The 72089-nt window shown below is 35.0% G+C and overlaps 4 protein-coding genes and 2 non-coding genes across 6 annotated transcripts; 3 read left to right on the top strand and 3 right to left on the bottom strand.

Moving 5' to 3' along the window:
• Positions 1-20608: 20608 nt before the first annotated feature.
• Positions 20609-21472, top strand: LOC135151532 (uncharacterized). Its single transcript, XM_064090030.1, has one exon. It carries the CDS (start codon positions 20609-20611, stop codon positions 21470-21472), a length of 864 nt encoding a protein of 287 aa, XP_063946100.1.
• On the bottom strand, positions 20867-20973 carry LOC135151884 (small nucleolar RNA R71). Its single transcript, XR_010290791.1, has one exon. It is a non-coding gene; the product is annotated as a small nucleolar RNA R71 (small nucleolar RNA).
• A 136-nt stretch (positions 21473-21608) lies between the features above and the next one.
• Positions 21609-22561, top strand: LOC135151531 (uncharacterized). The gene is made up of 2 exons (XM_064090029.1): positions 21609-22048; positions 22144-22561. Exons 1-2 carry the CDS (start codon positions 21609-21611, stop codon positions 22559-22561), a joined length of 858 nt encoding a protein of 285 aa, XP_063946099.1.
• Positions 22562-46984: 24423 nt separating this feature from the next.
• LOC135151530 (uncharacterized) lies at positions 46985-49125 on the top strand. Its single transcript, XM_064090028.1, has 3 exons — positions 46985-47387; positions 47480-47912; positions 48282-49125. Exons 1-3 carry the CDS (start codon positions 46985-46987, stop codon positions 49123-49125), a joined length of 1680 nt encoding a protein of 559 aa, XP_063946098.1.
• Positions 47422-47528, bottom strand: LOC135151887 (small nucleolar RNA R71). Its single transcript, XR_010290794.1, has one exon. It is a non-coding gene; the product is annotated as a small nucleolar RNA R71 (small nucleolar RNA).
• A 9865-nt stretch (positions 49126-58990) lies between the features above and the next one.
• Positions 58991-60057, bottom strand: LOC135151316 (uncharacterized). Its single transcript, XM_064089363.1, has 5 exons — positions 59815-60057; positions 59606-59707; positions 59407-59476; positions 59210-59308; positions 58991-59115 (listed from the first exon to the last, which is right to left on the bottom strand). Exons 2-5 carry the CDS (start codon positions 59704-59706, stop codon positions 59026-59028), a joined length of 360 nt encoding a protein of 119 aa, XP_063945433.1. The 5' UTR covers position 59707; positions 59815-60057; the 3' UTR covers positions 58991-59025.
• Between the last annotated feature and the right edge of the window lie 12032 nt (positions 60058-72089).

Here is a 72089-nt window from a genome sequence, read left to right as displayed (position 1 = left end):
ATAATCTATATGTATATTCAAAAATAATAACATATTATTAGTAACCACAACGAACTTAACCTATAAGGTTATTTTTAATTTTTTAAAATTAAATTATTAATAATGAACCAATATTTTTATTTTATTTTAATCAAAATTAATCTATGAGTGTCTGGGTACTTTGACACTTGTACAAAATACCTTGTTTATAAAGCAAAATTTTTTTTAGTTGTTTGCATCAACACTTAATTAATCAAATTGGACATTATTAAGGGTTTTATTCTAAAAAAATTATAACTAAGTATAAACTTCTTTGGGACTAGGCCCAGCCCATCTTTTGAGTTAGTTATAATTATCCTAGTAACCTATTTGTGCAAAAGAAAACCCTATTTCAAATAACAGCCGCCTCTCCACATCTCTTCTCACCAGGGGTTGGATCTCATCCTAATCTAGACATCAGGGAGCCATCTCCACATCTCTCCACTCAGCCCTCTCCAGGTCTCTTCTCATTTCATGGGTTCCATCTCACGATGCTCCTTCTTATATTGTCTAATTAAGGTATATGTTTGTACTCTTTACAATTTTAAATGTACCACATGAACACATATGATATATATGGTCCTGTCATGCTTGGTAAAAATGTGTTAGTGGTTTTTTTTTTGAAGTAGCTAGATATGACCTGTATCTCTTACTTGAATGATTGTATATTTAGGCTATACATATATGATGAATTTGTTATGATCTCTATTCCTGATATATTTCATATAAGATCTTGATATAAGTGAATTTTAATTTTAACATATTATATTTATAAATTGATGAATTTATTATGAACTATGTGTTTGATTCTTATGTATATGAAAAAAATCGGTAAAAAAGTATGAATAATGTTTCTTTGTATCATTATATAATATCCAAAAGAGCAATAGTGGTGAAAATCTTATTTATATGTCCACTATGCAAGAAAAACAGATCTCAAAAGTGATTAAAGAGTCTATGAATGTGTTATATAGTGTATTTAATAATTTTAGTTTCACTTATTTTTATTGTGTTGAAACTTTGTGCTATTACATTTGAATATTACACCTTGAAACTTTTAATATACACGTGACTAATTACTTGTTTGCAGCAACTCTCCTCATATTGGTGATGATAAACAATGAAGAAAATGCTCCTGTATTCTCTAAATTAATATTATCCAGGTATTATAACATAAACTTGTAGCAGTAATATATTTTTCATACCTTAATAGTAAATATACATACTTTGTTGTGTAGATTTATTAAGACATTATAGTTACATACATTGTATAGCATTTGTTTAGATATGTTAATGTGGTTATTTGTTAATGTGGTTAATATTTCATATTTTGTTTAGGTCAGCTATGTAGAAGTTGGTTATTGTTATGATGAATTATGTTAATAGATATTTTTTGACGGATACTTAAAACCTGTTCAAAATAAAGTGATTATGACATATTGCATAAAATATTTTTCTCTAGGAGTTTGATTTGTTGTAAACAATATCATTATATATCCCCTCTTTTTAATCACTTCTCATCGACTCTATAAAAATACTAGGCGGAAGACAAATGGGCATCTGTTCCTAAAAGTGTTAGTAATATATACATAGGTAAAGTTTGTATTTTTTTTTACGTGTTTGACCTATATAGATCATTTTATCAAGTTGTATTCGTGTATGCATATATGTGTGTGTTATTCAACTATTTGATGAATACTATAGACTTGAACAGAGGCGACAAGAGTTGTGGGCTTAGGTGGGTTAACCATCTTAGGCCTCATGTCAACCATGATAGTTTCACTGCTTCAACTCTACTAGGCTATCCTCGGCAACATATATGAATATTTTAAGTCATGTTGAGTTTATCTTAAGATTCATAACTCGGTTAGGAAATTAATATATTAAATCTATCAGCCGTATAATTTATTATCTAGGGAGAGGCTTTGAATACGACTTGTCGAATAGAGTCTTTCGAAAACATATGGAGAAGACTCCTTACAAATTATTGAAAAGCAAACAGACAATTTTAAAATATTTTCATGTGTGGGGGGCCTTGCAAAGGTACTTGAAAGAAACTAGGTGCACAAACCGTTGCATCTTTTCGTGCTTAGTGAAACTACTATGGCTATTAGAACTTTAGTAATGAACTTTGACATAGACGTTATAGTGGAAACACTATTGTTGATTTTAATGATGCTACATTTTTTGAGGATGTGTTCCCTATAAATTCTAGTATACCTCAGGGTACTTCTAATTATGATCATACTCGCACATCAAGTACATTCCCGATCATGTGAAAAGGATGACAAATATGGGAGCGGATCCTAGTAGTAGGTCAACTCCTCATGAAGTAGAGGAAGCTAGAAGGGGTAAGCATGCAAATGCGATCAAGGATTTTGAAAGAGACTTTATCACTTACAAACTTGCGGATGAACTTTTAACTCTTCGACATGTGATGGATTCTTCGAAGTCTAGGCACTAGAAAGGCACTGTTAAGAGTGAGATGGACTACATTGTTCGTGATGGAACTTGGGAGTTGGTCTACTACCAAATGTAATCAGATCTTCAAAAGGAAGATGGAACCGACTAGCTTAATAGATAAGTATAATGCTAGAATAGTAGCTAGAGATGGCAATCGAAAGGGTTTCACAAACACCAAACCCAAACCCAAATTTTTTGACCAAACCCGAACCTGAACCCGGAAAAACTTGAACCTAATTGATTATCTGCACAATTTTGAAATTTAGGGTTTTATGATTGAAAGAGGATTAAAAGAGAGAGACTTACAAAACACTTGACTCGGAGTTTCAAAGAGAGGACGAAGAAATCGTGGTCATGGAATCATGGTAGCGCTTGAGTTTAAAAACCAAAATACCAAATGACAGTGAAATTAGTAGCACTAGCAGGCTACTAAACTAGCAATACTAGACTAGCAAGCAAACAACAGTACTACATGCCATTTCTCAATTAAGTGTACAAATTCATCCATAAACTAACAGCTCAAAATCTCAAAATAAACATTACACAATAGATTTAAAGAAACAAATCAGATTTTCATCTCTTGAATGTTCCAAGACTCGAGTCTCCAGCTCTTCAAGCTATCTACATAGTGTCAAAAAAAGTCATTACATTATCATACAAAAGTTACAAAGTAGAACATACATAAAACATGTTTATTCAAAACCAAGTTTATACACACACACACACACACGTAGAGAGAGAGTTAAGTTGGAGTATTGGAGTAGAAAATTGGAAAAAATATAATCTATTTATCTGAATTTAATTTTTTTTGTCATACAATATTTTTTGTAAACATTCGACAACCTGCGGGTTATGTTCTGGAATATAACTAATAAGTAGAACTTGAATCTTAATACTTGTTAAAGTCGAAAAATATTATTCACTCATTGATAATTTTGTTTAAGACAAATATAAATGATGAATTACATCAAAATTTGGATAATGCAAGATATTATTTTTGATTAAATTAAAAAATTGTAACTTGTACTCCAATACTCCAATGTTTTTGTCTACTCCATAGAACATAACTATATATATATATACACACACACACATTTATTTCTCGTTCTCGATGAGATTCAGCCGCCGATTGGGTTCGGATAGGATTTTGGCTTTTTTGGCCGGGTTCGAGGCTGTATGACCAAAAACCCAACCCAACCCGAGAATAGTTCGGGTTCTAAAAATAAACCCAAAACCAAAACCGAAAACCAAAAATTTGGGTTCGGTAAAACCTAATCGGGTGGGTACGGGTTGGATATCCATCGCATAGGGTTGAATTTCCATCCCTGATAGTAACTTAGGGTGTTAGGCAAATGAAAGGCATCAACTAGTTTGATAGCTACTCTTCTATTGTTAGAATGACAACAATTTGAACGCTTGCAAAATTGGCTTCCGTACATGGTCTTATCATCCACTAGATAGATTTAAAGATAACTTTTCTTTATCGTGATCTTGCAGAAAGAATTTATTTGGATCCGCATGATAACTTTTCTCAGAAATATGTTTGTAATCTTTAATGATTTTGTACAGTAAGAGTCCTTTAATTATGAAACATATTATAGTATTATTTGGCACTTGGCAAAGAAAGTACATGAAATATTAGTGTTTTCATTGGCTGAGATTCATATTATTGTCAATGCAAGGAGTCAACTGTTGGTCATCATACTATGTGGAGCAAGTGCAAGGCACTTGAAGGGCACTTTTGTGGGGGATTGCTTGTATATGAGGTAGGCTCCCCGTAAAGTTACTCAATTAGTGCAATTGTTAACATGGAGCATAATATATAGTTTCTTTAATATCTTTTAACTATGAAACATGTGTTAAAAAGTAGATTGTTAGTTCAAAATCCATGGTTTACATCATCAGTGCATATATACCATCCTACCAAGACGGTGGTTAATTTTCTTTGTTATTTTATGCAGATATGGTGAGAATGTTGTAGAAGCAACTAAAAATTCAAGCTCGGCGTGCCGTGTTTGTTGGGGAATATGCAATTGTAGTCGATGTCGCCGAGCAAAAGCATGGTTGCCTACTGGTGAGCAAAAGGACCTCATATTACTTCATTAATCTCTATGTAGCAGTTGTTATCTTGATATATTGAAGTTGATGTGCAGCAGTTTACTCTTGTTTTTATTCCTAAATTATATGATATCTACCGGAAAAGCAAAATTAAGTAACTTACCATTTTCTTGAAGACTTCTTTTGTCTGACTATTTGGGATGAAGTAACAACCATCCCGGTTATAACTACGTCTGCTGTGATCATTTGATAAAATTGACGGGTGAAGAGATTCTAATTTTTCAAACAAGATAAGGGGTCATCAACGCACCACTTAGTCCGTTTTCAATGATATCCACTATGCCCAAGAAAATGCACACGATCATTTTGTTTGCTACTTCCTTTTGCCTTGTCACTTATTGCCTATTTACAAAAGCGGCAAAAAAGACGAGAGATGTAAAATAATCTCAGGAGTAATAAAGTCATTATGTTCTTGACTTTCTTCACCTTAAATTCCTCATATTCGCGTCTTCTTTTGGATATTTCCCATTGCTCTCGGCTGATGAAATGATTGACTTCACATGGATCCTTTGTAGTTTGAAAGAAATTCTTTGTTAACTTAATTATCATGAAAGTCCTGCCATTGCTTTACTACTTTCTCCAACACGATCTTTTACTGTGAATCTTCGAGCTTTTAAAGATTCTGTAAATAATGAGATTATAGAAATAATTAAAAGAATTGAATTCTTTATTCACGTTTTATCATAAAATACATTAACAAATTCTGAGCATAATATTATAGGGGCACAATGATGTCAACTGAACAGAAGAAAAACAGAACAAGTATGTCTAGGCATCTTACCAAGAGTTATGGATCTATATGTGTGTAAGCTTCATAAAACAAGAAAAAGTTACCTCTTTGCCTTTCTGTCTTTGAGTACTGACATACGCTCGCACAAGCCTTGCTAGTTCTGTAAATTTAGCTTCGTATTCTTCCACAGTCCCATTACCTTGCTTACGTTCTAAAAAAATTATCTCCATTTGATCTTTCATATAATGAGGAAAATATTTCTCCAGCAATTCCTTAAATCTATCCCATAAAACTTCTCTCTTACCTTCCATTGCGTACACCGACTCCCACCAATAATATGTTTCATGTTTTAGAAAATAACTCGCAGATTCTGTCGTTTGATTATCCCTTGCCTTCACTAGGGCAAAGAACATCTCCATTTCATTTGACCATATCTTGGCATCTATCGGATCTGCTGACCCCTTAAACTCACGAGGATTCACGGCTGGGAAAGCCTTAAAGTTACCATATGTATATAAGTCTTCTGTCGTTGCTTCTTTACTGGTACTTGCTCTTATTGGTTCTATTGCTGTTGAAACTTCTACTACTAAGCTAACATAGTAGCTTGTTGAACTAAGAATTGTAGCATCTGAGTAATGGCTGGATCATCGGGTCGAGGGGGATTAGATGGAGTCTCATTAGACTCTGAAGTTTGAGCATTGACATGGTGGTCTTTTTGGAAGACATATTTTGATAAGAAACAAACAATTATTTTGACTACAACAATGGCATCGGATTCTGTTTAACCGACGCTTATGGTTCTCAAATGCGTCGCCCTATTTCTTTCTTGACACATTAAAGTGTATATTACTCTGCTGATTTCTCTTCTCCACTGAGCATTTTCGATTCTACACCCGAGTTTGGGCATTTAGGGTAGTTTAATAGTATGTAATTAGTTGTAAATGAAGTATGTAATTGCTAGTATTTATTGACAAGTGGTTCTCTCAAGGTAGTACGAACAAATGCATCAAGCACTACATCATATGACCTACGGCAAGATATGAACGCAAGTGTTGCAAAATTATGTTGTATTAGAGGCACTAATCCATACCTACTCAAAGTTCATTTAAAGTTAGCAGTAGGTCAATATATGTGTTGCATTGAGTATTAAAAAAATAATTATTTTTGATATGACAATAAAATTTACATAAAATAAATCTAAAATATTTTTAAATTACTAATTGATAGAATATAATCTATTAAACATGAAAACACTAAATTTTGGAAAAAATATTAATTTTTATAACATCTCCCTGGAATAATTACTTCTAATAAAAGTAGTAAATTTGAACTAATTAATTAGTAATAAAATAATAATACTGAAATTGAATAATTTTTTTAATATAAAATTTATTAAATAATTATATTTTTAAATAGGTTAAAAACTAGAATGCAAAACTAGTAAAAGTACACTGTGAATTCTTCATAGGATTTGATCCTAGTTAGTTTAGTAAACTACACTCTGTGTCCAATAAAATCATTTGTCTTTATATATGTAAATAATCTGTATAGTTCTTGTTGGTTAAGCCATCTGTGGATTCTGAGATGGTTGGGAATGGACCTAAATCAACAGATAGGCCTATTGTTGCTTGGGCTGCTGAAGACCCCGCAGTTGCTCAGACCAATGATGGACCTCTTGTGGTTGTTTCATCGGTCCCAGACTCAGTACCGCAGAACAATTTTGGACCATCAACTGTGTTAAAAGAGGTCGGGGAAGGACACCGAAGCTAAATAGAGGCCCGAAGAAAGTATAGGGAAGGCTGGCGATGTATGCTTATAAGAAGGGTTCAAGAGGTCGGCCCAAGACGGTTCCTACCTATACTATGAGCCTACGGCCAGGGGAAGGCCTAGAAAAGATGTTGTTGGTGCAATAGCTGCTGTTGATCAGGCTAATGGTGGTAATGGTAGTGGTGGAGTTTGTTGGGTTTCGGGGCAACAAACACAGCGGATAATCGACGTAAAATCAAAAATTTCCGAAACCCTAACCCGAGGATCCATCTATAAAGTATGGCTGATCATGGAGATACGAAGTAATACCTTGTTGAAGCTTTACGTTAGCGAAAGATGGAGGTCCGAAACAAGCAATCACCACGCAGCCCTCGGTCTAAGGATCGCGTCTCTAAGCAGTCCACACGAACGTCTGATCGCCAAAGATCACCGGAGCCGGTACTAGCCGAATGCAGCCTCTCTCTCTCTAGCCTCTCTCTGATGTAGAGCTGCTAGGGTTTTAGTAAAAACGAATTTTATATAACTTAACCCTAAAACAATACATCATTATGTATTTATAGGGAAGAGAGATAGATGGGCCAAACCCTAATCGGATTTGGGCTTCTCCAAACCTAATCCGATTTTGATTTTAATATTAAATTCGAAATTCTAATTACTTAATTAAGACCGGCTCAATTAAATAATTTATTTCAAACTTAATCATTTAATTTAAATTCAGAATTTAAATTAAAACTCCTTTAAACGTTCAAAGTGTGTGACCCTTTAGGTTATTATTACGTTGGAAATAATTTTAATATCCAATAATAAAATTATAAACAATGACCGGCATCTAGTAATACATCATTGCTACCCAAGTAATAATAATAATTGGTGATTCAATTAAACCTTTTGTGAATAATGTACAATGTAATATAATCCCTTTAACCTTATATTATAGATCAGACTAAAGGCATGTATTGTGTCATCCTCTTCATCGTCTAATCCGAATTTCCTTGATCAATGAGTAGACTATTAAACAAATCAATATTTGAGCACGACCATGCATTTTATAGTCTCACTCAATCAAGAGGCCAATAATATCACTCCTAAAATAGGAGGGTTAAATCCTTTCTAGATCATTCATATTTCTCATACGATTCATAATATACCCAATGTACATTTCATCATCACCCGGTCAAAGGTAACTTTTAGTGCAACCAAAGTATATTAATTCTCATATAGAAATATAATGATATCAAGTCAGAGGATCATTACATCATTATCACAGTGAGAATTTCCAATGACACTTATTAACATGTAAAATCTCACGGTGGGTCATTCCAGTGCCATGTGTCGATACATGCACTTATGTTCTTGACTTTAGCATCACTATACCTATGATCAATGAGATGTGATCATCAGTCAACAAACATACTAGTATCAATGCATCATTATTGTCCCTTAACAATAATACTCGACTAGGGACATTTAGGAATATTGATATTATTCTCATAATCTCATTTCTAAGTCACGTACTTAGAGATATAGAATTACATATAATATTCCAAGGACATTTATTATGCTTTCAATTTATTACGCAGTAAATAAAGACATAATAAATATTTATTCAATAATCAATATAACATAATCCATAAATGTCTACAATAGAACACAATAGTATTGTCTCTAGGACACCAATACTAACAATCTCCCACTTGTACTAGAGCCAATCTCTGATGTATCTAATACCCATGGAACTAGTATGACCATCGTGCTTCTGCTGCGACAAAGCCTTGGTCAGTGGATCTGCAATGTTATCATCTGTATGCACTTTACATATATGTATATCCCCTCGAGTATTAATCTCTCGGAGCAGGTGGTATCGTCTGAGTATATGCTTAGTGCGGGAATGAGATCGGGGTTCCTTAGCCTGTGAAATGGCTCCATTATTGTCACAGTACAAATCTATCGGATCTGATACTGAAGGAACCACATCAAGTCCTGTAAGAAATTTCCTAATCCAAACAGCTTCCTTGGCTGCTTCACAAGCAGCTATATACTCAGCCTCCATTGTAGAATCGGCAACCGTCTCTTGCTTTGAACTTTTCCAACTAACAGCACCTCCATTTAGACAAAATACAAAGCCAGACTGAGAGATCGAATCATCTTTGTCTGTTTGGAAACTAGCATCTGTGTAACCTTTTACAACTAGTTTCTCTTCTCCTCCATATACCAAGAATTGATCTTTAGTCCTCTTTAGGTACTTAAGAATATTCTTGACTGCCGTCCAGTGACCTTCACCTGGATTAGACTGGTATCTACTCGTCATGCTCAAGGCATACGAGACATCAGGACGAGTACATATCATTGCATACATTATGGAACCAATTGCCGAAGCATATGGAACTTTGCTCATACGGTCCTTATCATCCAATGATTTCAGACTGTTTTCTTTCGAGATCAATATCCCGTGAGACATTGGGACATATCCCCTATTTGCCTCTTGCATCCCAAATCGATGCAATACCTTATCAATGTATGTACTCTGACTTAGGCCGATTAGTCTTCTTGGTCTATCTCTATAGATCCTGATCCTTAATATATAGGTCGCATCGCCCAAGTCTTTCATCGAGAAATTTTTGCTCAACCAAGTCTTAACAGCCTGTAAAGAAGGTATGTCATTCCCCATTAGTAATATGTCATCCACATATAGCACTAGGAATGCCACATGGCTCCCACTCACTTTCTTGTAAACACAAGGCTCATCTTCATTTTGAATGAAGCCAAACTCTTTGACTGTTTCATCAAAACGAATATTCCATCTCCTTGAGGCTTGCTTCAATCCGTATATAGATCGTCGCAACTTACAAACCATTTTGGGAAATCTCGGATCGACAAAACCTTCAGGTTGTGTCATATACACATCCTCTTCTAGGCTTCCATTCAAGAAGGCGGTTTTGACATCCATCTGCCAGATTTCGTAGTCATAGTAAGCAGCTATTGCAAGCAAAATCCTGATGTATTTGACCATAGCAACTGGTGAGAAGGTTTCATCATAGTCAATACCATGAATCTGTCTGAAACCTTTTGCAACTAGTCGTGCCTTATAGGTCTGAACATTTCCATCCATGTCGGTTTTCTTTTTGAAAACCCATTTACACTCAATAGGTTTAACTCCCTCGGGTAAATCAACCAAAGTCCATACTTGGTTTTCATACATGGAATCCATCTCAGATTTCATGGCATCAAGCCATCTCTTGGAATCTGGAGTGTTCTTAGCATCTTTGTAGGTTATAGGCTCATCATTATCCATAAGCATCACATCACCAGTTTGAGTCAAGAGAAAACCATAATATCTCTCTGGCTCATGGCGAACCCTACTAGATCTACGAACAACCTGTGTTTCCGGAACATGATTACTCTCAGTATTTTGATGTACATCCTGCTCAGGTTCCTGCTCTGGTTCAATGTTATCATGTGGTTCTCGAACTTCATCGAGATCTATTATCCTCCCACTATTTTTCTTAGAAAGCATCTCTCTTTCAAGGAACACAGCGGTTCGAGCAACAAACACTTTGTTCTCAGAAGGATTATAGAATGAATAACCTCTTGTTTCAATTGGGTATCCCACAAAATTACATTTATCAGACTTAGGTCCTAGCTTGTCAGAATTTTGACGTTTCACAAACGCCTCACATCCCCAAATTTTCATAAATGACATGCTATGACGTTTCTCAGTCCATATCTCATATGGAGTGTTCTGGACCGTTTTAGTAGGAACTCGGTTAAGTGTATAGGCAGCCGTCTCTAGGGCATAGCCCCAAAAACTAATTGGAAGATCTGCATGACTCATCATTGATCGCACCATGTCCAACAAGGTACGATTCCTCCTCTAGGAAACTCCATTCCATTGTGGTGTTCCAGGAGGAGTAAGTTGTGATACAATACCACACTCTTTTAAGAAATTCTTAAATTCTTGGCTTAAGTATTCACCTCCACGATCTGATCGTAGAGTCTTAATACTTTTGGTAGTTTGCTTTTCTACTTCATCTTTGTACTCTTTGAACTTTTCAAAAGAATCGGATTTATTCTTCATAAGATACACATATCCATATCTACTGAAATCATCAGTAAATGTTATGAAGTAGTAAAAGCCACCTCTTGCCATAGTTCGCATTGGACCACATACATCACTATGTATTAGTTCCAATCTCTCAGTGGCCCTCTCACCTTGTCCTGTGAAAGGTGCTTTAGTCATTTTTCCAATGAGACATGGTTCGCATGCTTCGTATGATTCAAAATCAAACTTATCCAAGTATCCATCCTTATGTAACTTGGAAATGCGCTTCTCATTTATATGGCCTAAACGACAGTGCCAGAGGTATGTTTTATTTGAGTCATCAGTTTTAAGTCGTTTATTATTCACATTATAGATGGGAGTATCCAAGTCAAGAACATATAAACCGTTAAATAAACGTGCAACCCCATAGGTAACATTATTCAAAGAAAAGGAACAACTATTGTTCTGAATTGAAAAAGCAAAACCTTTCTTGTCCAAGCAAGAAACTGAAATAATGTTTCTGCAAATTGCAGGCACGTAAAAACAATTCTCAAGTTCTAAAATAAGCCCAGTGGGCAACGATAAATGATAAGTCCCTACAGCTATAGCAGCAACCTTTGCTCCATTGCCAACTCGCAGGTCGACTTCTCCCTTTGCCAACGTCCTACTTCCCTGTAGCTCCTGCACATTCATACAAATGTGAGAACCACATCCAGTATCTAATACCCAAGATGTTGAAGTAGACAAATTGACTTCTATAACATAAATACCTGAATCAGAAGCGGCAGCAGCCTTCTTCTTCTTCAGATCCTCCAAATAAGCATGACAGTTCCTCTTCCAATGACCTGGTTTCTTGCAATAGTTACAATCACCATCCTTCTGAACACCACCTTTCGGCTTCAAGGCCTTAGTTGCACCAGGTTTCGGATTGGCATTAGAATTAGATCCCATCTTCTTCTTGCCTTTCCATTTACCCTTTCCTTTGGCCTTCCCCTTATTCACCATCAATATGGGAGTAGGGGACGCCTTCTGAATGTTGGTTTCAGCAGTTTTCAACATTGCCAACAATTCGGCGGGGTTCTTGTTTATCTCATTCATATTGTAATTCATTACAAACTGAGAATAGTTATTGTTTAGAGATTGCAAGATCAGATCAATTTGGTGCTCAGGACCAATCGGGGCACCCAATTTTTCAAGATAATCAATATACTCTATCATCTTAAGAACATGCGGTCCTACCGGATCACGTTCACCCTGCTTACAAGCATTCAAAGATTTGAAAGTATCAAACCTCTCCTGACGAGCCTGTCCCTCAAACATACGCTTAAGGTGCTCAATCATATCATAAGAATCCATATTCTCATGTTGTTTCTGAAGTTCAGCACTCATGGTCGCTAACATGAGACATTGAACATCCGTGTCATCATCGATATGCTTCTGATAAGCAGTATGCTGAGCACGGGTTGATCCTTCAGCGAGAGGTGTAGGGCGAGGAATATCTATGACATAGAGCTTGCGCTCTTGTTTGAGGACAATCCTCAAATTCCTTTGCCAGTCAAGGAAGTTGGTTCCTGTCAGCTTGTCCTTCTCAGGGACTGATCGTACAGAGAAGTTGTTTAAATTATTTGCCATTGGATATCTACAATATTTCAAATACATAAGATAAATTAGTCTACAGATGTTTATTAAATTATGTTCAAGTGATTATAAATATATATTCAAAATATATATCTCCCACTATTTTGTTCAAATCAATAGCCCTAACTATTAATTCGGAAAGCATTTCTGTAAATCTTTCTAGTGAGCCAAGATCCATATTTCATCCATGCTTTAAGTTAGCGTGGGCTAATACTCTCAAAAAATGACTATTTAGGTAGACAACATTTGTCAATTATATCAAATATAACTCTTGGATAGTTTGGTGGAGCAACTCTTTGCACATATTTATGTAATAAATCTCGCCAAACTCCATGCCTCTAAACCCACAATCCTATTGTGATGGTTTAGTTAAGTTAAACCCAATAATTCAATAACTAAGTACATTTACTTATCACGTCTTCCCATGATTGATTAAAGCACTTTGCTTTGGCAAACCTACTTCTTTCAATCTAGATCTTGACGAGTATTAATCATTGGAAGGCATCTGATTAACTTAATATTTTAATTAAGGATTTTATTAAAACGACCATGATCCTGTCATAAAGAGATCCTCAATTTTTTCTTGAATTAAATATTTCAAATCAATACTCTTTGATTGGTTGAAAACCCGACCTGAGGTGTTGGCACAACGGCTATACTTAAAAACCCCAAATCCGACGGAATCTTCCTCTCATTGAATATCGAAAATCCATAATTAATTCCGTGTTTCATAAACACGAGAATCTCATGATCGTTGTATTCCTTTTTAAAATCTTGAGTCGTTACAGATTTTATCTTGTTTAAACAAGCATGGCATGGGTGTCGTATCGAATACATACATCTTAATCTAATTAAGCATGCATCTTTATAACTACGCATACATATCATTATCTCATGCATCATATATGTAAAGTGCAGTATGTAAGCGTGCATGGTTATGGCCTTTATCCTATATGATTCTTTCAAGCTAATGAAAGAATCTAGGTCAATCTATGGTGAAGATGTATAACTATTACAAGTCTTCATGCTCCTTGATTGCCCCTCCTTGTGGATCATCCTTCAATCTTCAAGTACATTACAATGAATAATTGAATACAACCTATTCTAATGTACTTACATGAGAAAACTCGAGTTACATTCGAGATTAAAATTACAAGAATAAATATCACGACATGCAAGTCGTATTTATACAACCAAAACCAAAAAACATTAAACTAGGGGTCCTTAAGGCCATAACGAGCACCATGCTCAAGTAAACAAACAAGAGCACATAACCATACAAAGCGGGGGTCCGGGGGCGGCAGCCCCTGGGCGGGGGTCCGGGGGCGGCAGCCACCCGGCGGGGGTCCGGGGGCGGCAGCCACCGGCCGGGGTCCGGGGGCGGCAGCCCCAGGCTGGGGTCGAGCATATCTGTTACCTTCTGCCACTACTGCATCATATGCAGTTTCAGAAGCATGTATCATATACATGCTGATCATTCCCCAGTGACCAGATCATGTCCATACACCATCTTGTTGAACAGTTTATATCATTATATAAACAACACATCATATGCAGAACATACAAACCGCATACTAATCAGTCATGGCAAATCATAATCATGCTAGTATCATCATATCACTATATTTAACATAACAGAATCATATATGATCAATATAGCATGTTACAATCAACATATCTCAAAACCATATCAAGGCACCGAAGCTAAATAGAGGCCCGAAGAAAGTATAGGGAAGGCTGGCGATGTATGCTTATAAGAAGGGTTCAAGAGGTCGGCCCAAGACAGTTCCTACCTATACTATGAGCCTACGGCCAGGGGAAGGCCTAGAAAAGATGTTGTTGGTGCAATAGTTGCTGTTGATCAGGCTAATGGTGGTAATGGTAGTGGTGGAGTTTGTTGGGTTTCGGGGCAACAAACACAGCGGATAATCGACGTAAAATCAAAAATTTCCGAAACCCTAACCCGAGGATCCATCTATAAAGTATGGCTGATCATGGAGATACGAAGTAATACCTTGTTGAAGATTTACGTTAGCGAAAGATGGAGGTCCGAAACAAGCAATCACCACGCAGCCCTCGGTCTAAGGATCGCGTCTCTAAGCAGTCCACACGAACGTCTGATCGCCAAAGATCACCGGAGCCGGTACTAGCCGAATGCAGCCTCTCTCTCTCTCTCTCTAGCCTCTCTCTGATGTAGAGCTGCTAGGGTTTTAGTAAAAACGAATTTTATATAACTTAACCCTAAAACAATACATCATTATGTATTTATAGGGAAGAGAGAGATAGATGGGCCAAACCCTAATCGGATTTGGGCTTCTCCAAACCTAATCCGATTTTGATTTTAATATTAAATTCGAAATTCTAATTACTTAATTAAGACCGGCTCAATTAAATAATTTATTTCGAACTTAATCATTTAATTTAAATTCAGAATTTAAATTAAAACTCCTTTAAACGTTCAAAGTGTGTGATCCTTTAGGTTATTATTACGTTGACAATAATTTTAATATCCAATAATAAAATTATAAACAATGACAGGCATCTAGTAATACATCATTGCTACCCAAGTAATAATAATAATTGGTGATTCAATTAAACCTTTTGTGAATAATGTACAATGTAATATAATCCCTTTAACCTTATATTATAGATCAGACTAAAGGTATGTATTGTGTCATCCTCTTCATCGTCTAATCCGAATTTCCTTGATCAATGAGTAGACTATTAAACAAATCAATATTTGAGCACGGCCATGCATTTTATAGTCTCACTCAATCAAGAGGCCAATAATATCACTCCTAAAATAGGAGGGTTAAATCTTTTCTAGATCATTCATATTTCTCATACGATTCATAATATACCCAATGTACATTTCATCATCACCCGGTCAAAGGTAACTTTTAGTGCAACCAAAGTATATTAATTCTCATATAGAAATATAATGATATCAAGTCAGAGGATCATTACATCATTATCACAGTGAGAATTTCCAATGACACTTATTAACATGTAAAATCTCACGGTGGGTCATTCCAGTGCCATGTGTCGATACATGCACTTATGTTCTTGACTTTAGCATCACTATACCTATGATCAATGAGATGTGATCATCAGTCAACAAACATACTAGTCTCAATGCATCATTATTGTCCCTTAACAATAATACTCGACTAGGGACATTTAGGAATATTGATATTATTCTCATAATCTCATTTCTAAGTCACGTACTTAGAGATATAGAATAACATATAATATTCCAAGGACATCTATTATGCTTTCAATTTATTACGCAGTAAATAAAGACATAATAAATATTTATTCAATAATCAATATAACATAATCCATAAATGTCTACAATAGAACACAATAGTATTGTCTCTAGGACACCAATACTAACAGAGTTTTGCCTGAAGAAAAGATTCACTGGGAGTCTCGTGGCCATTCTTTGGGCCGCCCAACCAAGGTAAATAAATTTTAAAAGTTAAATGCAAAGTTGCAATATATGTTGTCATTAGTTAATGTGTGCTATAATGCAAGGATATTTCTTGCTACTGCTTTTTCCGTGCAAGTAAAAAAGCCATTTTACATTTTTGAATCATATGATAGAGGGGACCTCTTGGTTTGTATGGCTTTTGTAGTTCTTTATATGCTTATTTGTTAATTGGAAATCATTGTAAATACTAATTGCTGAATCTTCAGAAGATAATATCAGTTATATAGTTGGTTATCATGTATTTGCCAGTTAGATATTGCCATATTAGTGTCACTACTTGAGTGCGTGAGTTATACCCTCTCTGAAAAACCCTGGCACGTGACTAACACAGTAATAAATTAAAATCTCACGAGAAATAAATCCAAAGCCACACCCAATCCTCTTCATTTGCACATAGAGGAGATCACCTGGTAAAACAACACAGAAGTGGCTTTATGACTTCTATCTAGTTACATCACTTGTTACCTGGGTTCTCTCCTTCCTTCTTTTTGTAGTTTTTCTCTTCCTTTTAAAAAAAATAATATCCCACAATTATGTAAAAGTATTTAAACAAGATCTATGATAAATGTGCTCAACTTGATTTTTCATTCGGTGAGGACATTGTGGATCCATTAACTTTTACTTTTGCTTTATCATCTGATTTTCTACCTTTTGGATTTTTCAATCTATTGATGATATGTATTATTAATGTACTAATAAGAACAATGTGTATGAGGATGGTTTATTCAGTTAATGGGATTTGCTGGGGGAAGAATTGTTATGACATTAGAAAGAGGATACAACTTTGATTCCATAGCAAATTCTGTACTTGCTTGTGTGGAGGGTTGCTAGAGGACAAAAATATCACTACAGCTCCGAAGGATTATCCATTCGACTCGACATGGCGAGTATACAATTGGTACACTACTATCTCTGTTATTTTCAGATCTCTTTTTGATTACATATTGATCATCACGACTGCTCGTAACTATTTTGATAATTGTCTTCAGGTTTGTAAAGAATTGTCTCCATACTAGCCAATACTTGCTGAGAAATTGTCTGAAAAATTGACAGAAGGAAAGCACCTCAAGTTCAGGTATATTGTTCTCCATTCTTTTGTACATATTAGGATATTTACTGGATTACAATGTCCTTACAAACTAGATGTGCATATGTTATTTTTAATGTTGTGTTTGTAGACTTTTATTTTGTAAACATTTCCGGATGAAAAAGCCTCATTTCTTTTTAGCATATTCTGCCTTCTATCAAACTGCTGCGTACGCTGTCTTTCTCTAAAGTTTACCATTATGTTTGATAATTTAATTTTTCTGCTAGGTTCAGAGCTCTGACTCAAAAGGTGAGTATGATGAGTATTTTAAGCAATTTTAGTTGTTGCATTCTTGAATCCAGTTCAAATCTGTTGAGTATATTATGAAGTTCTACTTCCTATAGCCATTTTCCAAGTTGCCCGACACAAAAATATATGTGTGGCTGATTAATCTGAGTAGACATGACCTTTCCTTTTCTTTTAGATACAATTACTGATATGCCTGTGTCGTAGAATGTTTCCGTATATGATCATAAAACTTAAATCATGATCATATATGTTTATCTGTGTAACTTAATAGGAAATGTGTGCAAGAAGGGAAAAAATAGAAGTCCAACCAAGTATTGGCAGGGATGTGAAACCATGGCATGTGTTACGTAGGAAGAATCATTAATGCATCAGGAGATCATCACTATGAAGCGACAAGGAACAATAAAGTCGACAGTTCCTGATAAGCACATCAGTGACGGATACAAGAGCATCAATATGCAGATACTTGATCATCATCATCAAGTATTATCTCTAGCTGGAGATTGAGTTTGAAAGACAATAGAAGAAGATTGATACTAGACAGCTTATTTATAGGGAATTACTCTATCATACATGATATACATAGAAATTGATAAATATTGATAGAGAATATATTGTGATTGATGGATGTAGTTGTGTAGTATATAAACACATATATTAGGTTATACGAATGTATGTACAACACGAGAGAAATTGTTATAACCAAGCATCTCTTAAGAACGATTAGTTTCTTGAGAGAGTTTGGTAACAATTCTTATTAATCAATAAGAGCCGAGTTGATTTGATTAATGGCTAATATGGTAATATGAGTTTGACATTAATACTTAACAAAAGAGTTATTCCACACCTAGTCTATTGTTTAAATCTTGGGTAACAAGTGGTAACTGAAATATCTCAACCTACAGCAATTCCTAAAAGAAACAGGAATGACAAGCAAGGAAAAAATTGAGCAAATAATTATGAGTATATTCCTTTTCCACCAAGGAAGCAATATTATAATTGTGGTGATTGTAATCATATTGCTAATGATAGTAGGAAAAACAAAAAGAATCCAAAAGTTATACATAAATCTGATGTAGCTGGTAGAACAATGAATGTCAAACGGGAAAATCCAAAAGTGCTCTTCGATTCTTTTTCATTGCTTTAGTCCCTTGACATTGAACCTCTAACATATTCCAAATTTCTTTTAAGGTTTTTGCATGCGATTACTCGACTAGACATGACACATTCCAAACTGTTGTGAAGAATGAAATTTTCCTTTGCATCTTTAAGGACTTCAAGTTTTTCTTCTCGTGTCATCTTTGCATTTCAGCTTATTGATAAGTGGATTTTATATCCACTTGGAAGCCTTTGTTTGGACTTAATTAAATTGATGATTTGACCTCAAGCGTGTGGTGTTTTTGATGTGTTTTTGTGTTGGTTTGTGTAGGTTTCCTAGATGGAGAATGAAGGGTGGTTTCGAGTGCAAAAAGGTAAAAAAAAAGGCGAAGGAATCGAGCAAAAGTCGATGAAGGAAGGGCACGGACGCACCAGAATGGCTCGGGGCTGCCAAGGTGGTCCGCCCGCGCCACTATATGGTGCGCCCGTGCCATACCAACAGCAGGGTGGTGCGCCCACCCCACTCTGACGGGAGAAAAAGCCCGTTTGGCCTGTTTTAGAGTGTTTTGATGGCTCGGTTGCTAGGGCACATAAAGAAAAGAAGAAGGGAGGAGTAAGGACATCGAGAGTCAGTGGAGAGAGCACGTGACTGCTACGGAGAAGATCTGGTTTTCATATTTTCACTTTTGTAATTCTTCGAAGTAGGCGTAACTTTGGATGCTCGTTCGGATTTGTTTCAAAACTTTTATTCTCGTACTTTGATATTGTTTAGACATATTAGTATAATGTTTACATTGAACCCATGATGATGAGAAGTTCGATTATGAACTAATCGTTGTCATGGGATTGTAGCGGATATATCTATGGATTTTAGTAGTTAATTTGCCTTGAATATTTATGTGATGAATGTTTGATTCCCTAGTATTGGTTGTGCTTATTCTTCTTGGATGCGTAGCTAACATCTAAGTTTGTTAATCTTTATTGAAGCGAAAGTGGATATATAGATTCAGAACTTTCCATGCGAGCATAGGTTTATGTATTCAATATACATGATTTGTGGTGTGATTTTAACCATCTTGGATGGCCCTATATAATCTTGATAGATAACTTGTTTGTAAACCATTATGTTTTCAAATCTTATAGACATATTGGTCTAAGCATAAGTGGTCCTTGTTCGACTTCTATCTGAATTGTGGATGTGGAATAGTATGGTATACGTTTATCAAAAGAGAGCGTGTACTAGTTTCGTGTTATCTGATTAGTTGTCAACCATCACATAGCGAAAAAAGGCATAACTCTGGATGAAGTAGTTAATGAGGTTAGAATCCCATGTTTTAATTCACATAAATAATTCTAGTTTAATCACTTAGTTTATAATTCTTAGTCTAGTAATTTGGTTTAAATTAGTTAAGTTGGATAACAACCATAAAATTGATACTTGTCTTAGCAATGCATAATAGCCATAAATTGTTTCATAAGTGCATATTCTGAATACACCAGTCTCTGTCGGAACGAACTGAATTTAAATTCTATATTACTTGTGACCACGTACGCTTGCGTAATTTTGTGTGAACAAGTTTTTGGCGCCACTGCCGGGGACTCGGTGTTAAATATTTAGTTTATGTGCTTGTCATCAGTGGTCGCTAAAGTTCACTAACTTGGATTCTCTTGTCACTTTTATTTCGTTTGTGTGTGTTTCAGGTACTTGAGTGACGTATATGCGAACACGTTATCGGTCTCATAAGGAAGCATTGGAGTATTACAATTGGTGATCATTCACCAGTAGCAAATGATACTAAGCCACTGAAGGCTTTCTCTGATCCGAAAATCAATGACAATCAATCTAGCATTAATATCAGGCTAGCCATCTCGGCCAACACTTTTGAAATCAAGTCGGGCACTATTCAGATGGTTCAGAATTCAGTTCAGTTTGGGGGTTCTCCGACAGAGGATCATAATATGCATATTCGGGATTTCATCGAGATCTGCGACACTTTCAAGTTCAATGGAGTTACTGAAGATGCCATCAAATTGAGGCTATTCTCATTTTCTCTGAGGGATAAAGCTAAGGGATGGTTGCATTCTCTACCTGCAGGATCTATTACGACATGGGAGGATCCGGGTCAAAAATTTCTTACTAAATTCTTCCCTATGGCCAAAATAGCTGCAATCAGGAATGCTATCACTCAATTTTCTCAGCAGTCTGGTGAAACTCTATGTGAAGCTTTGGAATGCTACAAGGAGATGCTTCGAAAGTGTCCTCATCATGGGATGCCGGATTGGATGGTGATAGATTGCATCCATTATGGCTTGGGACCTCAATCGAGGCCAATGCTCGATGCAGGATCAGGTGGAGTTCTATGGGCTAAGAGCTATGATGAAGCTTACGAGTTGATCGAGATGATGGCTGCGAATGAATATCAGAATCCTACTCAACGTCTTCATCAGGGCAAAGCAGCAGGAATTCTGGATATCGATGCTACTACAACCATAGCTGCTCAGCTTAAGGCTCTTATTATGAAGGTGAATTCTTTAGCAAACTTGGGAGTGCATCAGCCACCTACTGTTTGCGAGCTTTGTGCGGGTACACATTCTACTGATCAGTGGGCCATATCTAGTGAATCAGCTCAGTTTGTGAGCAATTTTCAGAGTTCTCAGCACCCAGCCCCTGCCACTTATCACCCCAATAATCGGAATCATCCGAATTTCAGCTGGAGCAACAATCAGAATTTCATGCAACAACCACAGCAACAGTTTGAAGCATGGAGCTAGACCATTCAACTCTTCTAGTTTTCAATAGTAGTTTGCACTGAAGCATCAATTCCATCCATCGGGATTCCAGCAACAAAATCACGGAGTGGTTGGACAGTCTACCAACGAAAGATCGGAATTGGAAGAATTGAGACTAATGTGTAAAAGCCAAGCGGTGTCAATCAAAACTTTGGAGAAGCAAATTGGGCAGATTGCTAATGCATTGCTTAACAGGCCACAAGGAACTCTTCCGAGTGATACCGACGCCAATCCAGGCAAGAAGGAAGTGAAAGAACAAGTTCAAGCAGTCACTTTGAGGTACAGAAAGGTTACGAAGGAAAAAGAATCAGCAGCAGAGCATAACAAAGAAGAGAACAATCAGCAGGTTGAAACACCCGTGCTCTCATCTGAGTCAGATAGTGGAAAAACTGTTGTTGGGGCTGATTTGAAAGAAAGCAACGAGGATGCAAGCAAGGATTCCGCTGAAAAATCTACTCCTAAACATGATGATGGGGTCAAGCAAGTATGTCCACCTCCCCATATCCCAAAAGACTTCAGAAGCGGAAGCTCGACAAGCAATTCGCCAAATTTCTGGAGGTAATTTTCAAGAAATTGGAGATCAATATACCTTTTGCGGAAGATCTAGAACATATTTTGATCTATGCTAAATTCATGAAAGGTATTCTTTCTAGGAAACTCAAGCTTGGGGAGTTGGAGACTGTAGCTTTGACGGAGGAGTGCAGTGCGGTGTTGCAACAGAAATTACCGCCGAAAGTCAAAGATCCAGGAAGTTTCACAATACCGTGCACTATTGGGCAACTATCTTTTGACAAGTGTCTATGTGATTTGGGAGCTAGCATTAATCTGATGCCTTTGTCTATTTTCATGCAACTTGGTCTTCCAGAGCTGAAACCTACTAATATGTCTTTGCAACTAGCTGATCGATCCGTTACATATCCGAGGGGTATAGTCGAAGATGTGTTGGTAAAGGTGGATAAGCTCATCTTCCCTGCTGATTTTGTCATTCTCGACTTTGAGGAAGATAAAAAGATTCCCATCATCTTGAAAAGACCATTTCTAGCTATAGGGTGGACATTGATTGATGTATAAAAGGGTGAATCACAATGAGGGTTCAGGGCTAAATGGTCATGTTCAATGTGTTCAATGCAATGAAACTCCTATTAGATGAGGAGGAATGCTTTAAAGTGGATATACTCGAAGGTGCAGCTCATTCAGAAATTGAACAAAGTCTGAAAAATGATGTCTTAGAAAGGGCGTTAACAGGTGACTCTGATTTAGAAGATATGGAGGAAGAAGAGCAAATCAATTCTTAAATGCATCTCATGGAAAAGGAGGTTTGATCAGCCATTTGAGTCTAGTGGATTAGTAGAGCTTAAAAATTTTCAGGAGCATCTTAAACCATCTATTAAAGAAGCTCCTAAAATCGAACTCATACTACCACCGGATTACTTCAATGATTTACATTGTGGGAGGTTGACTCTGCATATGGATTCCATGCATGACATTCATCGCCTTTTTGCAGAGGATTTGACTCAAGCTCTTGGGAGTGCTTTTCGAGCCACTGGTGCTGAGGTTGATTGGCCAGTATTTGGAGCTGGCATGGTGTATCGGCCGCCTGATTATCTCCACCCGAGGACGGTGATCCTTCTGACTTCTAGGTATGCTCTTGTATCCTTATTATCGCCTTTAATGGGGACATTAAATATTGCAAGTTTGGGTGTGGTCATCTAAGGATTAGTAGTAGTATAGTAGTCGTAGAGCATGTTCTTATTAGTATTCAAGTCGCATATAGAGTATTGTTGGTATCATATTGCATATCTGTTTTTTTTGTTTAGGGTATTTTGTTTCGTATGTTCTAGTAGTGTGCATATAGTTGCATTTGCATGAGTCATGAAAGTTTTCATACCAAGTTGATGTCCTGTGATGAGTTTATGTGCATAATTTCTTGGCTAGTAGTCTTGATCATATGTAATGTCGTGCATACTTGGAAATTGCTTGTGTGGAAATTGTAATTACACTTATGCTCTAGAGATAAGACTTAGACTAACTTATTTCTTGAGTCCTTGCGTTGAGTCGAGCATAGAATTTGGACTATTCCCTTTTTGAACTTAGAGTTTGTAAATCTTAAGTTTGGGAGAGCTAAGGGATGAATATGCCTTTCTAAAAAGAGAAAAAAAAAGAATAGAGAATAAACCCAAAACCAAAACCGAAAACCGAAAATTCAGGTTCGGTAAAACCTAATCGGGTGGGTACGGGTTGGATATCCATCGCATACGGTTGAATTTCCATCCCTGATAGTAGCTTAAGGTGTTAGGCAAATGAAAGGCATCGACTAGTTTGATAGCTACTCTTCTGTTGTTAGAATGACAACAATTTGAACGCTTGCAAAATTGGCTTCCGTACATGGTCTTATCATCCACTAGATAGATTTAAAGATAACTTTTCTTTACCGTGAACTTGCAGAAAGAATTTATATGGATCCGCGTGATAACTTTTCTCAGAAATATGTTTGTAATCTTTAATGATTTTGTACAGTATGAGTCCTTTAATTATGAAACATATTATAGTATTAGTTGGCACTTGGCAAAGAAAGTACATGAAATATTAGTGTTTTCATTGGCTGAGATGCATATTATTGTCAATGCAAGGAGTCAACTGTTGGTCATCATACTATGTGGAGCAAGTGCAAGGCACTTGAAGGGCACTTTTGTGGGGATTGCTTGTGTATGAGGTAGGCTCCCCGTAAAGTTACTCAATTAGTGCAATTGTTAACATGGAGCATAATATATAGTTTCCTTAATATTTTTTAACTATGTAGCATGTGTTAAAAAGTAGATTGTTAGTTCAAAATCCATGGTTTACATCATCAGTGCATATATACCATCCTACCAAGACGGTGGTTAATTTTCTTTGTTACTTTATGCAGATATGGTGAGAATGTTGTAGAAGCAACTAAAAATTCGAGCTCGACGTGCCCTGTTTGTTGGGGAATATGCAATTGTAGTCGATGTCGCCGAGCAAAAGAATGGTTGCCTACTGGTGAGCAAAAGGACCTCATATTACTTCATTAATCTCTATGTAGCAGTTGTTATCTTGATTTATTGAAGTTGATGTGCAGCAGTTTACTCTTGTTTTTATTCCTAAACTATATGATATCTACCGGAAACGCAAAATTAAGTAACTTGCCATTTTCTTGAAGACTTCTTTTGTCTGACTATTTGGGATGAAGTAACAACCACCCCGGTTATAACTACGTCCGATGTGATCATTTGATAAAATTGACGGGTCAAGAGATTCTAAATTTTCCAAACAAGATAAGGGGTCATCAACGCACCACTTAGTCCGTTTTCCATGATATCCACTATGCCCAACAAAATGCACACGCTCATTATGTTTGCTACTTCTTTTTGCCTTGTCACTTATTGCCTATTTACAAAAGCGGCAAAAAAGACGAGAGATGTAAAATAATCTCAGGAGTAATAAAGTCATTATGTTCTTGACTTTCTTCACCTTAAATTCCTCATATTCGCGTCTTCTTTTGGATATTTCCCATTGCTCTGAGCTGATGAAATGATTGACTTCACATGGATCCTTTCTAGTTTGAAAGAAATTCTTTGTTAACTTAATTACCATAAAAGTCCTGCCATTGCTTTACTGCTTTCTTCAACACGTTCTTTTACAGTGAATCATCGAGCTTTCAACGATTCTGTAAATAATGTGATTATAGAAATAATTAAAAGAATTGAATTTTTTATTCACGTTTTATCATAAAATACATTAACAAATTCTGAGCATAATATTATAGGGGCACAATGATGTCAACTGAACAGAAGAAAAACAGAACAAGTATGTCTAGGCATCTTACCAAGATTTATGGATCTATATGTGTGTAAGCTTCATAAAACAAGAAAAAGTTACCTCTTTGCCTTTCTGTCTTTGAGTACTGACATACGCTCGCACAAGCCTTGCTAGTTCTGTAAATTTAGCTTCGTATTCTTCCACAGTCCCATTACCTTGCTTACGTTCTAAAAAAATTATCTCCATTTGATCTTGCATATAATGAGGAAAATATTTCTCCAGCAATTCCTTAAATCTATCCCATGAAACTTCTGTCTTACATTCCATTGCGTACACCGACTCCCACCAATAATATGTTTCATGTTTTAGAAAATAACTCGCAGATTCCGTCGTTTGATTATCCCTTGCCTTCACTAGGGCAAAGAACATCTCCATTTCATTTGACCATATCTTGGCATCTATCGGATCTGCTGACCCCTTAAACTCACGAGGATTCACGGCTGGGAAAGCCTTAAAGTTACCATATGTATATATGTTTTCTGTCGTTGCTGCTTTACTGGTACTTGCTCTTATTGGTTCTATTGCTATTGAAACTTCTACTACTAAGCTAACATAGCAGCTTGTTGAACTAAGAATTGTAGCATCTGAGTAATGGCTAGATCATCGGGTCGAGGGGGATTTGATGGAGTCTCATTAGACTCTGAAGTTTGAGCATTGAAATGGTGGTCTTTTTGGAAGACATATTTTGATAAGAAACAAACAATTATTTTGACTACAACAATGGCATCAGATTCTATTTAATCGACGCTTATAGTTCTCAAATGCGTCGCGCTATTTCTTTCTTGACACTTTAAAGTGTTTATTACGTCGATCGTGTAATAATCGAAGCTATTCAAATACCTTTTACCATGGTTAAGCTTTAAGTGATGGTAATAAATTCCCTTTTGCCACAGTTAACTTTTAACTGACGCTATTGGTCAGATTTAAGTCTCGGTTCACATTTCACCGACGCTTTTGATAGATGAATTTCTCCGTCACCTAGCTTTTAACGTAACTCATACACACTCAAATATTATTAAGTTAAAACAATTCTATAGTAAATATAATTTTTATATTAGGGGTATTTGAATTACCTTATTTTTAAATAAAATTATGTAACAAATTTATGTTTTTCCAAAAATAAGTTTTTATTTTTGTTAAATAACAAATATAAATGAACTCTTTAATATTTATTTTAAACAATTATGTGAATATATAATTTTTAATAAAAAAATTAGTCATCTCTTGTAATCGGACTGACTAGTGTAAACTCCCTCCATCATCAGTAGATTGTATGGACTTCACCAAATTAACACCCACACAAACTCTTTACTTCCACTCAATCGAGTTCCAGGGTTTGGGCATTTTCTCTACTCAGCTGATTTCTCTTCTCCACTGAGCATTTTCGATTCTACACCCAAGTTTGGGCATTTAGGGTAGTTTAATAGTATGTAATTAGTTGTAAATGAAGTATGTAATTGCTAGTATTTATTGACAAGTGGTTCTCTCAAGGTAGTACGAACAAATGCATCAAGCACTACATCATATATGACCTACGGCAAGATATGAACGCCAGTGTTGCAAAACTATGTTGTATTACAGGCACTAATCCATCCATACCTACTCCAAGTTCTATTAAAGTTAGCAGTAGGTCAATATATGTGTTGCATTGAGTATTAAAAAAATAATTATTTATGATATGACAATAAAATTTACATAAAATAAATCTAAAATAATTTCAAATTATTAATTGATAGAATATAATCTATTAAACATGAAAACACTAAATTTTGGAAAAAATATTAATTTTTATAACATCTCCCTGGAATAATCACTTCTAATAAAAGTAGTAAATTTGAACTAATTAATTAATAATAAAATAATAATACTGAAATTGAATAATTTTTTAATATAAAATTTATTAAATAATTATATTTTTAAATAGGTTAAAAACTAGAATGCAAAACTAGTAAAAGTACACTCTAAATTCTTAATAGGATTTGATGCTAGTTAGTTTAGTAAACTACACTCTGTGTCCAATAAAATCATTTGTCTTTATATTTGTAAACAATCTGTATAGTTCTTGTTGGTTAAGCCATCTGTGGATTCTGAGATGGTTGGGAATCATCGGTCCCAGACTCAGTACCGCAGAACAATTTTGGACCATCAACTGTGTTAAAAGAGGTCGGGGAAGGACACCGAAGCTAAATAGAGGCCCGAAGAAAGTATGGGGAAGGCTGGCGATGTATGCTTATAAGAAGGGTTCAAGAGGTCGGCCCAAGACGGTTCCTACTTATACTATGAGCCTACGGCCAGGGGAAGGCCTAGAAAAGATGTTGTTGGTGCAATAGTTGCTGTTGATCAGGCTAATGGTGGTAATGGTAGTGGTGGAGTTTTGCCTGAAGAAAAGATTCACTGGGAGTCTCGTGCCAATTCTTTGGGCCGCCCAACCAAGGTAAATAAATTTTAAAAGTTAAATGCAAAGTTGCAATATATGTTGTCATTAGTTAATGTGTGCTATAATGCAAGGATATTTCTTGCTATTGCTGTTTCCGTGCAAGTAAAAAAGCCATTTTACATTTTTGAATCATATGATAGAGGGGACCTCTTGGTTTGTATGGCTTTTGTAGTTCTTTATATGCTTAGTTGTTAATTGGCAATCATTGTAAATATTAATTGCTGAATCTTCAGAAGATAATATCAGTTATATAGTTGGTTATCATGCATTTGCCAGTTAGATATTGCCATATTAGTGTCACTACTTGAGTGCGTGAGTTATACCCTCTCTGACAAACCCTGGCACGTGACTAACACAACAATAAATTAAAATCTCACGAGAAATAAATCCAAAGCCACACCCAATCCTCTTCATTTGCACATAGATCGAGGAGATCACCTGGTAAAACAACACAGAAGTGGCTTTATGACTTCTATCTAGTTACATCACTTGTTACCTGGGTTCTCTCCTTCCTTCTTTTTGTAGTTTTTCTCTTCCTTTTAAAAAAAAAATAATATCCCACAATTATGTAAAAGTATTTAAACAAGATCTCTGATAAATGTGCTCAACTGGATTTTTCATTCAGTGAGGACATTGTGGATCCATTAACTTTTACTTTTGCTTTATCATCTGATTTTCTACCTTTTGGATTTTTCAATCTATTGATGATATGTATTATTAATGTACTAATAAGAACAATGTGTATGAGGATGGTTTATTCAGTTAATGGGATTTGCCGGGGGAAGAATTGTTATGACATTATAAAGAGGATACAACTTTGATTCCATAGCAAATTCTGTACTTGCTTGTGTGGAGGGTTGCTAGAGGACAAAAATATCACTACAGCTCCGAAGGATTATCCATTCGACTCGACATGGCGAGTATACAATTGGTACACTACTATCTCTGTTATTTTCACATCTCTTTGTGATTACATATTGATCATCATGACTGCTCGTAACTATTTTGATAATTGTCTTCAGGTTTGTAAAGAATTGTCTCCATACTAGCCAATACTTGCTGAGAAATTGTCTGAAAAATTGACAGAAGGAAAGCACCTCAAGTTCAGGTATTGTTCTCCATTCTTTTGTACATATTAGGCTATTTACTTGATTACAATGTCCTTACACACTAGATGTGCATATGTTATTTTTAATGTTGTGTTTGTAGACTTTTATTTTGTAAACATTTCCTGATGAAAAAGCCTCATTTCTTTTTAGCATATTCTGCCTTCTATCAAACTGCTGCGTGCGCTATCGTTCTCTAAAGTTTACCATTATGTTTGATAATTTAATTTTTCTGCTAGGTTCAGTGCTCTGACTCAAAAGGTGAGTATGATGAGTATTTTAAGCAATTTTAGTTGTTGCATTCTTGAATCCAGTTCAAATCTGTTGAGTATATTATGAAGTTCTACTTCCTATAGCCATTTTCCAAGTTGCCCGACACAAAAATATATGTGTGGCTGATTGTTGCGTAAAATACTATAATGTGCAAGTGTACACAATCGCAAACAAGTAATATAGTAATAAATACCAGATATCGTTCCTCAAGGACTATTTAAATGTATCAATCACGAATAAAATCTAACAGTCTAGCTATCGAACACACAACAAATTGGTGATGGTTTTTATACTAAAACTAAATTTAACCAACTAAAATTATACTAAAGAGCTTAAAGAGTTTCAAATATGAGAAGATAAGTCAGGATAATTACTTCCCCCAACACAAGAATATCGGTAAAAGAGTCGCGAAATATTGTAGCAAATCACAAATTACTAGCTAGAATTCAATGGTCATAAGCTTCTCTCGAAATCACTATGGTATAATTCCTACAATTAAACCAACATATGTCTATGCCAATTTAATATTCGGAATCCAATTAAGCATCAATTCACAAAGCTATGCATGGTCACAATATATGTCTATACCGCAACTATATTATAATCAAAAGATATAATCATGCACCATTCAAGTTTTGTGTCAATTAATCATAACGCTCTCAGTATTATGATTAACTCGATAACCCACTAGAGTTGATGAGGCAATAGCAAGTATTAACATGAAAAACACTTGAATGAGTAAACCACAAATTTGCATACAATATTCTTAACAAAACACCAAAATCCTCATGCTAGGATTCCATAAAAATCCCAACTTTATACAATTAGTTCATACTCAAAATCTCAAAATCAACCAAATATAAAGAGAACATGTTCATGATAACAAGAGTTAAGGAGAGAATTCTAAACAAAGAGATGAAGAAACAAATCCACTGAATGTCTTCAATGGCTGAAATCTCTTCCGTCTCGCTTCTTCTTTCTCTCTATGCTTGTGCCTCCCTTCTCTATCTCGTACCGTGTCTCTCTGGTCTCAATACCAAACCCTAATATCTATATTAAAAGTATTTTTAATGAATTAATGAAAATACAAGGAGATTTCCGAATCAGAATAGAATTCCAAAAGAGGAAATTCGCAGTTGGCTTTTTGACTCTGATTCTGGGCTGATTAGACTGGGATAAAAAAGCAAGTCCACCTCTGAATTAAAGGCCTTGTTCTAAGCTTCGCGTGGGCTCTTGAATCACCTGATTTGGACTTCTAGAACTCCAGATATGGCCCAAATAGTGAATGCTGCGCAGCTAGCCTTAAAATCCGAATTTTATTCGAATTAATCACCAATCCTTGCTATTTAAACTCCAATCCATATTTGATTAGAATTCCTTGCATCCTACAATAAAACATTAATATTTATTAAATAAAAATCCAATTAAATACAAAATAACTAAAATACAGGGACAATATTAAGATAAAATGCACGCTTATCACTGATTAATCTGAGTAGACATGACCTTTCCTTTTCTTTTAGATACAATTACTGATATGCCTGTGTCGTAGAATGTTTCCGTATATGATCATAAAACTTAAATCATGATCATATATGTTTATCTGTGTAACTTAATAGGAAATGTGTGCAAGAAGGGAAAAAATAGAAGTCCAACCAAGTATTGGCAGGGATGTGAAACCATGGCATGTGTTACGTAGGAAGATTCATTAATGCATCAGGAGATCATCATTATGAAGCGACAAGGAACAATAAAGTCGATAGTTCCTGATAAGCGCATCAGTGACGGATACAAGAGCATCAATATGCACATACTTGATCATCAGTATCAAGTATTATCACTAGCTGGAGATTGAGTTTGAAAGACAATAGAAGAAGATTGATACTAGACAACTTATTTATAGGGACTTACTCTATCGTACATGATATACATAGAAATTGATAAATATTGATAGAGAATATATTGTGATTGATGGACGTAGTTGTGTAGTATATAAACACATATATTAGGTTATACGAATGTATGTACAACACGAGAGAAATTGTTGTAACCAAGCATCTCTTAAGAACGATTAGTTTCTTGAGAGAGTTTGGTAATAATTCTTTTTAATCAATAAGAGCCGAGTTGATTTGATTAATGGTTGATACGGTAATATGAGTTTGACATTAATCCTTAACAAAAGAATTATTCCACACCTAGTCTATTGTTTAAATCTTGGGTAACAAGTGGTAACCGAAATATCTCAACCTAGAGCAATTCCGAAAAGAAACAGGAATGACAAGCAAGAAAAAAATTGAGCAAATAATTATGAGTATATTCCTTTTGCACCAAGGAAACAATATTATAATTGTGGTAATTGTAATCATCTTGCTAATGATAGTAGGAAAAACAAAAAGAATCCAAAAGTTATACATAAATCTGATGTAGCTGGTAGAACAATGAATGTCAAACGGGAAAATCCATGTTTTCATTGCGGCAGCTATTGGCATTCTATTAATACTTGTTTTGATTATCATGAGTTATATGAAAATTATTATGATCCTCTTCCTAAATTTTAGAAATGTGCAAAATACTGATAAACTTTCAAATGACAAGCATGCATCATGTTCTACTAGTTCTGATAAGGCTAATCTCAATAGAACAAGTGGTGTCAAGAAAGTTTATATAGTTAAACATAGTCAACATGTTAAAAGAATCCAACAAGTGTGGGTACTCAAAACTTCTAACTAATCATTACTGTTGACTGCAGAATATTTATTCTAAACAATGGATGCTCAAAGTTTATAGAATATGTCGAAACCCTACTGTCAAAGTTTGAGAGTATTCAGGAATCTCAAGCTCTCAAATATAAGGAAAATCAGTATATTTGGGAGAAAGCAGTTGTTGAGGGGGAGAAAAATAAAGTTGCTGAGCAAGGGATAATTGAAGTGATAAATCAGATACTGGTCATTTAACGAATACTGATGAGCCATCAGGATACTTATAAATCTCTCAATACTTATGAGTATACTCATGAGACCAATCCTCATGAATTTGCTAAAGAAGCCCTCAATGGAAAAATAGAGGGGGGAAATTAGTTTGAAATTTTCTTAAAATCCTAAAAGTATATTTCAACAAATATTTCAGCTACTGAAGGAGAAGATTTGATTTGCTAAAAGGATGGTAACGAAATTTCATTCATGATACAATTTAATTTAATCTGAAAGACTTATTTTGGTATAGCTATTGATTACCTTTATCTTGACTGTGCTTTTGCAAGTTTAAAAATTTCATTCACTCCCTCCTTAGTACCTAGACGCCTATACATGTCTTGATACGCCTTAGTTTTCGCTTCCGCAACTGCCTGTTTAGACATTCTTTTTGCAAGTTTAAATAGCTCCCAGTTTATATGCCGATCTGGCCCTTCTGGACACGACGTGAATTCCAAAAAGCATCCTTTCTTAAATTGCACTTTAGCTTGTACATCATCATTCCACCACCAAGACTCTCTCTGATCCTTGACATTCCCTGAAGCCACTCCCAACGTCCTCCGTGCCACACCTCGAATTGATTCAGCCATATGTGTCCACATTTGATCCACATCCTCTTCCAACCTAAAACAACGCTCAAGCATGTCCTTAAATTCTGGTACTTTCGATCCATGTAAATTACGCCAAAGAATTCTAGGTGTAACAACTCTCGATCCCTCCATAGGTGGACCATCCAAAGACAAATCCATGGCTAAAATAAGGTGTTGTGAAGCACAAGCTTCCACTGGAAAAACCTTACAATCTGAACAAAATCTGAAATCTCTACTGCGAATAAGAAGATAATCAATTTGAGTGGCATGTCCCCCACTCCTAAAAGTAATTAGATTGTCATTACGCTTGCGGAAACAAGAGTTAACAATCACTAAATCATGTGCTATTGCAAATTCCAAAAGTATCGAACCATTGTCATTTCTAACACCATAACCAAACCCACCATAAACACCTTGATACCCATCTGCTCTTGCACCAATATGACCATTAAAATCACCACCAACAAATAAAAATTGATCTAAAGGAATACTTCGAACCAAATCATCCAAACAACCCCAAAAATTCATGGATTCAATATCCCCCAACACAGCCTGAGGCGCGTAAACACAAAGCACCACCCCAATAACTGTCCCAAGTACTAATCTAATATACATGATTCGATCACCAAACCTTTTGATCTCCACCACTCTATCTTTGAGTTTGGCAGACAACAAGATACCAACACCATTACGAGAGTTAACTAAACCTGAATACCATAATTTAAATCCATTAGCCTCCTTGATTTTATCCCCTTTCCATCTGGTTTCCAGAATACAAGCCATATCTACTTTCCGCTTCCACAACACATCAACTAATTCTAAAAATTTCCCAGTTAAAGTTCCAACATTCAAACTAGCCAATCGAATCACACATCTTGCTAAAGATCCCTCGCCCGAAGAACTTACACCCCTTACTCCGCCACTAACACGATCTCTACTACTGTCCATGCAGAATATATGATAATGCGTCACAATGCACAAAAGGAAGCAAAAATCAAAGATAACCAACCTTAAAAATCAGAAGTCAGGCACAATTTTTAAAAACACGAGAGCAACATCCCAACAGAAGAAGAATTCATCACAAGCCGTCAAGAAGATTCTGCCAAAACCGAAGCAAGCAGGTTTGGTGGAATTGAGAAAGTGAAGAAGATGATGATGGTGTTGACGAGGGAGAAACCAGAAAATTGACTGCCAAAATCTTAATTAGTAGAGCGTTGAATACAAAAACAGAGTGATATATAATTTGTTGTGGAAGACCCTGTAAAGTGACAATGAAGGAGACACCACAGTGGGAATAACAAGAATATTTCCGCATATAAAATACGGAATTAATCTCTGAAATACTGGTAAATGTTTATATGATTTGTGCGTATAATATATGATATTGGGAGAAGAATTGAGTCACGAAAACAAAAAGAGAGGAATGTAGGGTGGTTATCTAGATTGGATAGAGAAAGTCAAATGGCAGTTTCTTCAGAAGGAATATGTGAACACGACAAAGTGAAGAAAATGGCGGATGGCGGTTTCTTGGTTTCTCTGTCCTTGGTTTCTTGTTTTCCCGACGTGAGAGTTTCAAATAGAAACTATAATATGAAATACAAAAAACAAAATAAAAAAGCATACAGAAGTGGCCTACGTGAAGGATTAATATTTACACGACATAGGGAGCGTACTGGCAGTTACACAAAAATAGGGTAAATAGGGTATGTGGAGACCTGAGTTGTGTGGCTGAGATTGAAAGTTACTCGGTTACCAAGATTGGTGAGTTCCTCACTGAAGCATACCATATATATATATATATATATATATATATATATATATATATATATATATATATATATATATATATATATATATATATATATATATATATATATATATATATATATATATATATATATATATACCGATCGAGTACAAATCAAAATTAAACTAAAAATTACAAAGCTCATGTTGTCTAGATGTAAACAATATTTTTATGATGTTTAATTGTAAAAATAGTCTGTTGGCATGTTCAATTTATGGGCAAAATCTTTCCATTTTTTAAGAAATGTGTTGCAAGACATAATTAAATTGTTTCAAATCAGTGGTTCTATTAGAAATTAGAATATAAATACTTTACAGAAAATATTAACAATATTGAAAAAAATGATAAAAATGATACAATGCAAATAAGCCCATAATGGACCCATTGTGGGGCTCCTGAGTCCTGAGTGGGTGAGACTCATTTGTATTCAAAAGTGAGTCTTACCTCTCGGTTCATTTTTTTGATATATCTTCATAAAGAAGGCAACTTTGACATTAGTTTATTATATACAAATATTATTCTCACATTTGCATTCTACTCCCCACTATAACATGAAATAATAAAAGTAACATCAATTTTGTGTTACCTCAATTTTTTGATTGTTGTGACATTTTTTTGAATTTGCGCAACAATTTTTTTTTTGGCGTATTGTAGATGACAGTGATATTATAACCATTTTGTAACGTATTTGAGACAATGGTAAATATGTTGCAGTTATATTAGTAAATACTTGAAAATTTTTTTATTATTATATTATAATAAAAAAATTATATAATATATAACTTAATGATATATCATTAAGTCATAATTATAATATAAGTTTTACTTGTAATTTAATTAGTAATAGACTTTTTTTAATATATTGAACATTATGAATTAGTAATTATTGATAAACTTGTTACTATATTTTATTAGAACTTAATTTTTAAATTAAAATTTTCTTTAAAAATCGAATATATTAAAATTTAAATGATAAACTTTCTGCAATATAATCTATATGTATCTTCAAAAATAGTAACATATTATTAGTAACCACAACGAACTTAACCTATAAGGTTATTTTTAATTTTTTAAAATTAAATTATTAATAATGAACCAATATTTTTATTTTATTTTAATCAAAATTAATCTATGAGTGTTTGGGTACTTTGACACTTGTACAAAATAGCTTGTTTATAAAGCAAAATTTTTTTTAGTTGTTTGCATCAATACTTAATTAATCAAATTGGACATTATTAAGGGTTTTATTCTAAAAAAATTATAACCAAGTATAAACTTCTTTGGGACTAGGCCCAGCCCATCTTTTGAGTTAGTTATAATTATCCTAGTAACCTATTTGTGCAAAAGAAAACCCTATTTCAAATAACAGCCGCCTCTCTACATCTCTTCTCACCATCTTATGGGGTTGGATCTCATCCTAATCTAGACATCAGGGAGCCATCTCCACATCTCTCCACTCAGCCCTGTCTCTTCTCATTTCATGGGTTCCATCTCACGATGCTCCTTCTTATATTGTCTAATTAAGGTATATGTTTGTACTCTTTACAATTTTAAATGTACCACATGAACACATATGATATATATGGTCCTGTCATGCTTGGTAAAAATGTGTTAGTGGTTTTTCTTTTAAGTAGCTAGATATGACATGTATCTCTTACTTGAATGATTGTATATTTAGGTTATACATATATGATGAATTTGTTATGATCTCTATTCCTGATATATTTCATATAAGACCTTGATATAAGTGAATTTTAATTTTAACATATTATATTTATAAATTGATGAATTTATTATGAACTATGTGTTTGATTCTTATGTATATGAAAAAAATCGGTAAAAAAGTATGAATAATGTTTCTTTGTATCAATATATAATATCCAAAAGAGCAATAGTGGTGAAAATCTTATTTATATGTCCACTATGCTAGAAAAACAGATCTCAAAAGTGATTAAAGAGTCTATTAATGTGTTATATAGTGTATTTAATAATTTTAGTTTCACTTATTTTTATTGTGTTGAAACTTTGTGCTATTACATTTGAATATTACACCTTGAAACTTTTAATATACCCGTGACTAATTACTTGTTTGCAGCAACTCTCCTCATATTGGTGATGATAAACAATGAAGAAAATGCTCCTGTATTCTCTAAATTAATATTATCCAGGTATTATAACATAAACTTGTAGCAGGAATATATTTTTCATACCTTAATAGTAAATATACATACTTTGTTGTGTAGATTTATTAAGACATTATAGTTACATACATTGTATAGCATTTGTTTAGATATGTTAATGTGGTTATTTGTTAATGTGGTTAATATTTCATATTGTGTTTAGGTCAGCTATGTAGAAGTTGGTTATTGTTATGATGAATTGTGTTAATAGATATTTTTTGACGGATACTTAAAACTTGTTCAAAATAAAGTGATTATGACATATTGCATAAAATATTTTTGTCTAGGAGTTTGATTTGTTGTAAACAATGTCATTATATATCCCCGCTTTTTAATCACTTCTCATCGACTCTATAAAAATACTAGGCGGAAGACAAATGGGCATCTGTTCCTAAAAGTGTTAGTAATATATACATAGGTAAAGTTTTTTTTTTTTTTTACCTGTTTGACCTATATAGATCATTTTATCAAGTTGTATTCGTGTATGCATATATGTGTGTGTTATTCAACTATTTGATGAATACTATAGACTTGAACAGAGGCGACAAGAGTTGTGGGCTTAGGTGGGTTAACCATCTTAGGCCTCATGTCAACCATGATAGTTTCACTGCTTCAACTCTACTAGGCTATCCTCGGTAACATATATGAATATTTTAAGTCATGTTGAGTTTATCTTAAGATTCATAACTCGGTTAGGAAATTAATATATTAAATCTATCAGCCGTATAATTTATTATCTGGGGAGAGGCTTTGAATACGACTTGTCGAATAGAGTCTTTCGGAAACATATGGAGAAGACTCCTTACAAATTATTGAAAAGCAAAAAGATAATTTTAAAATATTTTCATGTGTGGGGAGCCTTGCAAAGGTACTTGAAAGAAACTAGGTGCACAAACCGTTGCATCTTTTCGTGCTTAGTGAAACTACTATGGCTATTAGAACTTTAGTAATGAACTTTGACATAGACGTTATAGTGGAAACACTATTGTTGATTTTAATGAAGCTGCATTTTTTGAGGATGTGTTCCCTATAAATTCTAGTATACCTCAGGGTACTTCTAATTATGATCATACTCGCACATCAAGTACATTCCCGATCATGTGAAAAGGATGACAAATATGGGAGCGGATCCTAGTAGTAGGTCAACTCCTCATGAAGTAGAGGAACCTAGAAGGGGTAAGCATGCAAATGCGATCAAGGATTTTGAAAGAGACTTTATCACTTACAAACTTGCGGATGAACTTTTAACTCTTCGACATGTGATGGATTCTTCGAAGTCTAGGCACTAGAAAGGCACTGTTAAGAGTGAGATGGACTACATTGTTCGTGATGGAACTTGGGAGTTGGTCTACTACCAAATGTAATCAGATCTTCAAAAGGAAGATGGAACCAACTAGCTTAATAGATAAGTATAATGCTATAATAGTAGCTAGAGATGGCAATCGGAACGGGTTTCACAAATACCAAACCCAAACCCAAATTTTTTGACCAAACCCGAACCTGAACCCGGAAAAACTTGAACCTAATTGATTATCTGCACAATTTTGAAATTTAGGGTTTTATGATTGAAAGAGGATTAAAAGAGAGAGACTTACAAAACACTTGACTCGGAGTTTCATAGAGAGGACGAAGAAATCGTGGTCATGGAATCATGGTAGCGCTTGAGTTTAAAAACCAAAATACCAAATGACAATGAAATTAGTAGCACTAGCAGGCTACTAAACTAGCAATACTAGACTAGCAAGCAAACAACAGTACTACATGCCATTTCTCAATTAAGTGTACAATTTCATCCATAAACTAACAGCTCAAAATCTCAAAATAAACATTTCACAATAGATTTAAAGAAGCAAATCAGATTTTCATCTCTTGAATGTTCCAAGACTCGAGTCTCCAGCTCTTCAAGCTATCTGCATAGTGTCAAAAAAAGTCATTACATTATCATACAAAAGTTACAAAGTAGAACATACATAAAACATGTTTATTCAAAACCAAGTTTATACACACACACACGTAGAGAGAGAGAGTTAAGTTGGAGTATTGGAGTAGAAAATTGGAAAAAATATAATCTATTTATCTGAATTTAATTTTTTTTGTCATACAATATTTTTTGTAAACATTCGACAACCTGCGGGTTATGTTCTGGAATATAACTAATAAGTAGAACTTGAATCTTAATACTTGTTAAAGTCGAAAAATATTATTCACTCATTGATAATTTTGTTTAAGACAACTTAAAAATGATGAATTACATCAAAATTTGGATAATGCAAGATATTATTTTTGATTAAATTAAAAAATTGTAACTTGTACTCCAATACTCGAATGTTTTTGTCTACTCCATAGAACATAACTATATATATATATATACACACACACATTTATTTCTCGTTCTCGATGAGATTCAGCCGCGGATTGGGTTCGGATAGGATTTTGGCTTTTTGGGCCGGGTTCGAGGCTGTATGACCAAAAACCCAACCCAACCCGAGAATAGTTCGGGTTCTAAAAATAAACCCAAAACCAAAACCGAAAACCAAAAATTTGGGTTCGGTAAAACCTAATCGGGTGGGTACGGGTTGGATATCCATCGCATAGGGTTGAATTTCCATCCCTGATAGTAACTTAGGGTGTTAGGCAAATGAAAGGCATAGACTAGTTTGATAGCTACTCTTCTATTGTTAGAATGACAACAATTTGAACGCTTGCAAAATTGGCTTCCGTACATGGTCTTATCATCCACTAGATAGATTTAAAGATAACTTTTCTTTATCGTGATCTTGCAGAAAGAATTTATATGGATCCGCGTGATAACTTTTCTCAGAAATATGTTTGTAATCTTTAATGATTTTGTACAGTATGAGTCCTTTAATTATGAAACATATTATAGTATTAGTTGGCACTTGGCAAAGAAAGTACATGAAATATTAGTGTTTTCATTGGCTGAGATGCATATTATTGTCAATGCAAGGAGTCAACTGTTGGTCGTCATACTATGTGGGGCAAGGGCAAGGCACTTGAAGGGCACTTTTGTGGGGATTGCTTGTATATGAGGTAGGCTCCCCGTAAAGTTACTCAATTAGTGCAATTGTTAACATGGAGCATAATATATAGTTTCTTTTATATCTATTTAACTATGAAACATGTGTTAAAAAGTAGATTGTTAGTTCAAAATCCATGGTTTACATCATCAGTGCATATATACCATCCTACCAAGACGATGGTTAATTTTCTTTGTTACTTTATGCAGATATGGTGAGAATGTTGTAGAAGCAACTAAAAATTCGAGCTCGACGTGCCCTGTTTGTTGGGGAATATGCAATTGTAGTCGATGTCGCCGAGCAAAAGCATGGTTGCCTACTGGTGAGCAAAAGGACCTCATATTACTTCATTAATCTCTATGTAGCAGTTGTTATCTTGATATATTGAAGTTGATGTGCAGCAGTTTACTCTTGTTTTTATTCCTAAATTATATGATATCTACCGGAAAAGCAAAATTAAGTAACTTACCATTTTCTTGAAGACTTCTTTTGTCTCGGTTATAACTACGTCTGCTGTGATCATTTGATAAAATTGACGGGTCAAGAGATTCTAATTTTTCAAACAAGATAAGGGGTCATCAACGCACCACTTAGTCTGTTTTCCATGATATCCACTATGCCCAAGAAAATGCACACGATCATTTTGTTTGCTACTTCCTTTTGCCTTGTCACTTATTGCCTATTTACAAAAGCGGCAAAAAAGACGAGAGATGTAAAATAATCTCAGGAGTAATAAAGTCATTATGTTCTTGACTTTCTTCATCTTAAATTCCTCATATTCGCGTCTTCTTTTGGATATTTCCCATTGCTCTCGGCTGATGAAATGATTGACTTCACATGGATCCTTTCTAGTTTGAAAGAAATTCTTTGTTAACTTAATTATCATGAAAGTCCTGCCATTGCTTTACTGCTTTCTCCAACACGATCTTTTACTGTGAATCATCGAGCTTTTAAAGATTCTGTAAATAATGAGATTATAGAAATAATTAAAAGAATTGAATTCTTTATTCACGTTTTATCATAAAATACATTAACAAATTCTGAGTATAATATCATAGGGGCACAATGATGTCAACTCAACAGAAGAAAAACAGAACAAGTATGTCTAGGCATCTTACCAAGAGTTATGGATCTATATGTGTGTAAGCTTCATAAAACAAGAAAAAGTTACCTCTTTGCCTTTCTGTCTTTGAGTACTGACATACGCTCGCACAAGCCTTGCTAGTTCTGTAAATTTAGCTTCGTATTCTTCCACAGTCCCATTACCTTGCTTACGTTCTAAAAAAATTATCTCCATTTGATCTTGCATATAATGAGGAAAATATTTCTCCAGCAATTCCTTAAATCTATCCCATGAAACTTCTCTCTTACCTTCCATTGCGTACACCGACTCCCACCAATAATATGTTTCATGTTTTAGAAAATAACTCGCAGATTCTGTCGTTTGATTATCCCTTGCCTTCACTAGGGCAAAGAACATCTCCATTTCATTTGACCATATCTTGGCATCTATCGGATCTGCTGACCCCTTAAACTCACGAGGATTCACGGCTGGGAAAGCCTTAAAGTTACCATATGTATATATGTCTTCTGTCGTTGCTTCTTTACTGGTACTTGCTCTTATTGGTTCTATTGCTGTTGAAACTTCTACTACTAAGCTAACATAGTAGCTTGTTGAACTAAGAATTGTAGCATCTGAGTAATGGCTGGATCATCGGGTCGAGGGGGATTAGATGGAGTCTCATTAGACTCTGAAGTTTGAGCATTGACATGGTGGTCTTTTTGGAAGACATATTTTGATAAGAAACAAACAATTATTTTGACTACAACAATGGCATCGGATTCTGTTTAACCGACGCTTATGGTTCTCAAATGCGTCGCGCTATTTCTTTCTTGACACATTAAAGTGTATATTACTCTGCTGATTTCTCTTCTCCACTGAGCATTTTCGATTCTACACCCGAGTTTGGGCATTTAGGGTAGTTTAATAGTATGTAATTAGTTGTAAATGAAGTATGTAATTGCTAGTATTTACTGACAAGTGGTTCTCTCAAGGTAGTACGAACAAATGCATCAAGCACTACATCATATGACCTATGGCAAGATATGAACGCAAGTGTTGCAAAATTATGTTGTATTAGAGGCACTAATCCATACCTACTCAAAGTTCATTTAAAGTTAGCAGTAGGTCAATATATGTGTTGCATTGAGTATTAAAAAAATAATTATTTATGATATGACAATAAAATTTACATAAAATAAATCTAAAATATTTTTAAATTATTAATTGATAGAATATAATCTATTAAACATGAAAACACTAAATTTTGGAAAAAATATTAATTTTTTTAACATCTCCCTGGAATAATTACTTCTAATAAAAGTAGTAAATTTGAAGTAATTAATTAGTAATAAAATAATAATACCTAAATTGAATAATTTTTTTAATATAAAGTTTATTAAATAATTATATTTTTAAATAGGTTAAAAACTAGAATGCAAAACTAGTAAAAGTACACTATGAATTCTTCATAGGATTTGATGCTAGTTAGTTTAGTAAACTACACTCTGTGTCCAATAAAATCATTTGTCTTTATATTTGTAAATAATATGTATAGTTCTTGTTGGTTAAGCCATCTGTGGATTCTGAGATGGTTGGGAATGGACCTAAATCAACAGATAGGCCTATTGTTGCTTGGGATGCTGAAGACCCCACAGTTGCTCAGACCAATGATGGACCTCTTCTGGTTGTTTCATCGGTCCCAGACTCAGTACCGCAGAACAATTTTGGACCATCAACTGTGTTAAAAGAGGTCGGGGAAGGACACCGAAGCTAAATAGAGGCCCGAAGAAAGTATGGGGAAGGCTGGCGATGTATGCTTATAAGAAGGGTTCAAGAGGTCGGCCCAAGACGGTTCCTACCTATACTATGAGCCTACGGCCAGGGGAAGGCCTAGAAAAGATGTTGTTGGTGCAATAGTTGCTGTTGATCAGGCTAATGGTGGTAATGGTAGTGGTGGAGTTTTGCCTGAAGAAAAGATTCAATGGGAGTCTCGTGGCCATTCTTTGGGCCGCCCAACCAAGGTAAATAAATTTTAAAAGTTAAATGCAAAGTTGCAATATATGTTGTCATTAGTTAATGTGTGCTATAATGCAAGGATATTTCTTGCTACTACTGTTTCCGTGCAAGTAAAAAAGCCATTTTACATTTTTGAATCATATGATAGAGGGGACCTCTTGGTTTGTATGGCTTTTGTAGTTCTTTATATGCTTAGTTGTTAATTGGCAATCATTGTAAATACTAATTTCTGAATCTTCAGAAGATAATATCAGTTATATAGTTGGTTATCATGTATTTGCCAGTTAGATATTGCCATATTAGTGTCACTACTTGAGTGCGTGAGTTATACCCTCTCTGAAAAACCCTGGCACGTGACTAACACAGCAATAAATTAAAATCTCACGAGAAATAAATCCAAAGCCACACCCAATCCTCTTCATTTGCAGATAGAGGAGATCACCTGGTAAAACAACACAGAAGTGGCTTTATGACTTCTATCTAGTTACATCACTTGTTACCTGGGTTCTCTCCTTCCTTCTTTTTGTAGTTTTTCTCTTCCTTTTAAAAAAAAATAATATCCCACAATTATGTAAAAGTATTTAAACAAGATCTATGATAAATGTGCTCAACTTGATTTTTCATTCGGTGAGGACATTGTGGATCCATTAACTTTTACTTTTGCTTTATCATCTGATTTTCTACCTTTTGGATTTTTCAATCTATTGATGATATGTATTATTAATGTACTAATAAGAACAATGTGTATGAGGATGGTTTATTCAGTTAATGGGATTTGCTGGGGGAAGAATTGTTATGACATTAGAAAGAGGATACAACTTTGATTCCATAGAAAATTTTGTACTTGCTTGTGTGGAGGGTTGCTAGAGGACAAAAATATCACTACAGCTCCGAAGGATTATCCATTCGACTCGACATGGCGAGTATACAATTGGTACACTACTATCTCTGTTATTTTCAGATCTCTTTTTGATTACATATTGATCATCACGACTGCTCGTAACTATTTTGATAATTGTCTTCAGGTTTGTAAAGAATTGTCTCCATACTAGCCAATACTTGCTGAGAAATTGTCTGAAAAATTGACAGAAGGAAAGCACCTCAAGTTCAGGTATATTGTTCTCCATTCTTTTGTACATATTAGGATATTTACTGGATTACAATGTCCTTACAAATTAGATGTGCATATGTTATTTTTAATGTTGTGTTTGTAGACTTTTATTTTGTAAACATTTACGGATGAAAAAGCCTCATTTCTTTTTAGCATATTCTGCCTTCTATCAAACTGCTGCGTACGCTGTCTTTCTCTAAAGTTTACCATTATGTTTGATAATTTAATTTTTCTGCTAGGTTCAGAGCTCTGACTCAAAAGGTGAGTATGATGAGTATTTTAAGCAATTTTAGTTGTTGCATTCTTGAATCCAGTTCAAATCTGTTGAGTATATTATGAAGTTCTACTTCCTATAGCCATTTTCCAAGTTGCCCGACACAAAAATATATGTGTGGCTGATTAATCTGAGTAGACATGACCTTTCCTTTTCTTTTAGATACAATTACTGATATGCATGTGTAGTAGAATGTTTCCGTATATAATCATAAAACTTAAATCATGATCATATATGTTTATCTGTGTAACTTAATAGAAAATGTGTGCAAGAAGGGAAAAAATAGAAGTCCAACCAAGTATTGGCAGGGATGTGAAACCATGGCATGTGTTACGTAGGAAGAATCATTAATGCATCAGGAGATCATCACTATGAAGCGACAAGGAACAATAAAGTCGACAGTTCCTGATAAGCACATCAGTGACGGATACAAGAGCATCAATATGCAGATACTTGATCATCATCATCAAGTATTATCACTAGCTGGAGATTGAGTTTGAAAGACAATAGAAGAAGATTGATACTAGACAGCTTATTTATAGGGAATTACTCTATCATACATGATATACATAGAAATTGATAAATATTGATAGAGAATATATTGTGATTGATGGATGTAGTTGTGTAGTATATAAACACATATATTAGGTTATACGAATGTATATACAACACGAGAGAAATTGTTGTAACCAAGAATCTCTTAAGAACGATTAGTTTCTTGAGAGAGTTTGGTAACAATTCTTATTAATCAATAAGAGCCGAGTTGATTTGATTAATGGTTGATATGGTAATATGAGTTTGACATTAATACTTAACAAAAGAGTTATTTCACACCTAGTCTATCGCTTAAATCTTGGGTAACAAGTGGTAACTGAAATATCTCAACCTAGAGCAATTCCTAAAAGAAACAGGAATGACAAGCAAGGAAAAATTGAGCAAATAATTATGAGTATATTCCTTTTGCACCAAAGAAGCAATATTATAATTGTGGTAATTGTAATCATCTTGCTAATGATAGTAGGAAAAACAAAAAGAATCCAAAAGTTATACATAAATCTGATGTAGCTGGTAGAACAATGAATGTCAAACGAGAAAATCCAAAAGTGCTCTTCGATTCTTTTTCATTGCTTTAGTCCCTTGACATTGAACCTCTAACATATTCCAAATTTCTTTTAAGGTTTTTGCATGCGATTACTCGACTAGACATGATAGCATCCAAACTGTTGTGAAGAATGAAATTTTCTTTTGCATCTTTAAGGACTTCAAGTTTTTCTTCTCGTGTCATCTCTGCATTTCAGCTTATTAATAAGTGGATTTTATATCCACTTGGAAGCCTTTGTTTGGACTTGATTTGACCTCAAGCGTGTGGTGTTTTTGATGTGTTTTTGTGTTGGTTTGTGTAGGTTTCCTAGATGGAGAATGAAGGGTGGTTTCGAGTGCAAAAAGGTAAAAAAAAGGCGAAGGAATCGAGCAAAAGTCGATGAAGTAAGGGCACGGACGCACCAGAATGGCTCGAGGCTGCCAAATTGGTCCGCCCGCGCCACTATATGGGGCGCCCGTGCCATACCAACAGCAGGGTGGTGCGCCCACCCCACTCTGACGGGAGAAAAAGCCCGTTTGGCCTGTTTTAGAGTGTTTTGATGGCTCGGTTGCTAGGGCACATAAAGAAAAGAAGAAGGGAGGAGTAAGGACATCGAGAGTCAGTGGAGAGAGCACGTGACGGCTACGGAGAAGATCTGGTTTTCATATTTTCACTCTTGTAATTCTTCGAAGTAGGCGTAACTTTGGATGCTCGTTCGGATTTGTTTCAAAACTTTTATTCTCGTACTTTGATATTGTTTAGACATATTAGTATAATGTTTACATTCGAACCCATGATGATGAGAAGTTCGATTATGAACTAATCGTTGTCATGGGATTGTAGCGGATATATCTATGGATTTTAGTAGTTAATTTGCCTTGAATATTTATGTGATGAATGCTTGATTCCCTAGTATTGGTTGTGCTTATTCTTCTTGGAAGCGTAGCTAACATCTAAGTTTGTTAATCTTTATTGAAGCGAAAGTGGATATATAGATTCAGAACTTGCCATGCGAGCATAGGTTTATGTATTCAATATACATGATTTGTGGTGTGATTTTAACCATCTTGCATGGCCCTATATAATCTTGATAGATAACTTGTTTGTAAACCATTATGTTTTCAAATCTTATAGACATATAGGGTCTAAGCATAAGTGGTCTCTGTTCGACTTCTATCTGAATTGTGGATGTGGAATAGTATGGTATACGTTTATCAAAAGAGAGCGTGTACTAGTTTCGTGTTATCTGATTAGTTGTCAACCATCACATAGCGAAAAAAGGCATAACTCTGGATGAAGTAGTTAATGAAGTTAGAATCCCATGTTTTAATTCACAAAAATAAATCTAGTTTAATCACTTAGTTTATAATTCTTAGTCTAGTAATTTGGTTTAAATTAGTTAAGTTGGATAAAACCATAAAATTGATACTTGTCTTAGCAATGAATAATAGCCATAAATTGTTTCATAAGTGCATATTCTGAATACACCAGTCTCTGTCGGAACGAACTGAATTTAAATTCTATATTACTTGTGACCACGTACGCTTGCGTGATTTTGTGTGAACAAGTTTTTGGCGCCACTGCCGGGGACTCGGTGTTAAATATTTAGTTTATGTGCTTGTCATCAGTGGTCGCTAAAGTTTACTGACTTGGATTCTTTTGTCACTTTTATTTTGTTTGTGTGTGTTTCAGGTACTTGAGTGACGTATATGCGAACACGTTATCGGGCTCATAAGGAAGCATTGGAGTATTACAATTGGTGTCATCCACCAGTAGCAAATGATACTAAGCCACTGAAGGCTTTCTCTGATCCGAAAATCAATGACAATCAATCTAGCATTAATATCAGGCTAGCCATCTCGGCCAACACTTTTGAAATCAAGTCGGGCACTATTCAGATGGTTCAGAACTCAGTTCAGTTTGGGGGTTCTCCGACAGAAGATCCTAATATGCATATTCGGGATTTCATCGAGATCTGCGACACTTTCAAGTTCAATGGAGTTACTGAAGATGCCATCAAATTGAGGCTATTCTCATTTTCTCTGAGGGATAAAGCTAAGGGATGGTTGCATTCTCTACCTGCAGGATCTATTACGACATGGGAGGATCTGGGTCAAAAATTTCTTACTATATGGCCAAAATAGCTGCAATCAGGAATGCTATCACTCAATTTTCTCAACAGTCTGGTGAAACTCTATGTGAAGCTTTGGAATGCTACAAGGAGATGCTTCGAAAGTGTCCTCATCATGGGATGCCGAATTGGATGGTGATAGATTGCATCCATTATGGCTTGGGACCTCAATCGAGGCCAATGCTCGACGCAGCATCAGGTGGAGTTCTATGGACTAAGAGCTATGATGAAGCTTACGAGTTGATCGAGATGATGGCTGCGAATGAATATCAGAATCCTACTCAACGTCTTCATCAGGGCAAAGCAGCAGGAATTCTGGATATTGATGCTACTACAACCATAGCTGCTCAGCTTAAGGCTCTTATTATGAAGGTGAATTCTTTAGCAAACTTGGGAGTGCATCAGCCACCTATTGTTTGCGAGCTTTGTGCGGGTACACATTCTACTGATCAGTGGGCCATATCTAGTGAATCAGCTCAGTTTGTGAGCAATTTTCAGAGTTCTCAGTACCCAGCCCATGCCACTTATCACCCCAATAATCGGAATCATCCGAATTTCAGCTAGAGCAACAATCAGAATTTCATGCAACAACCACAGCAACAGTTTGAAGCATGGAGCTAGACCATTCAACTCTTCTAGTTTTCAATAGAAGTTTGCACTGAAGCAGCAATTCCATCCATCGGGATTCCAGCAACAAAATCACGGAGTGGTTGGACAGTCTACCAACGAAAGATCGGAATTGGAAGAATTGAGACTAATGTGTAAAAGCCAAGCGGTGTCAATCAAAACTTTGGAGAAGCAAATTGGGCAGATTGCTAATGCATTGCTTAACAGGCCACAAGGAACTCTTCTGAGTGATACCGAGGCCAATCCAGGCAAGAAGGAAGTGAAAGAACAAGTTCAAGCAGTCACTTGAGGTACGGAAAGGTTACGAAGGAAAAAGAATCAGCAGCAGAGCATAACAAAGAAGAGAGCAATCAGCAGGTTGAAACACCCGTGCTCTCATCTGAGTCAGATAGTGGAAAAACTGTTGTTGGGGCTGATTTGAATGAAAGCAACGAGGATGCAAGCAAGGATTCCGCTGAAAAATCTACTCCTAAACATGATGATGGGGTCAAGCAAGTATGTCCATATCCCAAAAGACTTCAGAAGCAGAAGCTCGACAAGCAATTCGCCAAATTTCTGGAGGTAATTTTCAAGAAATTGGAGATCAATATACCTTTTGCGGAAGATCTAGAACATATTCTGAGCTATGCTAAAGTCATGAAAGGTATTCTTTCTAGGAAACTCAAGCTTGAGGAGTTGGAGACTGTAGCTTTGACGGAGGAGTGCAGTGCGGTGTTGCAACAGAAATTACCGCCGAAAGTCAAAGATCCAGAAAGTTTCACAATACCGTGCACTATTGGGCAACTATCTTTTGACAAGTGTCTATGTGATTTGGGAGCTAGCATTAATCTGATGCCTTTGTCTATTTTCATGCAACTTGGTCTTCCAGAGCTGAAACCTACTAATATGTCTTTGCAACTAGCTGATCGATCCGTTACATATCCGAGGGGTATAGTCGAAGATGTGTTAGTAAAGGTGGATAAGCTCATCTTCCCTGCTGATTTTGTCATTCTCGACTTTGAGGAAGATAAAAAAATACCCATCATCTTGAAAAGACCATTTCTAGCTACAGGGTGGACATTGATCGATGTATTAAAGGGTGAATCACAATGAGGGTTCAGGGCTAAATGGTCATGTTCAATGTGTTCAATGCAATGAAACTCCTATTAGCCGAGGAGGAATGCTTTAAAGTGGATATACTCGAAGGTGCAGCTCATTCAGAAATTGAACAAAGTCTGAAAAACGATGTCTTAGAAAGGGCGTTAACAGGTGACTCTGATTTAGAAGATAAGGAGGAAGAAGAGCAAATCAATTCTTAAATGCATCTCCATGGAAAAGGAGGTTTGATCAGCCATTTGAGTCTAGTGGATTAGTAGAGCTTAAAAATTTTCAGGAGCATCTTAAACCATCTATTAAAGAAGCTCCTAAAAATCGAACTCATACTACCACCGGATTACTTCAATGATTTACATTTTGGGAGGTTGAGTCTGCATATGGATTCCATGCATGACATTCATCGCCTTTTTACAGAGGATTTGACTCAAGCTCTTGGGAGTGCTTTTCGAGCCACTGGTGTTGAGGTTGATTGGCCAGTATTTGGAGCTGGCATGGTGTATCGGCCGCCTGATTCTCCACCCGAGGACGGTGATCCTTCCGACTTCTAGGTATGCTCTTGTATCCTTATTATCGCCTTTAATGGGGACATTAAATATTGCAAGTTTGGGGGTGGTCATCTAAGGATTAGTAGTAGTATAGTAGTCGTAGAGCATGTTCTTATTAGTATTCAAGTCGCATATAGAGTAGTGTTGGTATCATATTGCATATCTGTTTTTTTGTTTAGGGCATATTGTTTCGTATGTTCTAGTAGTGTGCATATAGTTGCATTTGCATGAGTCATGAAAGTTTTCATACCAAGTTGATGTCATGTGATGAGTTTATGTGCATAATTTCTTGGCTAGTAGTCTTGATCATATGTAATGTCGTGCATACTTGGAAATTGCTTGTGTGGAAATTGTAATTACACTTATGCTCTAGAGATAAGACTTAGACTAACTTATTTCTTGAGTCCTTGCGTTGAGTCGAGCATAGAATTTGGACTATTCCCTTTTTGAACTTAGAGTTTGTAAATCTTAAGTTTGGGGGAGCTAAGGGATGAATATGCCTTTCTAAAAAGAGAAAAAAAAGAAGAGAGAATAAAGAGTATCATGTACTCCTTTGAGATCAATGGGTAGACTTCACTGTCATGTTAAAGGGATGATCTATGTACTTGCATTGGTATTAAGTGTAGATGTATTAGAAATAAGCAATTTTTAGGTGACTTTTCACAACCCTTGATTACTGAAGAATTACTTGATTAAAAAAAGAGAGAATAAAAAAATGAGCGAAGTCGAATGGAAGTCCTGACTCACTTGCCCTGAGAAGCATCCCAACCTTAGACTTAGCAAGAAAAAAAAAGAGTAGAAAAATAGGAGAGGCATAGAATTCCTTTGGTGACCCTAAATTGTAGTTGAATCAGTGGTGAAAAAGTGTTTAAGCCTTATTCTTATTAACAGCTCATAGTGATGAGGTCTCTATTGAAGTTTGATAGTCTTCGTTTTGTTTCACTAGAGAGCATGTGATAGCACACACGATGCACTCCACACTTGTAGTGAAAGAGAACATGGCTAATATGTGAAAGAGATGAATACCGAGAATGTTGCATATTCTGAGGATTATATGTTAACACGGTTGACAGTTCATGATTAGCGTAGAAGTAGGCATTTAGTTGCATTCATGCATTGCATTGGTAGTGTTTGTGTGTCTATGCTTGAGGACAAGAATCGGTTTAAGTTTGGGGGGTGTGATAAGTGGATTTTATATCCACTTGAAAGCCTTCGGTTGGACTTAAATTGATGATTTGGCCTCAAGCGTCTGGCATTTTGATGTTTTTTTGTGTCGGTTTGTGTAGGTTGCCTAGATGGAGAATCAAAGGTGGTTTCGAGTGCAAAAAGATGAAAAAATGGCGAAGGAATCGAGCGAAAGGCGATGAAGGACGGGCACGGACGCACCAGAATGGCACGGGGCTGCCAAAGTGGAGGGCCCGCACCACTATATGGCGCCCCGCGCCATACCAACAGCAGGGTGGCACGCCCCCGCCACTTTGTGGCGCGCCCACCCCACTCTGACGGGAGAAAAAGCCCATTTGGCCAATTTTGGAGCGTTTTGATGGCCCGGTTGCTAGGGCACATAAAGAAAAGAAGAAGGGAGGAGTAAGGACATCGAGAGTCAGTGGAGAATGCACGTGACGGCTACGGAGAAGATCTAGTTTTCATATTTTCACTTTTGTAATTCTTCGAAGTAGGCGTAACTTTGGATGCTCGTTTTGATTTGTTTCAAAACTTTATTCTCGTACTTTGATATTGTTTAGACATATTAGTATAATGTTTACATTCGAACCCATGATGATGAGAAGTTCGATTATGAACTAATCATTGTCATGGGATTGTAGCGGATATATCTATGGATTTTAGTAGTTAATTTGCCTTAAATATTTATTTGATGAATGTTTGATTCCCTAGTATTGGTTGTGCTTATTCTTCTAGCTACCATCTCAGTTGTTTGTTAATCTTTATTGAACCGAAGGTTGATATATAGATTTAGAACTTACCATGCGAGCATAGGTTTATGTATTCGATATACATGATTATATTTGTGGTGTGATTTTAACCATCTTGCATCACCCTATGTAATCTTGATAGATAACTTGTTCGTAAACCATTATGTTTTCAAATCTTATAGACATATAGGGTCTAAGTATAAGCGGTGTCTGTTCGACTTCTACACTACGCCATAAGTGCCCATATGTAACGTTTGTTTTGAAGCGTTACCTTTATTTCGTTACAATAGCTATAATTTTTTAGTCTAATGCAACGCTGGACAATAAGTATTACATTTATATAAAACTGGTGTTACCTTAAGATTAAGGTGTTGCAACCTGCAACACTAGTGAAAAAACATTACAATACATGATCTTTAATTTTATATTGATAAATTTTATTTATAAATCAAATATAATTAATCATATTAAGAATTTGTTGGAGTATTTTAAATTCCGTATATAGTATGTAATATATAATATATTACATAATTTAATAACATTATATACTTATAAATAATATTTTATCATTATTTTAAGTTATAAAAATAATATTTAAATAGTAATAAAAGTAAATTAAAAAGTGAGTACAACACAACTTTTGAGGTGAAAAACGAGCGGTATTATTCCCCCCCCGTATACTCTCCCAAAAGTTCAAAACTCTCTCGACTCTAACCACCATCTCTCAACTCTCGCTCTCAACTCAAATCTCGACTCTCACCGCTCTCTCGACTCTCACCCTCAGCCTCAGCTCAACTAATCCCGACCCTCATCCTCGGCTCAGATCTCTATCTCTCTCTAATTATAGGTACATATCTCTCTGTAAATAGGATGCAAAAGTATCTAAATCGAACGAGCAACTTCAAGGATTTGTTGGGTTCTCAAGATTTCTTCTAATTAGTACTATATTTAGACAATTTACGGATTTTGTATTGACTAGGTCTTGCATTCTTCAATTTGCAAGTGATTAGGGTTTTTTATGGCGGCTTGAAATTGGATCTTCACCCGGGATTGCAATTGGGACTATCAATCAAGGTAAATCATGTCTTTATGGTTTGAATTTGTCAAATGTATTTTATGTTTGTTGTTTTAATATACATACATGTATTTTTGTGAATGTAATGTATGAATTTTTTTGAGAAAAGGAGAAATAAAAAGTTGAGAGAGAATCTGTGAGAGACAGATAGTAGAGCGTGAGAGAAAAAGGAACAGTGTGAGAGAGAAATTCTTCTTTGTTTGCCTCGATTCTTTGAGTTGAATTATTTTATATTGATTATAAATGGCTCTATAATTGTTGAAGGATCCTTTTCTTGCTCAATAGTGAACTACATGGCAGGTTGTTGTTCAGCAGTCTCCAACATTGTAATGTCTGCTCTTGTACTACTAACTCCGGTAGTATTAACACCATTGTTTTACTACACTTAGAATGCTATCCTTGGCTCCATTACTACACTCAGAATGCTATCCTTGGCACCATTGTTGTCTGCACAGGTGCATTCTTTGGAATAGTTTTTGCTTTAGTTGAACTTGGCCAGTGGATAAATCATTTTAAACCGCATATGGCTCGGTCATATGATTCATGATCTAAAAATACACATCAAATAATATATAGATTGTATATGTATAGACCTCAGATAATATACGGATGTAAACTCTCTAATGTATATGTTGCATTGTAATTTGTTTAGCCTGTTCTGTTTTTGTTCTTTGTAACCATCCAACTCTAGCTAATACTGTTATATAGGTTCTTTTGCAATATGGTTGATGAAAACTAAAATTTAGCTATTATTTTAATATGCAATAATTTAGCTGTTTATATTCCGTATGTATTAAGTTACTTGAAAGAAACTGTATATTTCAATATACGTTTTATAATTTTATTGTGTTGTGTATTATAATTTTATGGTTTTGGTAACAATGTATCCCGTATTTATTTCTCTTTATGTGTCTATGGAATCTGTTATTGCACTATGGTTGTAGTTTTTGATTTTGGAGTCATGTTTACATTTGTGAGTTGGTGCTGATAATTGTATAAGGCTTCATGCAGCGATCTTGGGAATTAATGCAGCATTGTCTAGTCAACTGGTTCCTCTCGGTCAGTCAAAAAACTTACAATACCTGCAAGTTGAACCAATAAACTTGGAGCATCTAGAATTTCGTAGTCAAGATAATATAGACATTTTTTCTCTCTAATTCTGTCCACTTTACAAGTTGAACAGTAACTTGTAGCAGTTTTTCTCTCTAATTCTGTCCACTTTACATGTAGCCTCTGTTAAGTGACCAATTCTCCTAAAACCTCAAGGTGTTAGGGAGAGGGCTTACCAGGATCATATTCTAACATTCCCCCTCACTCGAAAGCCCATTTATGGGTCGAGAGTGGATCACGGGCGCCCATCTTTTGGGGCATAACATTGCCTTCGTGTCCTTATCTTTTGGGGCATAACATTGCCTTCGTGTCCTTAACAAATTCTGAGAATATTGTTAAGTGACCAATTCTCCTAAAACTTCAAGGTGTTAGGGAGAGGGCTTACCAGGATCATATTCTAACATTCCCCCTCACTCGAAAGCCCATTTATGGGTCGAGAGTGGATCACGGGCGCCCATCTTTTGGGGCATAACATTGCCTTCGTGTCCTTAACAAATTCTGAGAATATTGGGGGTCACAGGGAGTCGAACTCGAGTCTCCCGCGAGCCTAAGCTCTGATACCATGTCAAGGAACCTGTTACTCTAAAACCTCAAGGTGTTAGAGAATGGCCCTTTCCAGGATCTTATATTCTAACATTCCCCCTCACTCGAGAGCCCATTTATGGGTCGAAGAGTGGATCACGGGCGCTCATCTTTGGAGCATTAATTTGCCATTCGTGCCACTATAAATTGTGAGAATATTGGGGGTGGCAGGGATCGAACCCGAGTCCTCTGCCAACCTGGCTCTGATACCATGTTAAGTGACCAATTCTCCTAAAACCTCAAGGTGTTAGGAGGAGGGCTTACCAGGATCATATTCTAACATTCCCCCTCACTCGAGAGTGGATCACGGGCGCCCATCTTTTGGGGCATAACATTGCCTTCGTGTCCTTAACAAATTCTGAGAATATTGGGGGTCACAGGGAGTCGAACTCGAGTCTCCCGCGAGCCTAAGCTCTGATACCATGTCAAGGAACCAGTTACTCTAAAACCTCAAGGTGTTAGAGAATGGCCCTTTCCAGGATCTTATATTCTAACAGCCTCTAGGCAGATTTGGTGTTTGATTCGCTTATGCTATATATATATATATATATATATATATATATATATATATATATATATATATATATATATATATATATATATTTAGAGGGCATGGCAGAGCAACGTTTCATTTCTCATATTGTTTTGTGATGAAATGACATGCACCTCTATAGTTGATAAATATGTTCATTGTACAGTCTTTCTATCTTCCTTAACTAAAGGATTGTGCTGTTACTTTGAAGTAAATGGTTATTTCCAAATGTAGTGGTGTTATGACATTTTAGGTGATGGGTACTGGTGGATTCCTAAATTGCTTACCCACTGTTTTATTTCCTTTATTAATTAATATTCTCTCCTGTATGATTTGTAATTTTTTTTTACTTTGGTTTATTCATGACAGGGAGCTTTATAGCAATAATATTAGTGGACCAATCCCGAATGATCTTGGGAATTAGACAAATTTGGTGAGCTTGGACCTGTACATAAATAGCTTTTATGGACCCATACCAGATACACTTGTGAAGCTTACAAGGCTTTAATTTAGGTTATGGTTGGAGGGATCATATATTGACTTGTGGTTGGTTGGTTGTATGGATATATTTGTAGTTGAAACATTTGGGAATGATGTATGCACAAAAAGTATATTTTTAATTTTTTTTTATGTCAAGTGTTGTAATTGATATGTATTTGTGTTGAATTATACATTTTTAGAGCATTGTATCTAGGAAATGGTGTAAAAACATCTAGTACAGTGTTGCAAATAAATTAATTAAGATGTTACATCAGAGTATCAACCTATTGTTGCATATAAAATGTGGGGACCATGTGGTGTTACCGTATCCACATAAGGTATCACTCTATGTGATGTTACAATAAAACTCGAAAGTGTTACTTATATGTCTAAGGTAATGCTCGCAGATGTAACACACAAAAAGTGTTACATTATTGAAAAATGGGTTTAATGTAACAGTTTTAGGCCCTATAGTAACAGTACAAAATGTTACAAATGAGCACTTATATATGGTGTAGTGCTATCTGAATTGTGGATGTGGAATAGTATGATATACGTTTATCGAAAGAGAGCGTGTACCAATTTCGTGTTATCTGATTAGTTGTCAACCATCACATAGCAAAAAAAGGCATAACTCTGAATAAAGTAGTTAATGAAGTTAGAGTCTCATGTTTTAATTCACCATAAGTAATTCGAGTTTAATCACTTAGTTTATAATTCTTAGTCTATTAATTCGATCTAAGTTAGTTAAGTTAGATAACAACCATCAAATTGATATTTGTATTAGCAATGAATAATATCCATACATTGTTGCATAAGTGCATATTCTGAATATACCAGTCTCTGTGGGAACGAACTTAATTTAAATTCTATATTACTTGTGACCACGTACGCTTGCGTGATTTTGTGCGAACACTTATCGACATAATGTTCCGATGTTGTTCCTTCTTGAGGGCCAGTTTCTTTGGAACATGAGGACCATCAGTATTCCTGTCTTTGACGTCAGGATCAGCAGCTTCAAGATACATCATCATCTTTACTTTCCAAGTTGGATAATCAGCTTTGTTGATAACTGGAATTTTGATTGATTCATGTTTAATTTTTGACATTCTTGATCGTTTCTGATTGAAAATATCAGCCTTCTCTGATACCACTTGTTACCCAAGATTTCAACAATAGACTAGGTGCGGAATAACTCTATTCTTGAGGATTAATGTCAAACTGATATTAACGTAACAACCATTAATTAAATCAACTCAACTCTTATTGATTTATAAGAACCATTACAAAACTCTCTCAAGAAACTAATCGTTCTTAAGAGCTTCTTGGTTACAATGATTTCTCTCGTGTTGTACAGACATTCGTATAACCTAATATATGTGTTTATATACTACAAAACTACGTCTATCAATCAAAATATATTCTCTACCAATATTTATCAGTTTCTATGTATATCATGTATGATAGAGTAATTCCCTATAAATAAGTTGTCTAGTATCAATCTTCTTCTATTGTATTTCGAACTCAATCTCCAGCTAGTGATAATACTTGTTACTGATCAAGTATCTGCATATTGATGCTCTTGTATCAGTCACTGATGCGCTTATCAGGAACTGTCGACTTTATTGTTTCGTGTCGCTTCATTATGATGATCTCCTGATGCATTAATGAATCTTCCTACGTAACACATGCCATGGTTTCACATCCTCGCCAATTCATGGTTGGACTTCCATTTTTTCTCTTCTTGCACACATTGCCTATTAAGTTACACATACAAACATATATGATCAGGATTTAAATTTTATGATCATATACGAAAAAATTCTACTACACATGCATATCAGTAATTGAATCTTAAAGAAAAGGAAAGGTAATGTCTACTCAGATTAATTGGCCACACATATATTTTTGTGTCAGGCAACTTGGAAAATAGCTATAGGAAGTAGAACTTCATATATACTCAACAGATTTGAACTGGATTCAAGAATGCAACAACTAAAATTGCTTAGAATACAAATCATACTCACCTTTCGAGTCAGACCTCTGAACCTAGCAGAAAAATTAAATTATAAAACATACCGGTAAAATTTAGTGAAGGACATCGCCTGCAGCAGTTTGATGGAAGGCAGAATATGCTAAAAAGAAATGAGGCTTTTCCATCAGGCAATGTTTACAAAATAAAAGTCTACAAACACAACATTGAAAATAACATCTGTACATCTAGTGTGTAAGGGTATTGTAATCCAGTAAATAGCGTAATATGTACAAAAGAATGGAGAACAATACGTGAACTTGAGGTGCTTTCCTTATGTCAATTTTTCAGGCAATTTCTCAGCAAGTATTGGCCAGTATGGAGATAATTCTTTACGAACCTGAATACAATTATCAGAATTGTTAAGAGGAGTCATGATGATCAATATGTAATCACAAAGAGATCTGAAAATAACAGAGATAGTAGTGTACCAATTGTATACTTGCCATGTCGAGTCGAATGGATAATCCTTCCGAGCTGTCACTACAAGAAAACAGTCAATAGACATCGGTTTTTAACCGATGTCTATGTTATTTCAGGACCGATGTCTTTGTCGGTGATGTCTATATATAGACATCGGTCAAAAACCGATGTCTGAAATATATTTAGACATCACCCCTACCATTTTTCATGATGTCCATGCAACCATTATTTACAAAACATGTTGAGAGGTAAATGAGTTTATAATCAAATTAGTCTTACTACATGATATTAAACATATAAGGAGCCTTGTATTTTTCCACATAGACATCAAAACCTCTCCTGAGTGTGATGTCAAAGTGAGGTTTAGACATCTTTTAACATTTTTGATGATGTCCTTCTTGGCCATTATTTACAAAACATGTTGATAGGTAAATTAGTTTATAATCAAATAGTCTTACTACATGATATTAAACATACAAGGAGCCATGTATTTTTCCACATAGACATCAGAACCTTTCCTGAGTGTGATGTGAATATGTAGTTTAGACATCGGTTTTATTGCCACATAGACATCGAAACCTTTCCTGAGTGTGATGTGAATATGTAGTTTAGACATCGGTTTTTACAGTATAAAAATGATGTCTTTTAAGTTTTTAACATCGAAATATAACTGATGTCTTAAATTTCTTCAACATCTATTGTTGAAATATATTTGATGTCTTTTAAGTTTTTAACATCGTTGTTTGAAATATATTTGATGTCTTATATTGTTCTTTAACATTTGTTTAAAATATAAGTGATGTCTTACATTGCATAAACAAAAAATAAAACTTGCCAAAAAACAATAACCAACCATATATATATATATATATCCAACAAAACCAACCATTCAATAACCAACCAGCAATATCTCCAATCAGCAATATCCAACCAGCAATATCCAACTAGTCCAAAATGACAACTTATCCCCAAAAGCAAACCACATACTTACTAGCTAGCAATTCAATCCATCCGGAAACTCATACCAAAACACTAGCTAGCTACCATACAAAATGACCATACCAGAACACTAGCTACTTATCCAGTACAACCAAACAAAATGACCATATATACCAAACTGTCCAACTAGTCCACTACATTAGCAGTTAATTACCACAAATTAAAGATCAGAATATGCAAAGTCATCAGACGTGATCTTGGATGAAGTGGAGTGCCTCAAGACGTACTTCATTTAGCTCGTCCTCAGTGTAAGAAGCTCGAGACTTGGGCAGCCACTACAATAAGGTACAAGCAAAATCAATAAATTACAAAAAGAAAGTATAGAAAGTATACAAGACACATAGCAGATAAGGTAGCATAAAATAATACCTTTTTAGCAAATGTCAATTTTGTGTCATTGATTATCTCTTTCATATACCGCATTACTACATAGGCGCACTCATGGCCACCAGGTTGCTTGGGAGATCCCTATCCCGTAAATTGAAGAAACATTAGACATGCTATATAAATAAGCAATATATATCAACTATAACTATGTACTCAAAATTCAGTATAATAGTACTTACACTGAGAAACTTTGCCTTGCCTATCTTGTTGCTGCCCCTACCAGTTTCTACATTAAATTTTTTCAATGCCCTGCATATAAACATAAATTGTGATTAAATTGTCAGAAGATTTTATTTTTTTAGTTTCCCATCAATCTCAGTTCAATACTCTGTACTTGCATTTTTGAATAATAAATCATGTGCAAAATATATATTTTACCTTGCTAATGCATTCTCCAGTTCTGGAAACTGTGTCGGGTGAGGGAGTGGATTCAAAATATATATTTCGCCTTCCCAAATAATGGACAAAATCCAATGCATGCTGTTCACAAAAAACAGACCAGGCCAAGATAGTTATGGCACATAATATATAAGTCTTTGTATTTTTGTCATTTAAAAAATTGAAATTTTGAAGAGAACATAACTTACTTCTTATTATGCGGCAAAAAGAATAGTCGATCCGGGTTACCCTCTCTAAACCGATTGAGAATGTAATCTTCAAATTCAGAATTTACGAAAAATGAGCTTGCTGGATCAACAAAAGCAAAAGTTTCCACAAGTTCCGGGTGCTCACTGATCTCAGCATGCAAGTGCCTACCGAAAAAGTACACACACAAATAAAAAAACTAGCCGAGACAATTGATAAATTACTGACACTGCTCACATTCATGTCATATTGAATAAAGGAACTTACGCCATGTACGAGGCAATTACAGCTTGCCCAAGCATTTTATACTCCCACAACGACACAACATTCTCATGCAGCACATATATTATCTTTTGAACGCCAAACACCTCTTTCTCGCATTTAATCTTAATCGAGACCCCTGTTGTTTTCATCCAAGTTGCTGCATGTTTGTACAATAAATTAAAGCCCTTTGGGACCTTTGGGGAACTACTACCAACAGCTAACTTAGTACTGTTACAAACCTCTTCACCATGCCAAATCCATTCAAAATATCCTAAACTAAAACCCGAATCATACAGATGACCTCTGATTATATCTACCGGGAATTTTTTGAAGTTAACGCAGCGTGCACAAGGACAACGAATTTTTTTTGGGTTTTTTGCATTATCCTCGGCAAATATCAAGAAATTTTCAACACCTATTTCATACTGTAAGGAATCCCTATCAGCTTTTATCCACGACTTATCCATTTTAAAGCACCTGGTATGTCAATAAAAAATTTAGTATTACCATAGTCATTAGTTATTTATCTATATCATGGCCTATAAGAGTTTTATAGGTTAATTATCTTCGATATGTCTTAAAACTATTCAAAATCAGGGCATTTCATACACGACTAAAGAAACTAATATTTCATGTTTAATCAATATAAATTTAATTACTCAGATCAGACCACATACATGCATACAAATAAGATGAAATTCAAATTAAATGTATAATCATAAGCATACAAAGATGCATAATGGATGTCTATTCTCTATCACAATTATAGGCTTATGTAATATGAAATTCAAACCATGCGTATGCACAATCAGAAGCATACAAAATGCATAATCAGATGCATGATTCGCATATATAGGCATACTTAAATATAACTTAAATCATCTAAAATATTTGGAAAATTTAAACTATATGAAACATGCATACAAATAATGATCATAGTTTGAGCATAAAATGAACAAGTCAGAGGTAAGAAAGGGAACGTGGGATTACCTCTGAATTAATTAGTCCAAGCTTGTTCCAACCTCTGAATTAGTATAGTCTTGCTGCCTCGGGTCAACACTGTAAACATAAAAAGAAAAATCATCAAATCTTGCTAACAAGATTAAATATACAGTCAAACATATAATATATCATCAACCAGCTAATAAACCCAAAGCAGGGCAATTAAACAATACAATAGCATAGAATTTCATAGCTTGTTTACAGTTGCTCTTAAGACATTTGTATAGATAATTGACAACTATATTGTCTCTCTAATAAAATATCTCTATATATATTAGCAAAGAAGATTGAATATAATACAGAGAATTAAAATACTAAAGTACTGGAACAGACAGAGCATCATCCTGCATGCTAATGAACGGTTTAATAACACATCAGCCCATAAACCTAATCTTATCATCACCCAACTTCATTCTAATTAAAATTATATCCACAATATTGACTAGAGTCCAGCAGATATACAAGGAGATGCACATATATAAACTAAATTTGATTGTGTGGTGGGAGTATATAAATTTGGATAAATATACCAACGTGTATGCAGTGTAAAACATCAAATGGAAACAACTAAACACATTATTTCAAATCAACACACAAGGCGACTAAAAATTTCAACACACAAACCCCAATTAAAATTTCAACACACAAACCCCAAATTTAAATTAATACCTGAAAATTTAATTCCTGAAGAAAGGTCCTGCAAAATATACAAAGGCAGAGAAGTTAATAGGGTTTCGATTTGAAAAAACCCCAAATTTACAAAATTTGGGTTTCGATTTGAACAAAACCCCAAATATACAAATTAGGGTTTCGATTTAAACAAGATATGTGTGAGAGAAGACGTACCCACTTCGATTCAAGCTTACCAAGCTGAGTAGAGAGTAGAGAACACCGGAGATAGGTGATGAGTGGTGGTGAGCGGAGCGGCAGTGATGAGTGAGCAGTACTGTTGAGCGGAGCGGTGGTGAGCGGTGGTGAGCGGGCTGAGTGGGTGGTGAGCTAGCGGTGGTGAGTGGGTGGGCTGAGTGAGAGAGATGGTCGAGAGAGATGGTCGAGAGATCAGAGAGAGATGGTCGAGAGAGAGAGGTCGAGTGAGAGAGAGAGAGAGTCGAGTGAGAGAGTTTGTAAGAAATGTTATTTTAGTTATTAGTTTAGTTTTTGATTTTAATTTTATGTTAAATATGTCTGAAGAGAAGGAGGGAAGCCTAAAATGTTCTAAGGCGGGGGAACATTTGGTTTTAAGGCGGGGTTTTTTTGACTAAGGAGGGGAGAGAGGGATGGCCGTGTGTTTTGAAATTTTTTAATGATATTTTAGACATCGGTTTAAATTTCATTGATGTCTTAAATTGCTAAAGACATCGCCTCTAGAAGGGGTGATGTTAAAAACATTTTTAACATCGGCGGCAAATCTGACCGATGTCTGACCTATGATGTCTATTAACAGTTTTCTTGTAGTGTGTAGGGATATTTTTGTCCTCTAGCAACACCTCTACACAAGCAAGTACAGAATTTGCTATAGAATCAAGGTTGTATCCTCCTTCTAATGTCATGACAATTCTTCCCCCATCAAATCCCATTAACTAAATAAAGCATCCTCATACACGTTGTTCTTATTAGTAAATTAATAATACATATCATCAACAGATTGAAAAATCCAAAAGGTAGAAAATCAGATGATACAACAAAAGTAAAAGTTAATGGATCCACAATGTCCTCACAATGAAATATCAAGTTGAGCACATTTATCAGAGATCTTGTTTAAATACTTTTACATAATTGTGGGATATTATTTTTTTTTTAAAAAGAAGCGAATCACTACAGAAAGTAGGAAGGAGAGAACCCAACATTTTTAAACTGTATGTGCAAGTAACAAGTGATGTAACTAGATAGAAGTCATAAAGCCACTTTGTTGTTGTTTTACCAGGTGATCTCCTCTATCTGCAAATGAAGAGGATTGGGTGTGGCTTTGGATTTATTTCTCGTGAGACTTTAATTTATTGCTGGTCGAAGGTGATGCTGACGAAGCTGCTATAGAAGCCATCAATTCAAAAGCTGAGGTGGAGGAAATTACTTTAAAATTTTCTTAAATTTTAAGAGTATATTTTACCAGACATTTCGGCTACTCATGGAGAAGATTTGATTTACTAAAGGATGGTCACGATATTTCTTTCAGTACTTATTTATATAAAAAAATTTGATTTGTTTTATAAAACTGATAGGTTTATTTGGCAGGGTCTGCATGAGAGGGTATAGCTCACGCACTGTAGTGACACTAATATGGCAATATCTAATTGGCAAATACATGATAACCAACTACATAACTTTATTATCTTCTGAAGATTTGGTCTTTAATATTTACAATGATTGCCAATTAACAAGCAAGCATATAAAGAACTACAAAAGCCATTAGAACCTAGAGGTCCCCTATATCATATGATTCAAAAATGTAAAATGGCTTTTTACTTGCACATAATCCACTTTAGATTCAACCCGAGCTAATTCATCAATCTGTTCACTAAGCCCCAGCTTAACAAACAAGAACTATATAGATTGTTTACAAATATAAAGACAAATGATTAATTAATAATTTATTAGACACAGAGTGTAGTTTTACTAAACTAACTAGCATCAAAATCCTGTAGAGAATTCAGAGTGTAGTTTTACTAGTTTTGCATTTCTCATTTTTAGACTATTTAGAAATATAATTATTAATAAATTTAATATTTGCAAAATTATTCAATTTTAGTATTATTATATTAGTATTAATTAATTAGTTGAAATTTACTACTTTTATTAGAAGTGATTATTCTAGAAAGATGTTATAAAAACTAATATTTTTTACAAAATTTAGTGTTTTCATGTTTAATAGATTATATTCTATCAATTAATAATTTAAAATTATTTTAGATTTATTTTATGTAAATTTTATTATCATATTATAAATAATTATTTTACTAATACTCAATGCAACACATATATTGACCTACTGCTAACTTCAATGAACTTTCAGTAGGTATCAATTAGTGCCTCTAATACAACATAATTTTTCAACACTAGCGTTCATATCTTGCCGTAGGTCATATATGACGTAGTGCTTGATGCATTTGTTCGTACTATCTTCGAGAGCCACTTGTCAATATATACTAGCAATTACATACTTCATTTACAACTAATTACATACTATTAAACTACCCTAAATGCCCAAACTCGGGTGTAGAATAGTAAATGCTCAGTGGAGAAGAGAAATCAGCCGAGTACAGAAATCGGAGCGGAGTAGAGAAAATACCCAAACCCTGGAAATCGATTGAGGGGAGGTACACAGTTTGTGTGGGTGTTAATTTGGTGAAGTCCATACAGATAGAGGGAGTTTACACTAGACAGTCTGATTACAAGAGATGACTGATTTTTTTATAAAAAAATTTATATTCACATAATGTCGTCACACCCCAAACCAACACACACACACGAATTGATATAATATGAACAAGTGGTAGATAAATAATAAATCCGGAGATTAAGATTACATAATATAAATCCCAAAAGATACACTTTAGTTAATTACAAGTCCAAAAGAGTGAAATACAGTCAAGATCTTATAAGTTCAGAGTGTGGATCAGCCCATCTAACTAGTACAAAACATAATAGCGAAAACTCTTTATATCATATATACTACCTTCGCCCTCAAACAGTTCTCGGCGTAGCCAGTGGTCGACTTATTAACGGTTTGCTTCGTTCGTACCATGATTGCTAGCTGTAAAAGGGGTTAAATACGAGAAAATGAGCAAAGACGCTCATCAAGTACTAACAGTCCTAAACACATGGCATTATAATAATAACAAGGGTATCCGAAACAGAATCAGGATTAAATGATAAAGCAATCATTAACGGTCATGATAATATTATGAATAGGCATGGCAAAACACATAGATAATCATGGTATAGAAATCATGGCATCATGGCAATATGGCAACATGTTATAATCTTAAAATCATCAAAATTCATTTTAGGACGCTACGGATTACAGCCGGTGATCAGCCGCGAAGTAATCCCGAACCGCGCTCGGTTCTCAAATATAATGGGATCCCTAGGCTATATGTGAGCCTAATAAAATGTGAAAAGGACTTGCGTCTAGTCCAAATCACTAAAGAAAACATTTTATTATTATTTGATTTATAACATGGATGCCGGAAAAGGTTTAATCTCATTTTATTGAAAATATGGCAAAGGGATTCAAGTTTACTAAATGATGTGTCAAACGCATATGAACTTAAAGGGATAAGTTCCATGGTCAAAAGAAAGTCAATTCTATCAATGTGATTTTTGGTATTTATGAAAGTATACGTATATTGATCTTATTGGAGGTGTTATTAGGGAATCTATCAATTTGAGGTTTAAGTGTAAGGGAATATGTGAAAAGAAAGGTACTAATATGATTAGAAATTTATATCAAGGTATTTGCGAGTATAATAGGCATGGTGATTATTGCAACTAAATATTCATAAGGATTTACGAGTCACGGGTACACATATATTTGCAACAATTGTAAAGATAAGGATGTAGTAACTTGCCTTTTCAAGATTCTAGGATTATTCGATCTTGACGGCACGAGTCTTCCCCTTCGCCTCGGAACCTACACATTATATTAACCTCGTCACTAGATGGCACTTTAAGTCTAATTTATACTACACGCGCCTAGTCTCGAGATACGTATCCTAATATCTCTATTATTATATAACTATCGTTATAAAAATCATTACACGTACTTAACTATAGGTATACATGATCATTTGTACACATGAAAGACAATTAACATAATCATGTAATCACATACTCCACGTAGTCACATAATTCACATAGTCACATAATGACATGGCATGATTTATTATATATATCTATCATATACTATATACTTAAACTCCTAAACACATAAGCAAGTAACAGATAAAGGCTTATTTCTAAACTTCTAAACTCCCCATACTGACCTTATCTTAATCCTAAAAGTTCTTGCAAAAACTCAGATCTTATACCCTTGACAATCATGCAAGAGTTGCACTTACAACTCTCCAATGGGTCTCTAAGGTTGCTCTCGGGTACTTGGTGAATATTAAGTGCTTCCAACTAGGGCCTTCACTCTAAAATACTATTAATAGGTTTCTAATACTCTAAACTTATTTGTGCAATTGTTACAATACAAAGGCCTCACACTATTTGACCTAAAACGTTCAAAGGGCACAGTGAGGTTCTCTGTTGCAACCTCTCTGCACTACCTGCATCCTAACTGAGATAACTTGATGTGTACTAAGTGCATTCCTAACAAATAAATTCCCATGGATTCCCAACACTTAAGGCTATCTCTCAGACTTGGTTTCACTCCAAGGCCCCATCTGAAACTTCTCAGGTTATTACTCAAAGTTGACACTGCTGAAAACCACCCTGTTTCCCAACTGCCTTGTGTTTTCTGATTTTAAACTCTGTTTTCTCACTAGGTTTTGTGTTATAATGGTTTTTTAGGCTTTCTAAGGGTTCACTAAGCTCAGTTAAGCCAAGGCCCCATGAAGGCCTCACTCATGACAAGGTGAAAACCTCACAAGAACACAGATTGCTCAAAACTGCCCTGTTTTGGGGTATCTACTGTTTTGAGTGTGTATACCTATCTAAATGCTGGGGTTTTGGTGATTTAAGGGTACTGGAATCAAGACTAAGCTAAACTCTAATCTCCTGTACACTTATGACAAGCAAAACCCAACCATATCAACACCAAAACTCCTACTTTCTATGTGCAAAATTCTGTCCAGTGCTAGTGTGTGCCTCCTTCAACCTTATAACCCATCTTAACACCATTCAACAACAACCAAGCCAACAATTCTACTCTATAATCTATATATGACTACTGTATAAACTTGTACAACAAATTACAACACAAATCAAGCCTCAAAAATCACATTACCGAAGCAAGAAATCTCAGCAGAGCAGAGCAGATTGGTTTTTAGCATTTCTAAGCATGATTTCAATCTAATACTCCATATAAAACCACGTAATACACCAAAACTAAACATGACTAATCATGGAACATCTTATACTAGCATTTTATGGAAAAAACCGAGGCATGCATTGATTAAAAACCAATTTAAAAGTGACAAAATCAGCATACACTTTATACTATGAAAATCATGGCATGCACTTATAAATTCTAACTTTTCTTGACAAAATCTTGACATGCAATGTTTAAACCTCTGTAAAACAATCTTTTAGAGACTAAAACTCAAAGAACCCAGCAAGAAACATCTCATTATAACAACAAAAATCATCCAAAATCGATGGACTCCCTTCGGCTCCTTGGGAGTCATTGCCGAGGGCTTGAACGAAGGTTATGGCTTGACAAATGGGGGTGATACACTCCCTCAAGACCATTCCTTGTCCAAGTATCTAAGCCACAATGGGTTCAACTCTAAGTCCATGAGAACCAAAGTCGAAACCCTTGGCTTGGTGACATGCAAGTACTAAAACTAACATTGATTGGAAGCTTGTGATTAGGAGATGATTTTTCCCTTTTGGATGAGTGGTAGATTATGTGTGTAATTGAAGTTATGAATTGAAATGTATAAGGGTTTGGGAGGTGGTTTATAATCGGCTGAAAGAGAGAGAGGGATAAGAGATTGGAGAGAGTTAGTGGGTTTGATTTTGTGTGTAGTGTACGAAATGATCAAGTCTTGTGCTTTGACTAGACTAAGAAGTGAGTGGGTTTGAGAATTGACTAGCCTAACCTTTTCCCAAGCTTTGATCAAACTGCATGCAAGGTTTTTGTGGTAATTACAAGAGTCAAAGAGGGTGAATGGTCGGTCATGCCCTTGGACCCTATTCTCCACCAAAATGCATGCAAGGGTACTAGTGTAAACTTATGATTATTAAAAGTATGAATAAAATGAATGGATTTTAATAAATAAACTACAATTCCATATATCATTAAATTAATACTATAAATACTATGAGATTTTACAAGTTTAACAAATTCATGATCGAAAATTTTGGACAAAGAAATATTTTTAAAAGAATTTTCAAGTATTATACTCTAATATATAATCTATGTATAAAAAGAATTCACACCATAATCCACAACGAAACGACTTTGCACTACAATTATATACGTATATCATATCACATAATCACTCGTATTACAATTTACCACTAATTACGATTATCTCTACTATTATTAAATCGCGTAGTCGCAACTATTAAATTAACACCGAATCGTGCAAGGTATTTAATCGCGTAGCGAAATCTCTCGCATACGACTTTCTAAACACGAAATAGAATCTAATATGCCATCAAGTCACGTATCAATCTCGATTATCACTAAATCGCGTAACGAGAAATCTTACCCACGTACAAAATAATTCACGTAGAAATTATATTAGTGATACTTGCAATTCCACATAACAGAAGAATATATATACACTTATATAACGATTCCACTTATTCGACATTATAACCTAGAACATATATATCGAGCTTATGAAATAGTTCAAAAATTACCGGTTGTTACACATAATTGTTTAAAAATAAATATTAAAGAGTTAACTTATATTTGTTATTTAACAAAAATAAAAACTTATTTTTGGAAAAACATAAATTTATTACATAATTTTATTTAAAAATAAGGTAATTCAAACACCCCTAATATAAAAATTATATTTACTATAGAATTTTTTTAACTTAATAATATTTAAGTGTGTGAGTTACGTTAAAAGTTAGGTTACGGAGAAATTCGGCTATCAAAAGCGTCGATTAAATGGGAACCATGACTTAAATCTGACCAATAGCGTCGATTAAAAGTAAACTGTGGCAAAAAGGAATTTATTAGCATCACTTAAAGCTTAACAGTGGCAAAAAGTAGTTCAATAGCGTCGATTATTACACGACCGACGTAATAAACACTTTAAAGCGTTAGGAAAAAAAATTGTCCGACGCATTTGATTCATAAAGTTGTTTTCTTCTCAACCACGTCTAAATAATTGTTTGTTTCTTACCAAAATATGTCTTCCAAAAAGATCATCATGTCAGTGCTCAATCTTCAGAGTCTAATGAGACCCCATCCAATCCCCCTCGACTCGTTGATCTAGCCATTACTCAGATGATACAATTGTTAGTTCAACAAGCTGCTATGTTAGCTTAGCAGTAGCAGTTTCAACAGCAACAGAACCAATAAGAGCAAGTACGAGAGTAAAGCACCAACGACAGAAGACAGATATACATATGGTAACTTTAAGGCATTCTAAGCCGTAAATCCTCCTGAGTTTAAGGGGTCAGCAGATCCGATAGATGCCAAGATATGGTCAAATGAAATGGAGATGTCCTTTGCCCTAGTGAAGGCAAGGGATAATCAAACGACAAAATCTGTGAGTTATTTTCTAAAACATAAAGCATATCATTGGTGGGAGTCAGTGTACGCAATGGAAGGTAAAACAGAAGTTTCATAAGATAGATATAAGGAATTGTGGGAGAAATATTTTCATCATAATATGCAAGATCAAATGGAGAAATTTTTTTTAGAGCTTAAGCAAGATAATGGGACTGTGGAAGAATACGAAGCTAAATTTATAGAACTAGCAAGGCTTGGGCCAGCGTATGTGAGTACTCAAAGACAGAAAGGGAAAGAGGTTTTAAGAGGGGTTAAAGGAATGGATTAGAGGAAATCTAGCTAGTTTAGATTTAGATGGCTATGTTGCATTAGTTCAAAAAGCGATAATCGTAGAAGTGGAGAGTGGGACGTCTGAGAAAGAAAGAGATGGATGGGAAAAAGAGAAAGCCACATGCCGCTCAAGGACAGGCAATAGTAGGAAGGTACCAAGGGTCATTATCAATTAATATGATTTATCAGATTGTTATTGTGATATAAAGTTGGTGATGACCAAATATTTGACCCGGATTAGGAGGGCGTCACATTTAATAACGGTGACCCAAACAAAATATGAAATTTTAACCCCATTAACATAGATAGACAAATGATATATCATGTGCCTAACTATAATATCTTAATAAATCTACACAACAAAGTATGTATACTATTAAGGTATGAAAAATATATTACTGTTATAATGTTATAACTAAAAGTTTATGTTATACTATCCGGAGAATATAAATTTAACAACATCACCAATATGAGGAGAGTAGCTGTAAATAAGTAATGAGCCACGTGTATATAAATATATTTAAGGTGTAATATTCAAATGTAATAGTACACAAACTTTCAACATAATTAAAATAAGTGGAAATTTAAAAAATACTCTATGTAACACATTCATAGACAACTTATTCACTTATGCTATCTATTTTGCTTGCATAGTGGACATGAAAATAAGACGTTTTAGCCACTATTGCAGTTTTCGATATTGTATAATAATGATGCCGACAAGCATTATTCATAACCTGTTACCGATATTTTTTCATATTAATAAGAATCAAACACATATTTAGAATATATTTATGAACATATTATATTAAAATTAAAATTCACATAAATCAAGATCTTTTATGAAATATATCACGAGTACAGATCACATAAATCATTAAGTAACAGATACACCAAATGTCATATATCTAGCTACTTAAATGAAAAACAACTCACACGCATGTGTACCAAGCATGCTATGACCATATATATCGTATGTGTTCATGTGTTACATTTAAAATTGTAAAGAGTATAAACATATACCTTAGACAGTATAACAAGGAGCACTGTGACATGGAACCCATGAGATGAGAAGAGATGTGGGGGGCCTCGGTGATGAGATCTGGAGAGGGCTCAGTGATGCCTAAATTAGAGTGGGATGGAACCCATGAGATGATAACTTAGATTAGGGTTTCATGTCCTCGGTAATTATAGGTACCAAGGGTCATTATCTATTAATTTGATTTATCATATTGTTATTGTGATATAAAGTTAGTGACGACCAAATCTTTGACCCGGATTTGGAGGGCGTCACATTTAACAACCAAATATGAAATTTTAACCCCATTAACATAGATAGACAAATGATATACCATGTACCTTACTATAATATCTTTATAAATCTAGGCAACAAAGTATGTATACTATTAAGGTACGAAAAATATATTACTGTTATAATGTTATAACTAAAAGTTTATGTAATACTACCGGGAGAATATAAATTTAGAGAATACTCAGAGCATTTTCTGCATTGTTTATCATCACCAATATGAGGAGAGTTGCTGCAAACAAGTAATGAGCCACGTGTATATTAATATGTTTAAGGTGTAATATTCAATTGTAATAGTATACAAACTTTCAACATAATAAAAATAAGTGAAAAAAATTTAAATACTCTATGTAACACATTCATAGACTCCTTATTCACTTATGCTATCTATTTTGCTTGCATAGTGGACAAGAAAATAAGAAATTTTTGCCACTATTGCAGTTTTGGATATTGTATAATGATGCCGGACAAGCATTATTCATAATCTGTTACCCATATTTTTTCATATTAATAAGAATCAAACACGTATTTAGAATAAACTTATAAATTTATGAATATATTATATTAAAATTAAAATTCACATAAATCAAGATCTTTTATGAATATCAGGAGTACAGGTCACATAAATCATTAAGTAATAGATACACCAAACGTCATATATCTAGCTATTGAAATGAAAAACAACTCACACACATGTTTACCTAGCATGTTAGGACTATATATATCATATGTGTTCATGTGTTACATTTAAAATTGTAAAGAGTATAAACATATACCTTAGACAATATAACAAGGAGAAGTGTGACATGGAACCCATGAGATGAGAAAAGATGTTGGGAGCGGGGGCCTCGGAGAGGGCTCAGTGATGCCTAAATTAGAGTGGGATGGAACTCAGGAGATGATGAGAAGGGATGTGGAGAGGCGCTACGACTTAGATTAGGGTTTTCATGTTCTCGGTAATTATAAGTACCTCACTCTGGCCTAGTCGCAAAAAAGTTTGTACTTAGTTATAT

Source organism: Daucus carota, chromosome 3 (assembly GCF_001625215.2).
Source record: "Daucus carota subsp. sativus chromosome 3, DH1 v3.0, whole genome shotgun sequence".
NCBI classification, from domain to species: Eukaryota; Viridiplantae; Streptophyta; class Magnoliopsida; order Apiales; family Apiaceae; genus Daucus; species Daucus carota.
The sequence above is the reverse complement of the archived record's forward strand: the minus strand, read 5'-3'. Positions and strand labels throughout refer to the sequence as shown.

Excerpts from the sequence above, each read along its gene's own strand:
- LOC135151532 (XM_064090030.1), top strand. The coding sequence starts at position 20,609 with ATGGTTCAGAATTCAGTTCAGTTTGGGGGTTCTCCGACAGAGGATCAT.
- LOC135151531 (XM_064090029.1), top strand. The coding sequence starts at position 21,609 with ATGTGTAAAAGCCAAGCGGTGTCAATCAAAACTTTGGAGAAGCAAATT. Across the intron at positions 22,049-22,143 it reads AATTCGCCAAATTTCTGGAG|GAAACTCAAGCTTGGGGAGT; the intron begins GTAATTTTCAAG and ends TATTCTTTCTAG.
- LOC135151530 (XM_064090028.1), top strand. The coding sequence starts at position 46,985 with ATGCGAACACGTTATCGGGCTCATAAGGAAGCATTGGAGTATTACAAT. Across the intron at positions 47,388-47,479 it reads TACGACATGGGAGGATCTGG|CTTTGGAATGCTACAAGGAG; the intron begins GTCAAAAATTTC and ends CTCTATGTGAAG. Across the intron at positions 47,913-48,281 it reads AGCAATTTTCAGAGTTCTCA|GCAAGAAGGAAGTGAAAGAA; the intron begins GTACCCAGCCCA and ends AGGCCAATCCAG.
- LOC135151316 (XM_064089363.1), bottom strand. The coding sequence starts at position 59,706 with ATGCATTGGATTTTGTCCATTATTTGGGAAGGCGAAATATATATTTTG. Across the intron at positions 59,309-59,406 it reads GCAAGGCAAAGTTTCTCAGT|GGATCTCCCAAGCAACCTGG; the intron begins GTAAGTACTATT and ends TTTACGGGATAG. Across the intron at positions 59,116-59,209 it reads AATTGACATTTGCTAAAAAG|TGGCTGCCCAAGTCTCGAGC; the intron begins GTATTATTTTAT and ends ACCTTATTGTAG.